Here is a 72089-nt window from a genome sequence, read left to right as displayed (position 1 = left end):
TGACAACAATCTTCATTGAGTAATGCCTCCAATTCTTGGTCTTCAAACTTGTGTGACTGGTCTGGGAGATCTTTGTCTTCCGTGTCAAAATCACCACTTCTGAACCGAACATACCATCTCTTGCACGTTGAAAACGATGGAACACATTCACCATATACTTTGGTGAGCAATCGGTGTGCTTCAGCGGTAATTTTTTTTTAAATTAAAGAAGTAAAGCAAAACTTCCCGCATATGCCTCTTTGTTGGCATCAAATTCGACATTTTCAAAACAAAAAAAAAAATGTTGTTGCTTACACTGTAATATTCAAAAATTTTGTGAGAATAAATGACAGATATATACCCTTCAAAATGACATATAAGTTATTAAGAACAAAAACCGCGTTCAATAGATACTAGGGTATTCAATCGATTAACCGTTAATCGGTTAACCGATTAATTTTGGTCGGTTAACTGTTCGAATAATTCAAAATTGCCAATTTTCAAATAACGAATAAACCGATTAATTTGTGTCGGTTAACCGATTAACCGAAATTTATTTTTTTTTTGCACTTTAACATATTTTTGTTTGTTTTTAATTTTACATTTTAATTCAAATACAAATGTCAAAGTAAAATTACATATTTTTTCGAACATTCAAGAAATATGTTTAGTGAGTATAATAACTGATATATTTAATTTACATGTAATTGTCGGATGAGAACATGATAATAGACGAAACTGGAGACACTACTGAAACGAGTTTTTATCAGAACTTATCGAAATTATTAAAAGTATTTAAAATCTAAAAAGTCCAAAAAGGACTTCAATGGTATAATGGTGGATTTTATATGCTTAGAAAAAACTAAAAAAATAACTGACAAATTGAATATTCTATATCTTGTTTTACTTTCGATTTCTCCAATATCTACAATCAGCGTGGGAGTTTTTCCAAATCGAGTTTTATTAAAACTAAAGAAAATTATTTACTTTTTGGTTGAATGGTTATGTTTTGTTTATTTTTTATGTTTTTGTTCTTTTTATTAATAAAATACTTCAATTCACAAAATTCGTGATTTAGTTTCAGTTTAACATTTAAATAGAAATTATTCGGTTAATCGAATAATTTAAAATTAACCGATTAAATCTAAACCCCGATTAATTATTTGCTCGATTAACCGATTAAACCAGAAACCCGATTAATTGAATACCCTAATAGATACGCCATCTATCATACACCCAATATTTCTGTCATACACCAGATCGTGAAAGTCCACCTGGTTTATAAAATGCGGCAGCGCATCGCCCAACTCATTTCGTGTTGGTTAAAATTGCGAAATAATTTCCGATTGAGAGCCCGGCCTCTTCTAATGGATCTGGTTTTACTGAATCACATGAGTGGTAAGATATTTCTGCTCTATCTCTTTGCCTGGTGAATTGAGCACATTTCTCATTTTCGACGATTTATGAACGTCTGTCAAACTTCGACTCTTCTTTATCGCTGCCTAAATATTCACAATAGCTTGTCTAAAATGAACTTCGACTTAAAGTAATTTACTTTTATATTAAATTATACTTTATATGTATATCGTAAGTATATCATCATCTACTCGAGAACATTTCGTTTCCTGAACTATATATGTATATCACCCTCTGACTCCCATAGACTACCACTCTTCTTTGTCCTTTTACTTAAGGTAATTGTCTACAACTGCTAAATATATATGAGGAACCGCAGAATTCGTGCATTTCAAATTTTTGGGAAAATGAGATTTATTTATTTCGCTCCCTTAAAAAACTGCATGAACCTGGAAATGGTAACAAGTTTCTTACTTATCAATAGATACATCTAACTGCCATAAATCACCACATGAAATGTTAAGGATGTTTGATATAAAATTATGCGTTTTTTAACGATAATATTTTAAATTAATGTTTTTAATCCTGATCTAATATATAAACAAATTACACATTGAAATTAAATAAATTTTTTTTTTTCGTTTTGTACTAGTGTTACTTATTTGTTTCTAGAAGATTTCAACCCAAATATTATAAAAACCCAAATATGAAAAAATGCGAAAAAGTACGTTTTGTTCTGCGACTCATCATATAGCAATCGAAATATTTTTTGGCAATATCTTGTCGGTATTGGTCTTCACCTTGTATTTGGATTCCTACTTTAACATTTATGTTTACAATCCCCCAATAATAGGCGTCCTGTTAGGAACTTTTGATGTCCCTATGATTAATATGACTGTAATCAACCCTTATATACGATTTGTACTCTCTAACTACTAATACTCTCGGTACCTCTACGAACCATCTTACAAGTGACAGAGAAGAACTACCTCTTTTCTTCTCTGTCACTTGTAAGGTGGCACGATATTTTGGATTAATAGTGGAAACATTACAAAGCTTTTGTAATTCAGAGAGTTACAAAGCGTTTGGTTCCTTATCTTCAAATTAAGGAAGACTAAATGAACTGATATCTGATTTGAAAACTAGAACAGCTTACTATTTAGCCAAAGTATTCTAGAATACAATTTGATTTTAAACAAGTAAGAGAGCTATATTCGGCTGTGCTGAATCTTATATACCCTTCACCAAATTATACTTCAAAATAAAATTTTTTAATATTTTTAGGTAAACAAAATTTATTTTTTTGGAGTTTTTTTCATTTTTTGGACAAAAAATTTTATGAATTGTTTTTTTAAAATTTTTAAAAAAATTTTTTTTTTCGTTTTTTCAATTTGTCCGTCCTTTTACACATTTAAAATAACAAACTATCAAATACTAATTATTTTTATTTTTTTATTTTATTCATTCAGTTACAGAATCCTAGCCAATAGGCCGTAATCGGTTCCAATTAAACTACTCACAAAAATTAATTATTAATAATTAATTTTTGTGAGTAGTTAATTATTAATAATTAATAGTCATTTCAATAATAAGTTTAAACATGAAATCGTAAACATCGAATTGAATACTTATAATGGCTTCACCTGCCATACAAACTTTTGTTATTCATCGTTCAATTAAATTTATAATTAAATGTTAAACAAACTTCATAATCATCACTTTTTCTTGATAAAAACTAATTTTTCAATTAAAATACATTCCATAATTTGATTTTTTTACTTTATTTAAAAAATATTCAATTTAAACTTTTACAGAGCCGTTTTTGAAAGTTGTTTGGTTTTGTTAAATAAAAAACAGTGGGAAAGAAATTAAAAAATATGGAAAAGATTTTAGAACATTTGAAAGAAATATGACATGAAAGGAATATATAAGGAAATAAACGTTCAGATACAAAGTATTAAATGTTAAAAAAAGTAAAATATGAAAGAAATTGTTTAGGGTGCATAATATTTGTAAAATTCTGCTAATAATAAAGGTTCATTGTTACAAAGTATTTTAATACTGTTTAAAGAATTGAGGAAGGGGGATTCGCTTCCATTGAATTTTGAATTTCGCAATTAAATAGCTGTAGATCATCTATGCGACTTTAAATTAATAAGCGTTCAGCCGAGGCCCGTTTAACCCTAAAGCCCCGTTTTCGCTACATATTTACCTTTGGAGCATAACCCTCTAACCGGCCAATTTTATTTTGAACAAAAAAAAACCAGGTTATTGTTTGAAAAAAAAAGAAAAATCGTTGGATTAAAAAAAAACAAAAGACAAGTGCACGTTCATGTTTATCACAATAAGTAAATTGTTTGTCTCTTTACACATATTTACCGTTATAACGGGGAAAATAAGCAAACATACCCCGCGGTCTTGCCAGTTAGAGGGTTAACATCAAGGTGTGAGTTTTCACCAAGATATACCAACCATACTGGAAGGGGTACTGCTTAACTATAATCCAAAGTTTAGAAAAACTCCCAACAACGTTAACAAATGTTACTTTTCATCTACAACCAACCCACAGTGCACCGCCAATCACCAGAGCCCATTACGAGTACCAACGATTATGTCTTGACACTATAGAAAATCTATTAGAAAGCAATCATATGTAAAGAAATAAGCTTAAATGGGGAGCAAAATAACAACAACAACAAAATAAAAGAAACTTTAATTGAAAGGATAAAATTATTTTCAAGTTAACGTCAGCAAAAAATAAAATACGAAAAATACTAAGAGAAATTACTACTAGACAACAACCGAACACTAGGAGAAGACACCCAACACTACTTTTAAAATAACAACAAACTAACAATATTGTTACAGATACCACAGCAACAACAACAGCAACGTTTATAACAAAAATATAAACTAAATGTCATTAATTTCGAGGCAAAACAATATTGGAAAGTTTGTAATACTGGCTGAAGGAAGGAAGAAAGGGACGAATAAGGAATGAATATTACAGTACCAGTAAGAAAATGTTTTTCCTTATATACAGTTCATTGACTCAATTGGGAAAATAGAGACAGTTGGTTAATAAAATTTGAAAATTGATAGAACTTCATAGTAAATCACCAAGATACACATTTTATAAAGTCTTTAAAATGTTTCATAAATTCCGTTCTATAAATGAAAAATCAAAAAAATTAGCTCAAAATATGATCACAAAAATTTCATAGCAAAATTCGATTAGTATTGTGAAAATTACAATCATTCTCTAATCAAAAAAAGTCATAGACGTAAAATAGTGAATCCAACAGAGCTATAGAAGTCTGTTCTACGATTCTGCAGTAAGAAGTTTGGAGTTGGAAAGTAAAATCACTAGAGTGGATTTGAACGAACTACTGGAGCAAATTGGGCTACTAGATTTTAGATTTTTTGTACTCGGTATTGCTCAAGTCGAACTGAAATAATGGCGAAAAAGAAAATGTCAATGTCTTGCCTGCAACGCTTCCTAAGTGTATGTTTTAGACATTATTATACCCTACACCACCATAGAGGGGAGGGTATAATGCGCTTGTGCAGATGTTTGTAACGCCCAAAAATATTAGTCCAACACCCACCTTAAAGTATACCGATCAACTTAGAATCACTTTCTGAGACGATGTCCGTCTGGCTGGCTGGTTGTCTGTCCATGTAAACCTTGCGCGCAAAGTACAGGTCGCAATTTTGAAGTTATTTCGATAAAATTTGGTGCATATAATTTTTTCGGCCCAAGGATTGCCTTGCCTATTGAAATTGTCTGAAACCGGTTCATTATTCAGTACTTAATTTCATGGTGATCGGTCCATAATTGGTCATAGCTCCCATATAAGACCCACTTCTGAAAATCACTCACGAATATAAATTATTGATATTTTAAAGGAAAAATGTTTTTGCTCATTTAATCAGTGTAGGGTATTATAGTCGAACTTCTCTATTGTGAACTTCTATACAATGAAGCTCTCGCTGTTATGAATTGATTTTAAACAAACAACTTTTTCCGTTCCAATTTCATTGTTTTTGTCTCCATATAATGAATTTTTCAAACAATTTTCTGTTACGCATACTAATAACTCTGTGTACCGAGAAATATGCCACATATAATGAGGGGATTCCCAAAAGAGGAAAATAAGAACAAAAAAAAGAAGAAAGCCACATCAATAACAATTTCGACATCAGTTGCCGGTGTTCAGTGATCGGAAATGACGCAGCGAAGTAGCATTTCTCTTGAAAAAAATTATTAATTACACTAGTTTACAAGGTTTTTGTTCATGAAATGAAACATATGGGGATTTGTGTATTTGGTCTTCTAACTTCGGAAAAAATATTTAAAAAAATCCTGGACGTCAAACTTTTGAGATATTTATTAAAAACGAAACATATAAAAATGTAAATTAAATTAGCACAAAAAATTAAAATTGAAGTGTTTAGTGCTCTTTTTATAATTATTTTCATTTGTCTCCCTCACGACACTTCAACAGTAGTCTCGTAGCATATTCTGATCCCAAAAACCTTAATAATTCCTCTCGAAAAACTTCAAATCATGATGGAAACGCTCTCCATGGTCGTCACTTATGAGTCCGAGGTTTTCCGGGAAAAAATCCACATGAGAATGTAAAAAGGGAATTTTGAGGGATATATTTACACCCATCAGTTCAAAATTATGTAATAAATTCGCAACAATATCATTGTAATTTTGACTTTTCTTATTCCCCAAAAATTCTTGAACAACAAGTTTAACACATTGACTGCCAAGGCACTTTCAGCAAATAAGATGCTGGGGGCCACAGGATTTTCTTTGGAATTTTTTATGGGATACTGAGTTAGAAAAAATACTCAGTACAAGTTCTGAAAGTGATGAAGAATGTGAAGATTACAGTTTTGATGAGAAACTTCCAGACAACATCGAAAAAATTCTTAAAATCTAGCACTATTGTCTGACATTTCTAGAGAGAATAAAAGTCGTGTCGGACATATGTGTCCGACGTGGCGCAAACCGCATAGTGCAGTGTCACACATATGTGTCCGACGTGGCAGTCAATGTGTTAAAAGAATTCCATGCTGCATTTTCAACATCGGTTAATAGACACTCAAATTTGGTAAAGTGCTGACGCCAACGTAAGATATCGGGAGGAATGGATAGTGAACCGAGATTGATACAAAAATATGATCAAAATGACATCTTTAATGCCGATGAGACTGTTTTGTTTTTTAAATGTTTGCCAAACAAGACACTAACATTTAAAAATGAGAAATGCTTTGGTGGAAAACAGAGCAAAGAGAAAATAACTGTCCTAGTAGCAAGCAATATGACTGGTTTGGAGAAACTCAAACTGCTTGTTATAGGAAAGGCCAAAAATCCTAGATGTTTTAAAGGAATAAGATCTCTAGATGTAGATTATCAGTCCAACAAAAAGGCGTGGATGGCAGGTGACATTTTTACGAAGTGGCTTTTAGAGTTGGACAAAAAATTTGGTTCTCAGAAAAGGAAGGTTTTACTTTTTATTGATAATTGCACTGCGCATCCTAAGGAGGCAAAAGATAAACTGCAAAATATTGAGCTTGCGTATTTTCCTCCGAACATGACGTCCTTACTTCAACCAATGGACCAAGGCATCATCTACAACATAAAACAACTTTACAGAAAACGAATTTTGATGAACATATTGTCACAAATGGAGGAGAACGAACCTGTTTTGGCCATAGATTTGCTTCAAGCTATTCGAAATTTAAGCACAGTGTGGAATGCCTTTGTAAAACCAGAAACAATTGCGAATTGTTTCAGAAAGGCAGGATTTTCGAAAGATGGCGTGCGGACTCATTGGGATGACGACAACTTTCTTCCGTTAGCTGTATAATGAAGTTTCTATATAATAAAGTGATTTTCTGGTCCCGTCAAGATTCATTATAGGGAAGTTCGACTGTATATGGTCGGGCTTGGCCGACCATTCTTTCTTACTTGTTTTATTTGGCCATTTGAGAGCCTTATCCATCGTCTGTTGAATTACCCAAAATATATTCAGATTTCAAATACATTATTCAGTATTAGGCACGGATACATATTCAAGAAGCATATCATATGATTCCGGAAAATGTGTTTATAGCTTTCAAAATTATCAATGAATGTCAAGTGGCAGTTGGGGAGATAACAGGACATCATCACCACTGACCTTCACATTGCATCCTCTCTGACGAAAGGTATGCAATAGTCAGAGGTATCCAAATTTTTACGACAATGACATTCAGAATTGCTTGTTATTCAGATTCGCAAGGAACGTCAAGACCATTATAAAATATTGCTGATCCTATAGAAAAACTAAGTTCTAACATCCGGAAGGATATTTTGTGCAGCCTTTAACGAGAAACCAATGGTAACTTCCATATTGGTAGACCAAAACGCTAAGGGAACATAGCAGAGATTTCGAATAATAGGTTCCTTTTCCTTGTGACAAACAACTTTGACTGGAACAGGATTTACTTTGGAATATCCATAATAGATAGAAAAGAATGACTCAGATTGACTTTTATGGTTAGGTAGCCATCACAATATCAATTTATTGTACCTCCTTAGTTCGTTTAGAAATTAAATAAATCCATGAATGATGCCTGACAATCCCACATCACAAAAATTCTTGTGGTTTTTTAGCACTCTAAAGCGAAATTTTACTATGCTCTTTTGAAAATTCGGAGATGAAATATATCCATGATAATACCAGATCTTATTTTATACCATAATAAGGCCTTAAGCGAAGCCTGACTATCCGACATCACAATAATTCCTATTATTCTTCTCATCAAACACTCCCCAGCGAAAATAAATATGGCGTAAATTTTCGCCTAAAATATTGAGCAAAATTTTGCAATTGGAATGGCCTTTTGCAAATACCCGCACCAGTTACAGCATTCGTCTATTTTATCCTTCTGAGCACCATTTTTGAGAGGCCACTTCAATGACACAATGTCTGGGAAATCCACTGTTCTATATAAGGAGATCTGCCTCTTGTAAATGGCAGAAAGTTAAACATGGTCCGGTTGATTATTAGCCGTCTTTCCTTGCACTATTTTCAAGCTAGATCAAGAGCCTGCTGCATTATTTCCGATATCATTCTATCATCAAAACCTATTACAAATAAACCAGATTATCGACGCAACTATTTGTACGGAAACCCGAGTCATTAGTTTCTCCAGTAAACTATCGGTCTACAGTAGTGGCGAGAATACGTCAACTTATGGACAGGACCTTAAAGCTACTGGATGATACCTAAATTTCTATGATTTAAATGACCTTTCACCATCGGATCAGTATGACTCAGAGATCTGTGTCTTGCAAATGAAACAAGAATATTGTTGTTTGGGTTGATGGTTCACCCTCTTTCCTTGCACCATTTGAAAGTTAGATCAAGGGCCTACTACATTCTTGCCTATATCGTTTTCTCGTTAAAATCGGTCACTGATTTAACCATGTAGCGTGTTATCGCAGGCTTCCTGTATGTTAATAAATGCACTCAGAACTTTTTCAATTAACGTCTTCACCATATGGCTTATGACTCCATCATTGTCAGCATTTCCCGTGTCTAGTTTTGAATAACACAGGACTACAATGATTTTGGAGCCGACAAAACTAAATCTGATTTGAAGTATATTCGATACAATATAAATTTATTAGCTATGACCTTTTCCCATATTTCTGGAAACATGTGGATTCCGAACCAAAAGAGCTTCTCTTCTTTAGAGGGCAAGAACGAAACAAGCCAATTTCGGATACTCTGTTCCAAAGTGAAGCGTTCTGCATCGATCAAAACAAATAGTAGTCGGACGGGGCAAGGTCTCGACAATAAGGCGGGTAAGGCAAAACTTCTTAACTACTTCATTCTAATAGTTTTCATTATGGAATATTACGGTTTCATGTCTGGTAAATGCTCGCTTCAAACGAATCAGTTGCTTTCAGTACAGGTTCCAGTACACTAAATATATAGTGCCATGGATATTTGGCTTTGGTGTCGATTCGTCTGGTTGGCCAAGAATTGAAATTGAAATATGTTCATCCCAGCGACCTTGGTATCTTTCTTCCATCACTTCTAAATCTTGATGGAAACAGTCTCCTTATTCTTCACTAAACGATCCAAGATTTCAGGAAAACATGTCTAAATGACTTTACAGCGTTCTGAAATTTTAATTTTTCATAACATCAACAAAAGATTTCCAAGCCGTTGCTGTTTCATTGAATGTATGAAATCGTTGTCTTTCATTAAGTCTTATTTGTGGGCTGTAGTTAAACCTGGAAACTTTCCTAAAAGAAAGGCAAAACATTTTATCTAATCTAATTTTATCTAAAAATCCAAGAATATTTTATAATGGATATACCTTGAATTGTTGTCTTTTAAATTAGATTTTAATTTTTAAAATCCCTTGAAAGTAACAAAACTCAGTACCTTAAGGATCATCTCAGTACCTTAACCTCTGAAACATTAATAAAGCCCTGCAACAAAATCTCAAATAGTTTCAACTATTAAGATGATTAAAACCTCAAGAACGAAATAAATTTAGAAATGAAGTAACATTAAATGTCTGATAGAAGTTGATTCATAGGAGATGGTACATCGTCTGAGTTCAGTAAAGGCCTTTTAGCAGACAGTAAATCGGGATATGTCAATATACCTTTATTCATACCATGTAATTTAACAAAAAATAGGTACACCAAACTTCGTATTAAGCGGTATACGGCTTTCGCACTATCTTAAATGTTCACCACACACTTTATATACAATGTGTGGAATCCACGGATTATTCAGGCCCTTAATCTCCATCTTAAAGTACTTGAAATTCGTGTTTCACAGTAAGTGTCTTTTGGGTTTTCTAAACTTTTTGATCGTGCATTCACCACAAATGTGACAAAACACATTTCGGTCATTGTGACAACTTTTTCGCGATTAGTACATAACGTTTAAATCAATTTATTTATAGAATGAACATTTAAGGTTACGAAACGGGCACATGAATTTGCTTATGACAGTCAATATTGAAAAATTAATGCACACCTAATACAAAGCGGTATATCGGCACAAAAATAGTTTTCTCTATTTACTGACCTTGTAATAGCTATAGCTATATTGATTTGAGCCCATAGCCTTTCCAATTAACGTCTTAATATGATAAATAACAGTCACCGTTCATTTGCCACGTTTGGAAGCGGTGTATTGGATTCATCCACAGATAGATCTCCCTAATGTAACTGTCCAGTAGTTTTCCATTGTTTTTAAGAAAGCGATCCAAGGCAGACCCATCGTTAAGATTTTTGCAATTGTTTATATTGTTACGAAATTGTACTTGAATTCAAATATAACGATTTTAAGAGCTGATTTAAAAGTAGCATAATGCTTTCAAATAACAGTGCTGTAATAGCAAACTGTCTGTAACACATCTGTGGGCATTATTAAATAAAAGCTTTCAGTTGATTTGATCGTAAGTTGGCAACGCTGTATTCGAATTCGAATATTCAGTTAAAGAACATTGTAGAAAGTACACCACAGATGGCGTATGTATTAGTAAGATCTAGAATATTCGAATTTAGACAATTAGACAATCTAGAGTGCAGATGGCAGTGTTATAAATAGTGGCAGAGGTTGCAGTCGTGAGTCAGTTTATCAGAGACGCTTTTCGAATAAACATCAACTGAGTGCCTTAAAGTGTGTTGTGTTTTTCAAGTAAATTCGTGTACATTATAAATTGTGTCTGTATTTCTGCGAATTTACAAACGTGTATAAAAAACATTGAGTGACTATTTAATTCTGTTGTTGTACATTTGAATAAATAAAGAGTTGTTACCATTTTCAAACTACTAAACGGCTTTTATTTGCAATCAAAAGTATCCGGTTTATTTAAAGGAAATAAACCAAACGTTCTGAAAAGGTTAAAAATTCCCAAAACACAACATTTGCCTGATATTTTTAGTTACTTCCCAAATTTTACTTCAAAACCCCATATATTTGCTTTATAAATCTCATCGAAATATCCCACACACACAAACACATCCTTAAGACATTAATTGTCTTCTGAATAAGCGTTACCCCTGCTCTCTCCTTTCCCTCTTCCATTGTTTTATTGTCTAATAAAATATTTAATAGTCTCATTAACTTGTTTTTGGTGTGAAAATCCTTTATATTATGAAAATCTAAACTTTAACAGGATATAAACACATTCATATTGTGTTCATTCTCTATCAGTGGTTGTGTTTTCTTTTGTTAATTATTACCAACAACTACAAAGACAAGAAAAATAGTTTATTTAAGTTTTCCTCCCTTTCCAAGGGTTAGAGGACCAACAACAATTAACAGGATCTAGTTTTATTCGTTTGTTTGCACTTGAAACACAAACTATTAAATGTCATTTCACTATTCTCACAGTTAAATATATCTGTTGTTCTTTCCAACTTAAGTGTTAGAGAAATGGTGGTGGGAGTGAAATAACTGGAGTGTGTAGATAATTCCTAGATTCCTTCCTGCTGTCTTTTGATAGTTTTTTTTGTTTTGTTTATTAAATATTTATATTTTGCATAAATTAACTTGAATTTTATTGTGATTTTGTAAGAAAATATTTGGGACTTATTTTTTTTCATTCATATGAAAGTTGCATTAAATTTATTATAAATACACAGGGGTGCTGTTTTTCTTGAATTTTAAGAGATACAAAAAGTTGTAGATGTTTTTGTATATTAAATTCGTTTTTGGTTGTTAATTATGCTTGATCACGTTTTATTGTTGGGTTTTATTGGAGTTTTCCTTTTAAATAAATAAATATTTGGCAAATAAATAGTTTTTAATTGTATTCCATATTAATAAGTATAGCTATGTATGTAGTTTCCGATTTTTATCGTCAATAGTGGTAGAAAACCTGAAAATAAAATCGCATTAATACGTCTATAACACCAACGATATTCTTTCCCATGAAATTTCACATTCCTTGATCCTGAGAGTTGTGTCAGAACTCCCTAAAATACATCTGGATGCAACTAAGATACAATACTATATGAGTGGAACCCTGTAGGAAAATGTTCGAAAAGCTTTGCCAAAATAGGGGATGCTTCATCATAACATCATGAATTGAAAATAATTTTCTTCAGATAATGAGAAATCGAGAAATCATTTTATTTTTCACAACAAACTCTAAAACTGAAATCTTGTGGGTGATTATTAGTACTTTTTCTCTATTTGAATGGTACTTTCTTATAATTATGAACCTAGAAAGAATGAAATTAGACATATATAATCCGAAATTTATAGAATCTACAAAGGAAGACCAAAAACTTTTAGATTTTTCTACTAAGTACAATGAATTAATAAACATGAAACTGGGGACATGTTATCCTGAATGTGTAAGAATTCATAAAGGGTGACTAAATAGTACTTTTCTATTGGAACCTTTTGAATTTTCTTTAATAATGCTACTAGGAACACAAACACGAAGTGAGGCAAAAATTTTAACTAAATGCAGCATTTTATATTTGTCTCTGGTACGTTTTGAATTTTCTATTACGTGGAACCGAGAGACATGAAATTTGATGCATATAATTATAAATGGGAAGATTTTCATTTTCTTAATTGCACTTTTTGAATTTTCTATATTTATGAATCTGGAAACATGAACTTAGGTTCTGTAGCCTCCTCTTACTGCGATTACCTGGTTTCCCTGCCTTCAAAGAAAGTAAAAGAATTGACAGATGAGGGTCAACAAGGAGACGATTGTAATCCTGGAAAGTATTAACACAAATAATAGGGATGAGAAATTTATAGAATATGTTGTTATTAGCAATATTCAATAGTGGATATAAACCCATTTTCATTTCTGAGAACAGACGGGAGGTTCTCGATTTTACAATTTTAAAAACCCAGTTTCCGGTTTAACTGAAAAGGTGTGTTTTTGAAAAAACCGGCTTTGATTATTGTCTTTAAAAAAACCGGTTAAACGGTTTACATATATGTATTATATATATATATTAAATATATAATATATATATTAAATTTTTTTTAATATGAAAAAGTTCTCCTTTTTATTTGTGGACGCTAATATGAAATATCTTAAGAATTATATACTAAATCTTCGGAAATTTTGCATTTTTGATTCTTAAGGCTCTATTTTTATGAAATTATTTTATATATTTTACGAAATATTATCAAATTCTATAATTTTCAACAAAATAAATCAATGTTTTTGAAAATGGTATCAAAGTTTTCAAAAATATATTTGAATGAGCTTTGTCAAAAACCCGAAAAGTTAAAAAAAAACCGAAACCGGTGGAGTTTATAAAGATGAAAAAGCCGGTTGACTGGTTTTCGGTTTTGGATACTCTAGATTGGTCTCTCTAAGGAATTTGATTTTGATTATATAGTGGAATAGTTTGTTTCCGTGGTAGACCGAGGAGGAAAACCACATTTCCTGGAACTGGGACTTACTAACAGGCAAATGAGCGAGTAGACAACTCTTCAACAGGACAAAATTATCAGAGTAGATGTAAACTGAGTTTAAGCCACACCGAAGGACTTTAGACCAATAAGACAATCATATTTCCTTCTGAAAACATTGGAAAGGCTTATTGGCTAATATCTGGGTAAAAATATTGATTCAAATCAATAATTTCGGCATCAGCGTGCAAATATAGGAAATGAAGATTAAATGGTGCTATTCTAGATCTTCAACACATCAAGAACAGCACCATTTAATCTTTATTTCCTATATTTACAGTATTTTGGAGATATCACTATCTTTTGGTTATTTCAAACTAACAAGTCTTCTGGGATCATACTTAGCCATGTGATATCTTGGGTACAAGCGGAACAACTGCATCTTCATAGTCATAATTTGTAGCTTATTATGTTGATTATCCCTTACAATATAAGGGATATTATACAGGACTGTTTATTAAGACAATCTATTAAAATGGACTAGGATTCGCGGACATGTCATACATGCCTTCGCAACTCATTCTCTTTCCGAAGAAGTACAGTTTATCAGACTTCCGACCAATTTTTTGTACAACACAGTGATCAATCTTGGAAGAGACCCATAAGATTTGAGTTAGAGCAAATATTTTATAAAATGTAGCTTTAATCGATTAGCCTCAGTCCTAATTCCGTATATAGCTCAATATTGGCATAAATCGTAAATTATATTGACAGTATTTTGAGTTTTATAAGTAGAAATTCGATGGTATGAATTCAGCTTGAACTGCATCCCCTCATAACAAAAATGTTGAAAGAGCAACATTTGGCAATACATTTTAAAAAGTGTAAACTCTTGAAGAAGAGCAACATTAATATATATTTGGAAATTGAAATTACACAAAGCTATTAAAATTTATTTGGCTTTCCCAAATCACTATAAATAAAAGCTTTACTACAATATCAAAAATATTCCTATTGTATCAAAACATTAGCTCATTTTTTTATTAATATTAAAAACGCATAAAATATACTTAACTTACTATTAGAACAGCCAAGCATACTTATGTCTACATTACAGTAGTCGCCATAAAAATTCATACACAAGAAACATTTCTCTAAGGTTAAGTAAATATTATGTTTCTATTTATTATTATTTTTATTGAATTATAATGCATAACGAATGTTAAACATAAAAACTGGCTCGTTCTCGTTCAATAAAAGTCACACATAATTCTATTTTCAATCAGCGCCAGACGAAAATTGAGTGGCATAAAGGGGTTAAAAATAATACAGTTAAACTCCTGTAACAATATACACTCGTACGAGTAAATTTTCAATGTAATGTCATTTTGATGTAAATACACAAAAGTGCAAAAGCTCATTATTTGATCATATAAGACACACATACATATAATAAAAAATACTTTGTATTATAAATATATGTAACGTATTTACAAAAAATAAGTAATGATTTGATATGAAAAAGTCATACAAATATTGATATGACATTTATTTGTGTCTTTATGACAGCAAGATACAAAAAGAAAGGGTGAGGTAATGTGGGCTGTTGGGGTGGTTTATGGTTAAGTGTACAAATTTTTAAACCATTTGAGAAACCATGAAGTCAAACCGTAAAAATCCTTTATTTAGCATAGAAAATTGTCATGCGAAATAAATATACTACGTAAGCACTGTGGGACTGATTGAAAAGAAAATTTTTTTTGTTTAAATTTAGTTTTAACAGTGAAGCTGATTTAAATTTAAATTTTTAAGTTAGGTTTTCACTTATTTCAAATAAAATTTTAATCGTAAAAACCGAAGAATTTCAAAACCGCGGTTTCGGTTTTAAAAAATTTAAAACCGATCGGTTTCGGTTTTATTTCAGTTTTGTGATAATTTAGTATTATCAAGTGTTATAGAAACAAAATCAGTTGATAATATAGGAAATGCTATACAATTTAAAATTCCAAACTTGACGAGTGTTCAAGAGGATAAGGGAAAATTGATACATTTTATTTTAATGGTACTTTTTTAATATATTTAATTAGTTAGCTATTAAAGCTATTAAAGTTGGCTAATATGATTCTCAGTAAAGAAATAATCAAGAATAGGAGGCTCAATGGTATTGTGATACCAAAAAAGGAGTACTTTTTCGTTATTCAAAATGGTACTTTTTGAATTTTCTATAATATCGAAACAATTATCAGGAAATTACTTTAATTTCAAACTTGTGGAAAATTGGTACTTTATCTTCTAATTATACTTTTTATTATATTAAATTATCTTACTTATGTACTAATAGTTGGTTATAGTACTATTTCTTTAATGTAATAGTACTTTTGGAATATTTTATAATAATAAACCTAAAAATTAGACACACATGCTTCTGAATAAGTAAGAATTTGCAAAATGTGACTTTAGTGGTACATTTCTTTTGCATTTTCAATAATAATGGGCCCAGGATATATGAAATTAGGCAATCATGATGCTGAGTAGGAATACAAAATGTGGGTCTTTATGGTACTTTTTTTATTCTAATTCACATTATAGTGAATTCAATTTTAATTGTCAGGAAATACTCGAATGATCAATTTTTTTAAATGAGATTGTGTCATTCTTTATTAACAGGTTTCCTTGCAAATTGGATAAATCTTTAAACGAAAATGTTTGTTTTTTATTTCTAAATTTTGAATTTTTCTACTGAAAATAGATTAAAAGTAAAAACCGAAGAATAATTGTCGGTTTCGGTTAAAACCGAACACGAAACTCTACTTTATATAGTCCAATATTAACATCAGTCGTAGGTCTGTATATAGTATAATATTGGCCTCAGGCCTAGACCAGTATTAGCCTCAGCCATAGGTCTTTTCTACCCTCCACCACCTTAAGTGGTGAATGAAGGTATATATAAGTTTGTCATTCCGTGTGTAACATTGATAAATAATCATCTAAGACCCAACAAAGTATATATATTATTGATCCTTATGAAATTCTAAGTCGATTGAGACATGTCCGTCTGTCTGTCCGTATGACCGTCTGTGTAAAACACGCTCACATCCAAAATAGACAAACAAAATAGGTAGACTTGCAAAGTTGGTATTGAAAATCAGCGAAATCGTTACAGTAGAACCAAAGTTATGAATCAAAATTTGGGACAACCTCAAAAAAAATTGATAATTTTCACATATTTTTGGTCATTTGTGTAAATATATTGCAGGTAATACCATAAAATTTTGAACTCGTTACTTTTATGATAAAAGGAGTAACTCTTGTGAAAATTATAAGTTTCGGTCCATGATTTCTCCTATCCCCCATACAAATTTCTTCCCAAAATATGGTTTTATGGTCTATAAATGCCTACAGAATAGCAGTATCCATACAAAATTCAGCAAAAATAAGTTTCGTGCTAAAAGAAATCACAAGACTAAATTTCTTGTTGATCGGCCCATATTTGATCATAGCCCCCATATAAACATCACTTTCGAAAATCACTTAAATAAGCATAAATCTATATATATAAAATACAAAAAATGTTTCTACCTATGTCCGTTATAGACTCTGAGACCATACAACCGATTAGCTCCAAACTGGTATTATTGGAAAGGAAATTTTCTGAATATGGTTTTACACATCTAAAATACTACATTAGGTCCATTCGGTGCTTTCGTAAAGAAGATTTTCGAATTTTCTCATACAAACATTTTTCATCTACATATATATATGAAAATGGATGTATGTTCCGAATGAACTCAAAAACGGCTTGACCGATTTGAATGAAATTTTCAGGGAATCTTCAGAATAGCCTAGCGGGTAACACTCTAAAGTCAGATTTTTGATTTTCGGTCTGTTTGCATTATACCGCTAATGCCATTTAATATATAAAAAATCGTTGGACCGATTTTGATGAAATTTTCAGGGAATCTTCAAAATAGCCCAGCGGGTAACACTGTATAGTCAGATTTTTAATATTCGGTCTGTGGGCGGAGGGGCGTGTAAAAATCCAATTTTTACATTATACCGCTAATGCCATACATTTCATAAAAATGGATGTGTGTATGTATGTTCCGTATGGACTCAAAAATGCCTGGACCGATTTTGATAAAATTTTCACGGAATCTTCAGAAAAGCCAGCAACGCGGACCGGGTTCAGCTAGTTTTTAATAAAGTACAATATTAGGCTTAGTGCTAGGTCAGTATATATAGCCATTATTTTGAGACAGTATGTTACCGTTTCTCACCCACCGTTCAATATGTCAAAAGTGAATTGAGCATACGTAGATTTGTATGTACGTGAAGATAACAAACACATAATCCTTTTATGTCAAATGTTTGGCAATAATGATAATACCAAAGCTGATGATGGCGATGATGCTGTTGTTGAGATAATGCCCAAAGGAGTTGCAACACATACTATACGCATATTTTTTTATTGATACCCATTTATTTGTGCAAAAGAAAGCGAAAATATTGAAATGAAAAAGGGGTTCGTTCGTAAAATATTTAAATGGATTGTTTTTGTTGTTGCTATTTGTTTATTTTGCAGAAAACGTTGTTGATATGCCGAGTCAATATTTATTTTCTTCTTCTGTTTGCCTCCTTTGTTTACATACGATATTTTGACACTTGCACCCACTCATTCAACCATCAAATGACAAACACCCCTTTGGTTCGAAAAATTGTATTGAATTTTTTTACAATGACAAATATTATTCAACATTCAATCGCATTAAAATCTATCAATGACATATACATAGGAAAAAGTACTTCTTAAGTAGCTTGTTTTTTATTTCTTTGGCTGTTGAGAAAGAAATGTGTCCATTAGCTTTATTTTTTGTTTGTAGGAAGCAGGTATGTTTTTGATTTGAAGTTTAAACCCCAATTTTTTTATTTGTGAAATCTCTTATACTAAGATTTTCGCAAAATATAAAAGTATTTGAATTTTGAAAATACTAGAATTTCTTTCAGATTCCAAATTAAGAGAGTTTGTAGGAAAAACCCTGTGTTTTTCAATTTACATTTGGAATCCGTGTAAACATTAATAAATTGAAGAAAAACAACGTTGACTTATCTTGAACTCTTTCGTAAAATACTCAACTACTTGTTGAAGTGGACAATTAAAAAGAAAGAAATTTTCGGTTACAAAGTTACAAAAAAATATATAAAGTAAAACAGATTACCCGTCTATTATATTGTTTATTTATGTTTTTCTTAATTCCCATTAATTTCTGTGGTCAATTGCCTGTGGTAATTTTTATGGTTGCTCTCTGTCTCCATCTCTCAGTCTGACTTTGTGGGTATTGCTACATTTTAGTCCTTTATCTTAAACTCAACAGCCTTTTAAACAATATAATGTGTTTTTTTGTAAAAAAAACTCACATAAATCTTTAAGTTTGAGGACAACGAACTAGAAAAAAAGAAGAACAAAATTATGTTGAAACTAAATTTTATTTTTTTTAAGGTTATAAAATAATGCAAAAGTATGTATTAAATGAAACATAATCCCAAAGAAAAAAATCTGTAATAGTTTTAATAACTCACTGACATTTCATTAACACTTGCAGACATAAATATTAACTGTCATTAGACATTATATAGGTAGAATAATGTAAACAATAGAAATTACAACTGTTCTATTCTAGTAATTGAATTTTGTAATAAGGTGACCTGATGAAAAAATATCACATAAACAGAAAACAGATTTATTGCGGTTAAACCAATTTGTAGCTCGAAAAAATGCCTTCTCACTTCTGTCATTTATAAAGTTATGCAATTTATAGCAAAGTTATAAGTTTATTATACCCTTCACCATGAGTGACAAGGGTACATATAATTGAAATCAACTTTCAGAAGCACCAAAATAACTTTCATACATGATACATCAATATATCCGCTCTAGTCCAACCTGGGTTTCTATTTAAAATCGAGTAAATCCGTTCACAAATGGCTGTGATTTAAGCTGAATTCACCCATGAGTTTCTGAAACATTTTTTGTTCGGAACAATTTATTTTTATATGTAGTTTGAAGAATAGAGAATTAAAATAGAGACGAGACACTCCGAATTGTCAAACAAAAATACAACAAATCATATGTCTGATACAACAACAAAATACATTGACTAGCATGTATTTTGTTGTTGCGAGAGATAGGTTTTTGACAACAGACTTAGGTTTTTGACAATTACGTCTCGTCTCTATGTTACCCTATGGTTTGAAGTCTCTCTCAAAAATAGAACGTCAAACTACATATAAAAAAATGTTCCGAACAAAAAATGTTTCAGAAACTAATGGGTGAATTCAGCTCAATTATATCACTTATTTTTAACCAAAAATTTTTGTACGAACATTTGTTTCTTTTTCGCAAATTTCTTATTCGCCCTCTTACTTTAAAAAGTATTTATACACAATACAGTACCATAGTGGAGAGGGTATATTGGGTTAGTGCAGATGTTTGTAACGCCCAAACATAACCGAATGTGATTCTGAGTCGAGGGCTGGAATGGATTAGGATTAATGGTCGGCATATAGAGAACATGGAAAATGAATTATTTGGTGTATGACTTAAAAATGCGGCATATTTTCAAATTTTTAGCTTTTTTTTATTTTGAAACATTTGGACAATATAAATTTATTCAAAGTATTCGCCATTGTTAGCTATTACCTTTTCCCATTTTTCTAGCAACATATAGATTCCGAGCTAAAAGAATTGCTCATATTTTGAGCATACTCTGTTCCAGGTTCCCTGTGATGGGTCTGGTCAGATTTTAGCAGCTCATCATAGATAGGACCCTTTTACTCCCAACAAATGTGTTTGAGTGACCGGGCTTCACATACGATCACCTACGCTTCGGGTTACTGTAATGAATCCATTTTTCATCGTAATTATTCGGTGCAAACATGATGTTCTTTTATTTACTGGTCTGGGAGATCTTTGTCTTCCGTGTCAAAATCACCACTTCTGAACCGCACAATCCATCTCTCCCACGTGGAAACCGATGGAACACATAAACCATAAGCTTTGGTGACCAATCGGTGTGCTTCAGCGGAACTTTTTTTTTCAAATTAAAGAAGTAAAGCAAAACTTTCCGCATATGACTGCATTCATAACTGTTTAATCATGATCATTTCAAGCACTCTCAGATGAAATAGTTGTAGATTATATCTGCAGTTTCTCAATATAATAAAAAAAATTTCAAGTACCAAATAAATAATCACCCTTATCGTGGTTGGCGTAAACGTCTTACGCCGACGACAGTTTCGTACTAGATTAAAGATAAAATGCAAACTGTTTCTTTAATCTATTACGAAACTGTCGTAGGCGTAAGACATTTACGCCAACCACGTTAAGGGTGAATGTCTAAGTCTTTAACTTTTCTCCTGTGCAATAGTCCAAATAAATAATTTATATGTCTTTAATTCTTCTCCTTTGCAATAGTCAACATTTCTTACATTGTTTCCTATCTGCTAAAAAGTCATAATTTAAAGCGGGAACATTATTAAACAATTAATATTGTCAAACTTTAGAAATTTTGTAAAATTAACACAAATCCAATTTACGCTTCCCAAAAGAATCTCAATTATCTGGTCACCCCTGATGTTAACACTACGCAACAATTCATTACAGCCATACTAGTGGTGTGATATACTACTCGCACAGATTTCATACATATTGTGTGGTCATAAGTGTTGCATGAATCCTTAGACTGCGTGTTGTACCCCAAATATTCTAACAGATTTGATTTTCCCCCAAAAAAAATGCCAGAAAAAAAGAATTTAGTTAATTTAGTTTTTATTATTAAGGGGTGAGAAGAACCAACATATAATTTATGTGGTCAATTTAGTTAAAGACATAGAGCAAAGAAAAGATTTATTATGATATTGATATGAATATGCGTATGAACAAGTTCAAAATAATGTGAACACACGAAAACTAAAAATGGGAATATATACATATATATATATAGAGTGGCTTAACATGATATAATACACAACATGAGACATTTTTTGAAAGGATAAACAACTAGTCAAAATGCTGGAATCAGCTGTGCTGAATCTTTATACTTACAGGTCCATTTTAGCCATTAAGAAATGTATTTAATTCGAATAACTATATCTACAACAAGTAAGAGTATGTACTATATTCGGCCGTGCCGAATCTTAAATACCCTCCAATGGTATATACAATTTAATATTCATATTAAATGTTTGTTATCGGAAGTTAGCTCCTATTATGAGGATTGATAAAATGTTATTGAAATAAATATATGAACAAATATATGTAACAATTGTTAAACACAGAAAAAAGAAATTCATAATTGGAATGAATTTTGTAATAAATATTTTTAATCGAACATGACTTTTTTTGCCAAACTTTTTCATTCAGAATAAGAACATGTTCATAAATATTATAAAATTGTTCATGACGGAAATTTTAGTTTTTTTTCATAAATTTCATAATATTTTACAATAAATTGCATTATAATTGCATTATCTAATGAATTAATTTATAACTATTTGCATAATAGCCGTATATTGGCCAATATTTTAAGATGAATCAACAATATCTGAAACTTAAAAAACATCATTAAATATTGTTACGTTTTAACCTTTTCAAAACGTTTGTGTATTTTCTTTAAATAAACCGCATACTTTTGATTGCAAATAAAAGCCGTTTAGTAGTTTGAAAATTGTAACAACTCTTTATTTATTTAAAATGTACAACAACAGAATTAAATAGTCACTCAATGTCTTTTATACACGTTTATAAATTCGCAGAAATACAGACAAACTTTATAATGTACACGAATTCGCTTGAAAAAAACAGCACACTCAGTTGATGTTTATTCGAATAGCGTCTCTGATAAACTGACTAACGACTGCAAACTCTGGCACTATTTATAACACTGCCATCTGCACTCTAGATTACTCTTTAACTGTCTAGAGCTTTCTAATACATACGCCATCTGTGGTGTACTTTCTACAATGTTCTTTAACTGAATATTCGAATTCGAAGCTGTATAAGCAAACAGCTTTCATATTAACCTTAAGTGAAGAAATAGAGTATAAACAAGTTAGAGTACTATATTCGGCTATGCCAAATCTTAAATACCCGCCACCTTAACCCTCTATTAACCGCAACTGATCTACATAGTTGATACAGGCAAAACATTTTTTATTGTAATATTTTTTTAACACCCTAAATTTTAAGCTATTTTTTGATAAAAATATATTTTTAATGTAATTTAATTTTTATTACTTTTTTAAATACTTTGGCCCATAATCATAGTCAAACACTAAAGTCGGTTCTTTTTAAAAACAACTTTAAAATAAAAACCTGCTTTTTTATTAATTTGCAACCATAGTCAAAATTAGAGTATGTTTTAAATTGAACCGACTTTAACTGGGTGCCACCGCAAATGTAGAATATGTTTTCATACAATATACAACAAAAAACAGACAAGTGGCAACGCTGAACAGCTGACATACAAAATGAAAAAAAAAATCAAAAAAACGTAAACATCTAAAGAAAGAAAGTTGTTTGTTGTGGAAAAATGGAAAAGATAAGATTAATATCATAATTACGATATTTTATTTTATTGATAACTGTTCAATAATTGCAAAATCTCTACCAATATCTTGTAACATTTTTTACTTTGTGACGAACTTTTTTACTCGGCGAAGAACAGCTGATGCTGTTGTTAAACGAGTTAAAAACAACTTTAGCTAGTTTTATATTTAGAATCGACTTCAGCGTCAGAAGTATACTTTAACTTGTCTATGATAGACCTAAAGTCCATTCTTAAGTAAAGTCGAGTTTAATTCTCTTAAAATGTACTTTATTTTTGACTATGATTATGGGCCTTTGTATTTAATATTGTTTTTATGTTTTCGATATTGCTATAAATATGATACATTGCGACTAGCCTCGATTGAAAATGATTGCGACTACCGGAGGATTCATATGATGAAAATTATAGAAATTACATTGTTATAAACATATTCAGTGTTTGTTATTGGGACATTGCTCCGATTATGATGATTGGTAGAATGTTTTGATATTTTTACGAATTTGCATTAGCGATTTGAATTTAACGGTCTGTAGCAACTGCCAGCTACATTCACCGTATTTATAAACATTTCCATCAGTAAAAGCTTATACTTATTAACAATGTTGATAGCATGATGTTGTTTAGCATTGTTTATAAGTATGGCAACACTAACTGTTATGCTGCTAATATTAACTACGAAAACTATAGAATTCGAATATAGTAGTTGTCCGAAGATTATAAACATGTTAAGCTTTATTTGAAAGTAATTTCGTTGCGGAATTTAGGTTTTTTCAGTTTGTTCAATAACCTAAACCGTTTTTAAGTTACGCGAATATACATATGTTGTATATCTCGAAAATACAAGCTAAGCTAACCTAAAAATGATTGGCACCACTGAATTCAGCGTACCCGAATTAGTTTAACCCACCGGGTGCCCCGCTTGACAGTTTTTTCAACTAGCACAGTGTAATTAAAGACTTTTTGTTTTATAAAAACTTATTATGATAATGGGGAAAATTTATATTTTCCATAATCTTCTTCTAATATATAAAAATCTCTTGTCACAATGTTTGTGCTTGAACTCTTCTGAAACGGCTAAACCGATTTTTATGAAATTTTGTATGTATATTTGTTTTTAAAATTGTTTGCATTTTTTTTATTTGGCATTAAAAAATAACTATAACCCCAAATTTTCATCAACCGACTCTCACCTACCCATTTTTAGCCGACATTTCAGTGTTTTGTGTGAGCAATATACAAATATCAATATTTTTATGAAATTTTTTATATATTTTTGGTAGGTGCGAACGAGAATAGGTCGTAAAGTATATTTCATACCGCTAGGTCATTAGGATGTCCCCATCCACCCTTTTTTTTAAATATTTTTAGAGTAAATATTTTATTTGTATTTCTTTAATTTCGCATCAAATTCACTTAGAATAAATTCATTATTTTTTATTTAACAAACAAAATATTCACTAGAAATAATGGAACTAGAAATATGGCAGAACTATGTACATACGTTTGCCGGGTCAGCTAGTTTCAGTATAAAATAATAATTTTAATTTAGTAATAAATAAATATGGAACACTTTTATCGATGTTTGTTATATTGTTTATTTGTTAACTTGTATATAAATAAGTTAATTCATTTCGTACAATTAAAATTTAAACAAACACAGTTTGTTATTAATAAACAGTATTACCGGTAATACAGTAAGGTACTAAAACCGAATCTGTGTTATCAGCATAAACCTATCGGTATCTACCTAATTCAACAACCACCTACGAATAAATAAAAACTGCATATGTACTTTTTACGACGACAAAAATGTGTCATAACGGTATTTTTGTATACACCACGAATTATATTTATTCACCAACCGAGAAAAAAAACTTTTTTTCTTCCGCATGTCTGTGTTTTTTTGTTTGTTGTATGTGTCCTTTCTTCTTTGTCTCTATCTCTCTCCTCTTCTCACCACTGTCTGTCTGTCCTCTTTCAACCACTTGTAAAAACTGTAACTGTTGCCTACTTTCAGGATGACAAATTTGTTGCAATGAACTTGAAAAATTTCACATAACGGTGAAATTCTTAAATTATATTCACCACGACTTTTATATTCACCACGGTTTTTCACCACAACGAGAAATGTCCATATATGTGGTGAGTGTTTTTTTTTTTTGGATTCTTTTTTGTTGTGTTTTTTCTCTCTGCTTTCTTCTTTCTCTCTTTGCGTCCCCGTCATCACCCTCCCACTCATTCTACTGCTCTGTGCTGGCTGCGCTGTGCTCTCTCCACTCTTTCTACTTCTTTTCATAGAAAACCGGGTTCGTTTGACGATTTATCGTCATTTTGACGATTTTTTAAGTCAAATTTATTAAAATGACGATTGACGATTTTTAATTTTTCCCGCGAACAAAAATGACGATTTTTTAAAAGCAAAACATATGGTAACCTTTTTTCCTAAAATTCAAATTTTGTAAGTCCCCTTTTGCAATGTACAAATTGAAAGGCAGACAGCGTCCAATTTTATATTGAATTGGTTTCACAAATTTTAAAACATTTTGATTTTGGCGATAAACTTTTAGAAGGATTAACTCCATTGAACAAAAAAAAATATTCAATTTTACAATTGGCCAAACTTATTCCTAATTTATTAAATGAAAAAGAATATCAAGAACTTGATAATGAAGTTTTAGAATTACGTAATATGAAATTCACCGAACTCGAAACATTGGAAAAATGTTTCTAATTTAAAGAGAGTCAATAATGCAAAGGCCTTCCCAATTTTAACACAATTTGTTTCGAGTTTAATGGCACTACCACATTCGTCGGACAACGTTGAAAGAATTTTTAATACTGTAAATTTAAATAAAACAAAAATCAGAAATGCTTTGGATTCTTCAATATTACAAGGAATATTGTTTTCAAAAGATTATCTTAAGTTAAATAATTCTCAGTGTTTTAATATAGCAATTAAAAATGACTTATTAAAAAAATGTCACACAGAAATCTAACAGGGTAAAGTCACATAATACCAAAATTAAATTATTTTTTTTTTTTTTATTAAATAATAACTTTATTTGCATGTAAATAAAAAAAAATATTTAAAAAGTTAATAAAAAAATGTTTTTGGTATTTTTAACGTATTTTTGTCTTGACGATTTTTTTTTTGTAAATTGACGATTTCTCCAAAAAAAGTTGACAGCACTGGTGGCAAGGCATATTTAACCAGGTGGCAGCGTAACGCCAGCTGACTATTTTTTGCTCTACTCGTGTTTTGCCTTGTAAAATGTCAAAAGCTTGTTTACAAAAATTTTTAAATTTGTTATAAGTTAAAAAGATTATTCTATATTTAAAAAAGTGAGTATATTTGTCACCGCTTTATGTGTATAAAATATTTAAAAGTGTTAAAAAAAACTTTCATTTATAAAAGTGCGTTTTTGTGAATTTTTTTTGACACTTTACACGGTTTTGCACAAACAAAAATGAATATTGTTCTTGTATTGTTGTAGTTACGCTGCCACCTTGTTAATACATCTTGGTTCGTGGTATTTTGCAAACTTTAAAAAAACAAGAATTTGGGAAATTTTCGATCAATATAAAAAACTACTATTTTTTAGAACTACTCTACTAAACTAACTAGAAATACAAATAAATACAACTATGTATTAATTTAAAAGTGCTGCTAATTCAGCGATTTTTCAAGGTCCACGATTAATTTGGTAAGACGAAAATTAAAAGTTTTTATTTTAAATTTTCTTTATTGTTTTTTGATTTAGGCTGTCTGTCATCTGTCTGCCAGTATTATTATTATATTGTTACGTTTTAACCTTTTCAAAACGTCAGTTTATTTCCTTTAAATAAACCGGATACTTTTGATTGCAAATAAAAGCCGTTTAGTAGTTTGAAAATGGTAACAACTCTTTATTTATTCAAATGTACAACAACAACAGAATTAAGTAGTCACTAGGGTATTCAATCGGTTAACCGTTAATCGGTTAACCGATTAATTTTTGTCGGTTAACTGTTCGAATAATTCAAAATTGGCGATTTTCAAATAACAAATAAACCGATTAATTTGTGTCGATTAACCGATTAACCGAAATTTATTATTTTTGCACTTTTTTGTATTTATTTTTCCATTTTAATTCAAATGTCAAAGTAAAATTACATATTTGTTCGAACATCCAAGAATCATGTTTAAGGTATTTATAGACGGCAATACTGAGTATTAATATTTGTCAAAAACTCAAGTATCATACTACAGTTTTATCGTCAAAACAAAATTTGATTAGATTTTCAAAAAATACAAATGATTTTTTTGATTTACTGTCGGTATTTAAAATTTGTTTAAAAAAGTTTTTATTTTCATATGTATCGGATATCGCAATTGATCAACAAGAGGGTATTAACTTTTTAAAATTTCACTTTTTGCAAGAAATCAATTACATAACAACATTAATATCTATCTACTGTAAAAGTTTCGACGTATTCCGATTACTCTTTCATCTCGAAAACCACATTTTAGACGATTTTGGTGATAATCTAGTGACTACTTTTATATCAACAAAAAGGTATTATTTTGAGTTAATACAAAAGTTGAAATAGAAATATCGTATATTTTTATAAAAAAAGGTATTATTTTGATTTGAGCCTTTATTCAAGTTAAAAATAATCAAATTGTTTTATTTAAATTTGGTTGTATTTTGAGTTGATACTGTTTTGTTGATAAAATTTGTTTTACTTTATGATTTTTTTCAAATGGAATTTGCTTACTATGATGTATTCGGATTTTCAAATTCTAAATATTTGTAATACTATCGTATAAACAAGAAATGTTTTTTCGAAACGATTTCTTGACATTCCGAACGATTTCAATAATAGTTTCAATTTGAAAAGTGTTAATACTCAGTATTGCCGTCTATAAATACCTTAATGAGTATAAAAACTGACATATTTAATTCACATGTATTTGTCGGTTGAGAACATGATAATAGACGAAACTGGAGACACTACGGAAATAAGTTTTTATCAGAAATTATCGAAATTAGTAAAAGTATTTTTAAAAAATCCAAAAAGAACTTCAATGGTATAATGGAGATTTTATATGCTTAGAAAAAAACTAAAAAAATAACTGAGATATTGGATATTCTTTACCATGCCTAACTTTCGATTTCACTAAAATCTACAAACAGCGAGAGAGTTTTTTCCAAGTCGAGTTTTATTAAAACTAAAGAAAATTAATTACTTTTTGGTTGAATTGCTATGTTTTGTCTATTTTGTATTTAAGTACAGAAAATTCGTGGATATATTTTCAGTTTAAAATTTAAATATAAATTATTCGGTTAATCGATTAATTTAAAATTAACCGATTATTAACCGATTAAATCTTAACCCCGATTAATTATTTGCTCGATTAACCGATTAAACCAGAAACTCGATTAATTGAATACCCTAGTAGTCACTCAATGTTTTTTATACACGTTTGTAAATTCGCAGAAATACAGACACAATTTATAATGTACACGAATTTACTTGAAACAAGTAAGAGAACTATATTCGGCTGTGCCGAATCTTATATACCCTCCACCAAATTATACTTAAAAATATTTTTATTTAAACAAAATTTTTATTTAAACAAAATTAAATTTTTTTTTTTAATGATTTAAAATATTTTTTTTTTTCAAATTGTTTTTAAAAAAAGTTTTTTCAAATTTTTTTTTAAAAATTTCTTTAATTATTTTTTTTTGGAAAAAGAATTTATGACAAAAAAAAATTTTTTGATGAAAAAATAATTCGGGTTAAAAAATATTTCATTCCGATTTTGACCCATTGTGTGTCCAACTTACTATGGTCTTATATACGTCGTTGCAAAGGTCTTTGAAATATCTATCATTAGGTATCCATATTGTCTATATTAATGACTTAGTAATCCAGATATAAGTCAAAAATCGAGGTTGTCCTAGTTTTTTCCTTATATCTCAGCCATTTGTGGACCGATTTTCTCGATTTTAAATAGCGACCGAGCCCGAAGAATTTCGGAGATATTGATGTATGAATCGTGTATGTAAGTTATTTGGGGGCTTCGGAAAGTTGATTTGAACACACAGAAGGACATGGCTATATCGATTCCGCTATCTATAACGATCCAGAATATATATACTTTATGGGGTCGCAAATGAAAAATGTGGAAATTACAAACGGAATGACAAACTTATATATACCCTTGCCACTCATGGTGAAGGGTATAAAAACACAGCACACTTTAAGGCACTCAGTTGATGTTTATTCGAAAAGCGTCTCTGATAAACTGACTAACGACTGCAACCTCTGCCACTATTTATAACACTTCGATCTGCACTCCAGATTGTTCTTTAACTGTCAAAATTCGAAAGATCATGGGTTAATGATATACAAGGTGACATTAATCAAACAGCTGATTATTTTTTTGCTTGAGTTTGTTTACAAGTTTAATCTTGTCAAAATGTTTTTTTGCTGTAGTTTGTATACATTATGTCAGTTGTTTTTGACACTATAAAAGTTATTTGTTTTTGTATTGTTGTATTTGTTGCCGTAATGCATACACCTTATAATCATTACGCCATGTTCTAGATCTTACTAATACATACGCCATCTGTAGTGTACTTTCTACAATGTTCTTTAACTGAATATTCGAATTCGAATACAGCGTAGCCAACTTACGATCAAATCATCTGAAAGCTTTTATTTAATAATGCCCACAGATATGTTACAGTTTGCTATTACAGCACTGTTATTTGAATGCATTATGCTACTTTTAAATCAGCCCTTAAAATCGTTATATTTGAATTCAAGTACAATTTCGTAACAATATAATAAATAGCTTTCAAAAAACATCTGGTGACTATCATAAAAATGCACCTAACAAATTAATTGTTTTCTTCTTTTCTCCTTTTTCTTCCTCTTCGCTCTGCTTATTGTGATACAGTGGCAACCACACACACTCCGTACAAAGCGGCAAAAATATAATCGTCAATTTGGCCACATTATGAAAAACATGTTTTTTGATTTACCAACACTACCACTTACTCCAGTTTTCAAAAAACATCTGGCATCATTCAACAGTAATGCAAATAAAATAAACGTCAGTGATTCTGGCCAATCAGAAAACGATACGTCTAGAAGAGAGCTGTTAATTTAAGAGAAACCAAACACTTTTGACAGTCTTTGAAGTAATAAAGTAAGATAAACAGCGGAAAAAATATATAAAAGGTATTTTTTTATAAAATTAAGAAAATAGTAAATAAAAACACTTTGCGGAAATAAGAAAAAGTTATTAAACTCTGCTTTGAAGAAAAATATTAACAAAAACTTAATTGTTCTTTCATCAACAGAAGGGTAAACAAAAAATTGTCAACGTCACCGGCTTTTTGCAGTTAATGTTCTTTTCTTCCATTTGTTCTGGAAACTTTGGATTAGTTAAAAATAAAAACTATAGTGCAGATTACAAAAATACAACAAAATGATAATAAAAGGTAATTAATCAAAATATATTGTAATTAACAACGTTTTTTGAAGTGCAATTATAATTTCTTCTTTTACAGCTGGTTTGTGTGTATTCCTCTCAGTATTGCTGCCTACGGCGTGGGCTTTTTATTCCCCCAGTGATGGTGTTACTGAATTAACACCAACCAACTTTGATAGACTAGTGGCGCAAGACGATGCCATTTGGGTGGTGGAGTTTTATGCCCCTTGGTGTGGACATTGCCAAAGTTTAGTGCCTGAATATAAAAAACTTGCCAAGGCCTTAAAAGGTATTGTTAAAGTAGGTTCTGTTAATGCCGATGAACACCAATCTTTGGGTGGCCAATTTGGTGTAAGAGGTTTCCCCACCATTAAAATCTTTGGCGCCAACAAACGTTCGCCCACAGATTACAATGGCCAACGTACAGCCAAAGCAATTGCGGAGGCGGCTTTAGCTGAGGCTAAGAAAAAAGTTCAAGCTGCTTTTGGCGGTGGTAGCAGCGGCGGCAGCAGCGGTGGTTCTTCAAGCGATGATGTCATCGAACTAACAGATGATAACTTCGATAAATTGGTACTACAATCTGAAGATGATTGGTTGGTGGAATTCTTTGCTCCTTGGTGTGGTCACTGTAAGAACTTGGCTCCCGAATGGTCCAAGGCTGCTGGTCAACTTAAAGGCAAAGTCAAATTGGGTGCTCTTGATGCTACAGTGCACCAAAGCAAGGCCGCTGAATATGGTGTCAGAGGCTATCCCACCATTAAATATTTCCCTGCTGGTAAGAAACGCTCCTCAGATGCTCAAGAATACGATGGTGGCCGCACCTCTTCCGATATTGTTACCTGGGCCTTGGACAAACACGCTGCCAATGTGGCTCCACCAGAGTTGGTGGAAATCATAGATGAATCCTCATTCGATAAAGCCTGCGAGGGTAAACCTCTGTGTATCATCTCTGTGCTGCCTCATATTCTTGACTGTGATGCCAAGTGCCGTAACAAATTCTTGAGCACACTACGTACACTGGGTGACAAATTCAAACAGAAACAATGGGGCTGGGGTTGGTCTGAAGCCACCGCTCAATCAGAATTGGAAGAATCATTGGAAATTGGAGGTTTTGGTTATCCTGCCATGGCTGTGGTCAATTTCAAGAAAATGAAATTCTCTGTACTTAAGGGATCCTTCTCGCAAGATGGTATTAATGAATTTTTACGTGACATTTCCTTTGGCCGCGGACAAACTGCTCCCGTTAAGGGCGCTAAGAAACCAAAGATGAACACTGTAGACGCCTGGGATGGTAAAGACGGTCAATTGCCGGCCGAAGAAGATATTGATCTATCTGACATTGATTTGGATGACGATGTCAAAGATGAATTGTAAATAAACCGCCACCAAAAACAATTTAAAATAACAACACTTCCTCTTCACAAACATACAAACATTTGTAATCTATCATTTAAGACTGCATCATTGAAATAATCATGTTGATATTCTTGGAAAAACTAAACAAAAATGCATTTGAAAATCTACTAAATACATTTATTCGTAAGACACTTTTTGATTTTCAACACGATTAATTATCCTGCTGTACCTTTCCTCTTTTTCTACTTTGTATACTTTATAAGATTATTTTATAAAATTATTTTAAAGATATATTTTTTATTTTTAAAACAATTTTAAGTTAAATAAATAATAATTTAGAAAAAATAAAAGATTTTGAGAGTAATTTTTATCAGTAAATTGAAACAAGAGCACAATAATCATTTAAAACTGGTATTTTTATGATTATTGTTTTGATTTATTTTGAGCAGTGATAAACGCCCCTTTTAATTAGTTTTTGTTTTGCTTTTTATAATTAAAAATAGACAAGCCAATTGCTTATCAGTAAAAAATTATTTATGGTTGTACATTGTACAAAAATGAACATACAATTCTTTCAATTACAAAATAAGATTTTATGATCGATAAGCACCAAAAATAATTTAGAACAACATCACAACAATTATTGGAACTATGATGTTGTACAAGCAATATTAATTACTTTCGAATATTCGTAAAATTAATAATTACACTGTGCTCGAAATTGACACTTTCTTTTCTGTCAAGAAGGGCACCCAGTGGCTTAAACTAATTCGGGTAATTTTCGAGATATACCGTTATTTCGAAAATGGAGGACGTTGCTCAACATACATATATTTGCGTAACTCAAAAACGGATTAGTTTCTTGAATAAATTGAAAAAACCGAAATTCGAAAATAATTTTTTAGAAAAATTTCGAAATTTTTGTTTTTAAAACGGCATTAAAAATTGGAAAATGCATATTCGCTCTTAATTTCTTTACACATACAGAAAACGAAGTTCCATAACTCGTAGTAATAACGTTATTAACAGCGTAGCTACATTTTCCAATTTTCATGAAAAAAATAATTTTTTCTTTGCCAAAAAAAATGTATATTTCTAAAACGACTGCGAAGTTAAAAACATGTTATGGGTAATTTTATTGCTCAATTTCGTTTTTATTCAGTTTATACAATAAACAAAACTGTTTTTGAATTACGCAAATATACATATGTTGTGCATCAGTGAATTCAGCGTATCCGAATTAGCATAGAGTAACATAGAGACGAGACGTAATTGTCAAAAACCTAAGTCTGTTGTCAAAAACCTAACTCTTGCAACAACAAAATACATGCTAGTCAATGTATTTTGTTATTGTATCAAACATATGATTTGTTGTATTTTTGTTTGACAAATCGGAGTGTCTCGTCTCTATGTATAATTCTCTATGCGAATTAGTTTAACCCACCGGTTGCCCCGCTTGACAGTTTTTTCAACTAGCAGTGTTATTGATGTGGCAAAAAATTGGTAAAAGAAAATAAACATGTAGAGAATTTAAAACTTATCGCGATTATAGATTTTTCTTTTTGAATTACATATTTATAAACTTCGAATGAATATTAAATTTCGGATTAGGCCAAAAATTGGGTTTCTATTAAAAAAACCTAAAATTATGGAATTTTAAATATAAATAATTGTATAGTACTACAAAATAAAATCAAGGACTCATATGATATTGTAAAATGCCTTTGAAACCATCAGTCCTGTCACAGAATTCAATTCCGATCGAAAGTGGAATTCATTCCGTATTTCGCTTCTTCAGAAAAAGTAAAACGAAAATTTCTTTCGGAATAAAACCACTTTCAGTTTTCAAAGTAGAATTGATATTTCAATGTAATTATTTGTTTTTCTAAAATGTTTAATCAATTTCTGTACCAAAAACTTACACAAAAAACGCTGTCAAATTAATATTAGAAATACAGAATTATTAAATATTTTTTGAATAAGTTACACGAAATCTGAAGTAGCTAAAACGAAATTGATCGGAATTAAAAGAGTGAGCAAAAAAACTTATACTTGTATTATACAACTTAAACCGTTCAATATAAAAGTGTTCTTTAATAATTTTTTACAAGTGCCCAACCTTTCCACATGCCGAAGCTCTGGTCATTTGGTTGGATTTGCCTCCCATGGTACAAAATTGACAATATTGTGTGAATACCACTCAATGGTCTATATAATATGAAGACACTATGTGCTGTTTTAAGAAAGGTAAATCCCATTTTTGTAGACACTCTGTAACATATATTTCTGTGTTTATCATGACTGATGTCACAAATGATTGGCTTCTTTTGCCACAACTGCAAATGGCTTGCACAAAAGAAACTTCATGGGGAATATTGTTTGTTTTTTTTTTGTCCGATATTGTTCTTGAATATTACCTCGTCCATCAGCCACATAAAAATGTTGACACGGAAGTTGTGAAAAGTCTGCCAGTACATAAGCTCCATCATCCATCACTCAACAGGTGTGTATTTTTTTATAAAATTTGTCCTTTATTTTTATTTTTTTACTTGTTTTTTTTTTTGACTCACTCTTTATGATACTTGAGTCATAGAGAAACATAGAGCGGAAACTAGAAAAAAATTCAAACATAAAAATTACTCAAAATAATCACACATACGAGTGTTGTTATTGTTTTCACATAGTTTTTTCTACTAATACATTCTCACCACTTAGGTTTCTGACAACTGAGTTCGGTCTTTGACAGGAGAGTTTCCGCTCTATGTCTATCCTCTGACTTGAGTTTTTAACAAAGTTTATATTCGATAATTATGACTGGTAAATTGATTACGATTATGGTCGAAAATCGATTTTCAGGGTTTAGAAACGAGTTTTTCCAGATCGAATTTACAATCCGATTTTTATACTGCCATCGATTTTAAACAACGATTAATCCAAATCTATATATGAAAAAAATGCGTGAAATGTTGACTTTCATAAATTTAACAATATTTACATATTGTGATTCTCCAGCTAAAAATGGAAAATAGGAGGACCTCATGTTTTTTAAAGAAATTTGTTCTATTTTTTCAAAATAGAGCGGAAACAAAAAAAAAACTAACAAAAGAATCACTTCAAATAATCACACATACGAGTATTTTATGTGCTGTTTTTCTATAGCGAACGAGTACTTTGAGTGGAAATTTAACATGTGTTTTGTTATTGTAACAAAAACAAAATACATGTAAAACGTCCACTCAAAGCGCTCGTTCACTATTGAAAAACAGCACATTAGTTTTCACATAGGTAAATTGTTACAACTTAGGTTTTTGACAACTGAGTTAGGTCTTTGACAGGAGAGTTTCCGATCTATGTGTATTTATCTATGGAAGAAATGTTTTCCATAAAAGTTTGCCATTACTTTTTATAAAAAATCGAAATGAAACATTCGAGATCTATACAGATGAAACTAAGGTAAGGGTGAGTTTAAAATTACCGGATCAATTAAGTCTCATACAGACTGGGATCTCAGCCATTAAAAGGAAGGTAGAGTGACTGGGGGAAAACGTTGAGAATATCCATTGTATTTATCAGCAACAAAAATCTAAACGAGATCTAGTTTGGTTCATGAAGCGTGGGTCTATTAATGAGATGATGAAACATTATAACCTGAAGTTATTCAGGCAACAAATGAGCGTTAAAGTTTCAACTTCAAAAATTTCAAAATTGTACTTTTAGAAAATCGATTGGGAAATGGCTGTGTGACGGTCGGATAAGTTTAGAAAAACTAATTTTTTCAACAAATTTTTATTTTTTTAAGTTGATCGTGAGGCAGTTAAATATATTTCTCTTATTTTAGGGAAAAAAGATACTGAAGTAGAACTCCAAAACATTACTAAGGCCTCTGATACACGGTTGTCAGATCTGACAACGTTGTAAAATCTGACAACCGTTTACACTTAGCTTATGTCATTAATATAGACAATATGGATATCAAATGATAGATATTTCAAAGTCCTTTGCATATAACGCCATAGTAAGTCGGAATGGGTCAAAATCGGGAAAAATATTATCTAACCCAATTATTTTGTTTTCACTGAAAACTTTTTTTCGTCATATAATTTTGTTCTCTAAAAAGTTAAAAAAATAAAAAAGAAATTTAAAAAAAATGTTTACCTAAAAATTTTTAAAATGTTTATTTTAAATTATAATTTAATGAAGAGTATATAGCTCTCTTACTCTTTTTTTAAATCAAATTACATTAATATAATCTGACATATACATATCGTCACCTAAAATGCAAAACAATGTATTATCAAAAAATTCGAAATTGATTTTATTATTGATTACGATTCACTACAGCATATTACATATGTATGTGTACAAAATTTTAAACTTTTACTATCAATAATAACCATGTTAAATATAATAAAAATTCAAATCAAATATCATGAAGTGCAGGATTTTCTTAGCTAAAATAACGTATACGTTTTGAGTAATTAATTAATAAATATCATTCTACGTTATTTTAGGTAGTTTCCTAATAATTTTTTTAATAAATTTGTTGCAATTGATTTTTAGCAGACATTATGAAAATTTAATGAAGTAACTTTTTTTGTTTAAATAAGTAAATAAAATAAAAAAAACATACAAAATATAAAAATATCTGCTTTTATTTAAAATAAAAAAAACATAATTTTATTTAAATTTTTATTTTTTCATACAAATTTATATTGATGATACGTTATTTTGGTTTTAGAAAACATCAATTCAAAAAAACGTAAGACACATAGCATAAAGTGTGCTTTATCGTTTTTTTTTTTTGTAAAATATACTTCTAGTGTCATTATAATTCAGATTTGAAAATTTTGTTTCAATATCTCAAGTAGTTTCCATTTTATATCGTTTTTTACTTCTCCTATAAACTTATGAAAAGTGATGTTAAGTTATTTTGCATTTTAGGTGACGATATCTATATAAATATGTTTAATCACACATTAATCAATATTTATTTTAATTAAAACACATTTTTATTATATTTTTTTTTTTAATTTTTACCAAAAAAGTATGTATGTATAAAAATGTAATTTATTTGTATTATGTATAAAAAATCTGGTAGATAAAAATTCTATAAAAAATTACAATTTATATATTATTTTTGTATATAAAATGTTTAGTGTATAAAAGGCTAGCTTAATATGTATATCTAAATAAACTTAATTACTAAGCTTAGAACATTTTTCATAATATTTGTAGATTTTGTTGCGCTTGTTTTGAAAAAAAAAATAAATTCTTGTAAAGAAATGCATTAATTCGTTTTTTTTTTTTTTGTTTCTATGTAATTTATATAAAATGCTTATGAATTTTAAAAAGAAGTATATAGAGCTAAAATTAGTTTTAAGTACATCTACAATAGATTTGTAATACAACCTACTTTATTATTAAAAAAAATGAGAAAAAAAATAGAGTAAATTATCATGATGTTCATTTGCTAGTTATTTTTACTATTTTCCAATATTTTGTTTACTTTTTGTATTCAATATTTCCAAACTTAGTTAAAATAGTAAAATCGAGCAAGCAAATGAACTAACCATATATTCGAATTAAAGTGATTGATTGGAATTGGTAGAGATTTTTTTCATGGATTGAGATTTGGAATTTATTGTTTGTAAATCTTAAAAGAAATTTAAAATCACTTTGAAGTGGAATCGAGTTTTTGAGAAAATGCTACTTTGTTTAATTCCCGGTTAGAAATTTTGTAATAATATTTATCACATTTGAAGTATTATAAATACCTAGGAAACTTTTCTAAAAATTGTTACATTTTATCATAAAAACCATTCACATGAAAATATGAATAATTTATACAAAAAATCAGTCTGCCTATTTGTGATTTTTTTTTTAGCCAGTTAATGTTGTAACAGAAACCCTAAATTCAAATTTTCCATTCAGACTTAAGAAATCTTAGTTCTTTTTCAAACAATTATAAATCTGTAACATTTCAGCAATTTCCTGTACGTCTGTCTGTCTAACTGCATAACTAACAAAATAAACCAAAAAGTGGAATGATGAAAATCACACAACATGAATCATTTTCAAAGAATTAAGACAAACACACTGGGGTAAACAATTTACATAAAAATTTACTAAAAACATTAACATGGATTGTGTGTGTTGTGTATAGTATTTTTATACCTGCTGATAACGAGATGAAGTAATAAAAGTAAGACAAAGAAGTAAAAATAAAGTATTTCTTTTTCGGTACAAACAAGAAATGATTGGCCAAACTGAAACTAAGCAAGACAAGAAAGAAACACACTGATTTAAACCACGTTTACATAAAAATAAAGTAAAAAAATATTATAGCAACAACAACAAAGACAAGGCAAAGAAATCAAAATGATGGCTTAAGGGAAAATTTAACAGAGAACATAGTTAGAGAGATTGAGACTGATTGTGATATTATGAAGGTACCTATAGTAAGGAAAGGTATTCTAGAGTAATAGAGGTATGCAACGCAAAATAAGATGATTAAATACAAAATTACATTTACCAGGAAAAACACAAATAAGGGCAGTACATACTACATATAGAGATTTCTAAACTAGAAAGGAAATCTATGTTTCTGTCATGTTTTTTGCTTTAAGTCTTTTAACATTGGGAAATCATTGATAAGTTTTACAAACAATTATGGCCACATTTATTGAAGAATGTGCTTGAGTTAAAACTGTGTTGTATTTTCTTCAGTTTGAGAATTTGGTTTATGTTTCTTCTCGTTTATGGAAAGTGTTTTCTAGGCATATAAGGAATATCAGCTTAAAACTACTTATTTATAAAAAAAAGATAGATGAAATTGCTGATTAAACTTACTTTTAAAATAAATTTCTTATTCTGAGCATTTTTATTTTACGCTTACTTATACTGCTTAACTTGCCCCCTCGTTTCCCTGGCTTCTGGCTCAAGCAACTTATTTAAAACTATGTACATCATTAATTTGTCCATGTTTTTGATCATCCGGATAGTTTTCTATTGATTGTATGGAACGTGAGGTGGCCGCTGTGATGGTGGATGAAACATCCATAAAGCGATATTTCTTTTCATCTCGACATAGGAATGGATAGCACATAATGCCATAGTAGAAGGCCAAACAACTAACAATCACCACAAATATGATGGCTATAATGCCAAAGGTTGAGAAGCCCGACTTTTTGTCTAAATATTCTTTGGGGGTAATGGCGGGTGCCTGTGTGGGTTGTTGTGGTTGCTGTTGTGAGCCATAGTAATTACGCTTTGAGCTGTAACCACTTGAACGGCCTCGTACACTGCCCGCCTGACAAAAACTTATGCTCAAGGTAACTGCAACAAAGACAGACATTATTATAAATTAAATACACACATATAAAGTCACGTAGCAGAATGTTACCTTTAAAACATATTTAATTTGTAAATGTAAAAAATATAATAAAAAACTCACCTATTAATAATGTTATCATTAATTTTTTCCACATTTTTGTTATTTCTATTACAAAATGATTCGTTCCAAATGCCAGAAACAATCTCAGCTTTAATTACAATCTTAACAATGCACTTGATTTCTTTTTTTAGTTCTCTTAAATATTTGATTTTGTTGTATGTTGTTTTTTCCTTTCGCCTCCTCCTGTTCGTATGTGTATCTTCGTCTACTTGTATTTCTTTTATGTTGAACTTGCAACAATGTTGGTTGCATTTACGAAATTGTCGCACAAAAAGGAATTTGTGTAATAATAAAAGGAACAAAGAGATGAACAAAATAAACATGGCGTAGATCAGCAGCCAGTGTTGTATTTTGAACAAATTAATCAACAGTGTTGCATAAACTGGGTTATTTAAATTTCAAACTTTTTAAATAATAACTTAATAAATTATGATATTTTATACATAAAGTTATAAAGATTTATAAATAAGAAGAAATGAAATCTAAGTTCCTCCAGGGGATTTCTCGAAAAATACTTTTTGTTTTATGCATCAAACTATATACAGTTGTTGACAATACAATGGAAACTTTTCCAATAATTTAATAAATATGTTAAATTCTTAAGAAATTTGTATTTATTAGTATTTCAGTAATATATTGATGGACTATATTCAATACCTTCTATCTTATATGTCGTTTACACCAGTTGTTTTGTCTTTATTCAGTTTTGGATTAAAATACCATTAACATTGCTTTAGTTTTTTAATACAAATAGAATCGCCGTTGTGGTTCTGTATGAACTTCAATTTCGAAGAAGAAAAAGATAGATTCCTAATTTCCCGGACTTTTTCCACTCCCGAGAAATATTAAAAAATCTGTTCAATCCCGGGAATATTTAAATACTAAATTGTGACAAAAACAAGTAATTTTTTTTTCAAATAATTGGTAAAAATACAGTATTGTGTATATTTTTCTTAACAGATTTAAGAGTTCTTTCTAAATTAAAACACGTACCTCATTGGACTGTAACCACTAGCCCTCCAGGTGTATTTGGGGTCATTGTCGTACTGGTAACTCAAAACTAGGGGCATATTTTCCCCAGAGTAGTGATCATTCATAATAAGTTTTATAATATGAATAGGACCCATTTAAATGTTTTTATAGTATTTTTCAGCATTAAAATCGTTTATTATTTGTTTAAAGTACTCATTTTCAAAATAAGTATTTTAAACATGATGTTTTCCATTGTTTTGCCAGTGCTAAGATGTATAACTACATTCTGCAAATGCTTAAAAACGCTGAATTTAAATTTGAATTAGAAAAATTCAAATATATTTAATAAATGGTCATATTCTTGAAAACTGAAATTACAAAATACAGTACGGGCTCGATTTGTGCAACTACCTATTATTGCAACTGACCGATTAGCGCAACAGCCTATTTTTTAACATTACAGTCTTTATAACTGCAACTTTTTTCAAAAAACAGGCGCGATAAGTGCAACTTTATTTTTTTTCATATGTAATATTATTTCGAAGTTATTCTATTATCTTCTATATTTATTCTGGTTGTTTTTTTTAATCAGAAGCGTAATTCAAAACTATTTGCCAAATCATAGGTACCTAAAAAAATACTTTCATGTCGACACTGCTCTCATAAAGAATTTTGGCTGTTTATTTACAGTTATTTTTTATTAAAATATTTTTTTATTTTTTCGAGTACATACATATATTATTTACACCATTTTTTTTACTTTGTTTTGTTTAATAAACGAATTAATTACTTTTTGCTAATTAAATTGCATATTTTTGTTAAAAAAAAGAATAAAAAATAATAACGTAACCTTTCGGTTGCACAAATCGAGCCCGTACTGTATAAGAATTCGAACGATTTGTTTTAATTTTTTTTATTCATTAGAAATATAATCCCAGCTTAAGTTACGTTTGTTTTAATTACAAAACAAATCATTTTAATTTATAATTTTACAGCTCTTTTTAAAATTAAAAAAATATATAAAAACAATATAGAAATTTATAAGTTCCTATTTCTTGCATTCATATAAAAACTACTTCAAAATATAACTCTGTGCAATACAACTCTAACAAATTTACGGAAAAGGAATAGCGAGAGGTGAATTTAGCAAGCCTCCTCATTATAATCACCACTAATCAAAGAACGAAAAGTAAAAGCAAAAGAAATACAAGAAAAACGAGCGTCAAACCGAAACGAAACGACGATAGGAAAAATTTTACCTACTACACATTTTAATTAAAATTAAATAAAACTACAGTAAATTAAAAGAAAAAACTTATGAAAAATAGCAAACATATAAAGATTACATAAGAATTTTACAAAAAACTCAAATAAGCTTAATTGCTATTGGAATTAAAGCTAAAAAAGAAAAAAAACTACAGTGACAAAGACCAAGCCAAAGGCAAGAAAAATTATACTTAAATGTGTGTGTTGAAAATTAAATCATTTTTTAAACAGCGAGACAAAAATAATTAAAGTTATATGCTGGCTTTTGAAAATAAAATTAGCTACGTTTCATTTAAACAACTATAGATAAAATTACGAAATTGAAAAACGTTTAAGATTTTTTGAGAAAAAACTATAGAAAAAAGACTAGGCATTAAATAAAAAAAACAAAGAGCAAGCAAAAGAAGTGATAAATTTAAAGAGAAAAGAGTATGAAGTAAAAAATAGACATCATTTATAAAAGTGTAATTATTTAAAATCAAATGTACATACATGCCTACAAAGTGCAAATAAATGTAACCAACCATTTTCTATAAAAATAACCAGAAATATTACAAAGAATACAAATTCAATTTATTTGTTTCTTCTTTGCTTTGCTCGTGAGTGTATATGCGAATCGTACGAATGTATTAAATTTATATACAACTATTTAAACAGCGGAACAACAACATCGGCAGAAAAACATCAATTGTGTGGGGACTTTCTTTTTGTTTGTTTGGATGTTTTTTTATACGAGTGTGTTGTTTTCCTTTTAACGAAATCAATGTATGAGAGTAGAGTGAGGCCCATAAGAAAATGTCACATTTGCCTTTGGATGCACGCGCCATTTTGCATTATTTAAATGAATTGGGCTACAGAAATATATCAGCCACACAACTCAAAGAATTTTTAAAAGGTAAGAAACAAAATAATGCATAAATTCTTACACGATTTATTGATAAACATAACATAAAAACATCTTCATATTTTGTGTTTAATTAACGACATAAATGTAGGAGAGTGAATGAGTTGCTGATTGTGCGACAGTGAGTGAAAGAGAGAGGTAGCTTAAATATGATTGTAAACAAAAACAGTTTTGTTTTTATTGTTTTGTTTATTTCATTCTTTACTTTTATAACCTCAATCATATTTTGCACATAAACTGTAAATATAAACGTACTTTAATTTAAAAACATTTTAACATCATATAATTTTTTATTTATTTATACATACTCGTGTCTGTTTTTTCCACAAAATGTATGTGCACCAAAAATAAAGCTGAATGTCTATAAAAACCTACAACTGTATGTATTATTCTATACATGCTAGTGTGATGAACAGAAAGAAATAAGCACTTTGTTAATATCCAACTGTATGTGGAATATATAAGCAAATGTTTTCAGCTATTGCTGCTGCAAGTAGTGTATATTGTAGTAAGGTTGAGCTAATGTTTGTCGTTTTGTCGATATTTTTTTTAATATCTGTATATAAAGCCGGCTGTTGTGTGTTTAGTATAGCAGTGTATAGTCAAGGTATATTTACAATCACACAAACAAATATTAAACTACTAAAACAACAACATGAGCACACAAGCAATTTTGTTTTCAGGTCCGTCTGTCGGTGTGTGATTGTCTGTCGGTTCGTTCATACGTCTGTCCGTCCGACCCTCTATACATACTAATATACGTCTATCTAAGCAACGAAACAAGCAAACAGCCAGCCAACCAACCAACCAACCGTCCTCAAAATAAGTAAAGCAACTACATACATATGTATGTACATAATTTTTGCTTCGTTTTTATTTTTCATTGTGTACTTCCACAACCTTACAAAAAAAATAAAATAAAACTGAAAAAATTTATGAAACACACATCGTTACTTCGCTAGATTGTGGAGTTTTTTCTTCTGTGTTTTTTAGTTCTTACTGCTCGTACTGGCGACGTCAACAAATTTCATTTTTTAAATTTTTTTCTGTGTTTTATTTAAAATAACACAGCCCCAGTAGCAGCCAAACGTATACGTGTATTCTCAGGTTTTATTCTTTCTAAATATTACTATTGTGGGTATTTTCCATTTTATCTCTATATTCGTTTCTCTTCTTTCCTTTTATTGCGAATTTCTTTTTGTTGTCGTTTGTTTTATTATTTTTCTTGACAGTGGTGTATTTTAATTTGAAATTGATATCATTTTATTTTATATGTTTTATAAATATTGAGTATGATTTTATACTTTTTTGTTCAATAAATTATTTTTTATACTTTTCTTTGTTCCGGTTTATTTTCTTAATTCTCTTTTATTTGTATTTTATTCAGTGCGCCAGTTTATTTAGTTTAATCAGTGTTGATAATTGTTTCAAAATAATTAGGTTAATACAACTCTGCATGTGGCGAGATAACAATGTGGCAAATCGAGCGTGTTTTTGGACAAAACAACTGTTTGTCCTTTCTATTGAAAGGCCCCTTTAGACGATTATATTTTAGGACGTACAACATTTTGGGGATAGTAAATTATAAAAGTGTGTTTTTATAGTATTAATATTGGCCTGTAATCATAGTCAAACACTAAAGTCGGTTCTTTTTAAAATAAAAATCTGCTTTTAATTATTTTGCAACTATGTATTGTCAAAATTAACACAAAGGGACCTATAGCTTATTTTCTTCAATCCGAGGCTGCCTGGAAACCTTATAGTCAAAATTAAAGTATATTTTAAATTGAACCGACTTTAACTGGGTACCACCTCAAATGTAGAAAATGTTTTCATACAATATGCAACTAAATATAGACAAGTGGCACCGCTGAACAGCTGACATAGAAAATTAAAAAAAGGTAAACAATAAAAGTAACCGGAACAACTAAAGAAAAAAATTGTGTGTGGTATAAAAATATGAAAAGATAAGATTAATATCATATTTAGGACATTTTGGTACTAATTTTATTGATAAATTTTCAATAATTGCAAAATCTCTGCCAATATCTTTTAACTTTAACATTTTTTAATTTTTGCCAAACTTTTTTACATGGCCAAGAACAGCTTATGCTGTTGTTAAACGAGTTAAAAACAGATTCAACTAGTTTTATATTTAGATTCGACTTCAACGCAGAGACCTGCGCCAAAAGGCTGTAAGCCGGCTGAGCCGAGCCGCCGATAAATTTTCAAAGCCGCCGCCGAATTTTTTTCGGCTTAAGTCGGCTTGAACATAGCCGCCGTTTATGATAAAAGTTCCATAGTAATTTCATAAAATTTTCAGAATTTCACTTTTTAAATTTTTAATTATGTATTTGGATTTGAGTATTTACTCTTTTTTGGAGTCAGCCGCCGCCGCCGTGAAACTTGTCTATGGTAGACCTAAAGTCCACTCTTAAGTAAAGACGACTTTATTTATAATTATTGTTTATTTCAATTATGTTTATATGAGATGTGTATAACTTCCTATGAAATGTGTCACAAACAAATGATTAAATGTACGTGTAACAAGGGTTTACAACTTAATTCATCAATGTATTTTTGATATTCTGAACTACATTTGGAGTTATAGCCAAAATTATATTATATTAAAATAGTAAAAAATACAAAATGACTTAAAAAGTTAGTTTAGGTCTCTACTCCGGCCTTTGGGTATGTATACGATTCTTTATTTTATGTCTTTTCGTTGACTCACTTTTTTCACGCCAGTTTGATAATTTCTAAAACTAGATCTTAACACAGCTTTTATATTTATTTCTTTCGCAGGATAGTGTTCAAAGAAAAAGAATATTTAGAAGTACAAAATTAATCCACAAAATTTTACCCCATACATTTACATTTATGGATTTTTTTTAATTCTATATTAAGATGAACAAAATGCAATACTGATGACTAACTAGAAATGAACTTTATAATAAAGAAAAATTCATATCTAAAGTAAAATAAGTATTGAAAATCAAAAATAAACACTTTTCTATGCACAATAATATTTTGCTGCTGCTAATATAAAAAAAAAACCAATACAAATGAAATGTTTATATACAGCATCCTCTAGAATCAACGCACATACGGCTAGGCTAGTAGTTTTTTGGTATTTTACTTTTTAACGTACAAATAAGATTATATAGTACGTATGAAAATACATAGAGTTTTGCTGGCAAGACTGAATGACGAAGTGACTGCCTACAACCAAATAAGACAGACTAACAGCCAGATATAAGATAGAGTATGGGCAACTATAGCATTATACTAGACGGTTAATGTACCTCCTCAAACTTCTTCATCATCTGTATCACTCTTTATCATGCTCATACTTGTACATACCCTTGTTAATTTTCAGCATTTTTTATTTTTGTATACAGTGGTTAAATGGGTGTATTATTATAACAACTTAATACTAAGAATTGAAGAAAAAATCGAATAAAATATATATAAATATCGTTAGTTGAAATGCAAAATCATGTAAATAACAAACAATTCTGAGAATTTAAAATATTGTATGGCAATGGAAAACATATACCAAAAATTATAAAAGATGAGTAAATCATCAAAAATATTTTTTTTTTTTTCGAAATGTTTGGTTTCTTCTCTATATCAACTTGGTTTTGCTTTTAAACTAATAATAGATATTTAGTTAAGCTTCTTTCTAAAATAATATAAATTAAAGAGTTTTCGTACATTTTAACGTTTTATAGATAATGTAGGATATAGTTTAAGCTTTTTTTATATCAGATATACTTTCAATAAACACTATCACTATTAAGGCTAATTAAAAAACATACATATCACAAATACTTAAATTTCTTTAACAAATCAAAATTTTGAATTTCACAAAAATCGCTATTTGACAAAAAAAAGTTAATACATATAACAAAACCACAGTTTTCACCACAACAAATTCTTTTTTTCATACATTTTTAATCACATGTATATGAAATAGGTTTCACATCTAATTATAATCTTATATTAAAACACTTCAGAGTTGTTTTTTTTTATATTTTACACATTTTACAATTTCTTTCCATTTATTTTAAAATCTATTAAAATTTTGCAATTATTTTGTTGTTCAGTTGGTTTTTATTTGTAATTATTTCACATCAACATTTGTTTAAATTTTCGCAATTCCGTTTTAAATTGTTGAGTTTATTTTTCGTTGTGTGCCTTTTCTGTCCTCCCTACCAACCGCCGGCGACAATTCATTCAATATTTTATGTATTTATTTCTATTTTAGTTTGCTTATCTAATCAAGTATGCATTTTGCAACATTCATGAATTTTATTTATTTATATGTATACATTTTTTTATTTAGGTATTTTTATGACCAGTTTTTTTACATGCATATTTATTAAACATTCCAAGTAGGAAAATTGTCATCTAACGGTATTATTTCAACTGCAAATGTTGTATGTATTAAGCTTTGTGGTTAGAGGTACGAAAATAAGTTAGAATTCTATCATTAAGATGAGATGGAAATAAATTATTGCTGGTGTTATTTGATATAAACGTTACTGTCCATTTATATGTTTTATTATTATTCAAATCCTATTTGTAAATTGTATTTATCATACATATGACCTGTTTCAATTATTGCCTCAATATTTCGTATACATTTTTCAATACAAACCAACAAAAAATGTTTAAGTGCAACCAAGTGAGTTATCCCATTATTCAGCCTACTTTGTTTTTTTTTTTAAGAAATTTTTTTTATTTCACATTGAACTCCTTCTTCAATTTAATATATAACCTGGTAACTAAAAATCGATAAATTTAATAACATAATAAAACCTTAAAAACAAATATGTATACAAATTAAAATACATATTTAGTATATGCATAGATACATATTCATTAGACTGATGCAATATTGTGTGGAGAGGAAGAATGTCATGAGGAGGTCTTTAACTACTCCAAAATTTTTTATTATGTATATTGCATAATAAATTTACAGTGAAATAATATTTGTAATTAGTAACATTTGTGGATATTTGATTTCATGTTATAACTCAGACTCAGGATCGCTCTGAAGATTTTCCAATACAAACAAGATAATAGTTCTTTAAAAACTAGTATTAGAATATTGAAGACATATTTTGTTAATTTTCCACACATATGTATGTGATCTGCCGAAATCTTACGCGAATGAATACATCATTAAGTAGACTTTGTAGACTCATTTTGTTAATTTTCCATACATATAGGATTTCCAGAAATCCAATGCACATTAAAGGATTCAGAATATAAATATATGTATGGTTAGAAATTGGATTTTTTTTACCGTATTTCGACTATATCTTCACCGATTTCACTAATATTTTTTAAAACATATTTCAGAACTATTTCTGAAAACTTTCTTTAATATTTACTTACGTCGTAAAATTCTAGGACTCAAAATATTTTTGAGAGCAGTCTAATGTACTTTCATATGCATGTACATACAGTATTGGCCATAACTAAAGCACCCCCTCAATGAATTTTTTTCATATGGTATTTTTTTGTATAAAATCAAAGTTTTAAATTCTATTATGTATTATTTTCATTTGTTAATATGTTTAGTATTGATAAACAAATACTTTCAAACTTAATCTTTCTATAAGAGGTAACTTAAAATTAAAAAATATTTTAAGGTAGAAAATGAAACGGACAAAACTAAAGCACCCCTTCAAGGATATACTATAAAAAAAAATTTTATTTAATTTTTTGTTGCAAATCCTTTGTTTTGGATGGCACAAGAACATCTCTTGGCATAGAAGATAATATGTTTTTATGACGTTTTTCGATATTCCTTCCCAGGCTATTTTAACGGCATGAAATAAATCGTGAAAATTTCCGATCCTTATTTCAACAATTTTCACGATTTATTTTCATATTAACAATGTGCCACAAGTTCTCAATAGGATTGAGATCGGGAGATTGACCAGGCCAATGAAGAACTTGAATCTTATTGCTGTGTAGCCAAGTCTTACAAACTTTGGAGGGGTGCTTAGGATCGTAATCCTGATGGAAGCTCCCTATTATTGGCATCTCTTCACTGGCATAAGGCAACATTACAGCTTTCAATACATCACGGTACATGAACCGATCCATAATCCCATAAATTTTATGATTTGGCCCAAATCCTTGATCAGAAAGGAACCCCAGACCATTACATTGCTTCCTCCATGTTTAATTGTTCCTTTGCAATACTTAGGATTCAGTTTTCCTCTTTTTGGTCTGCGTACACGCCTTATTCCAGCGGAACTTTTTAAGTTGTATTTGGATTCGGCAGGGAACAGTACTGTCTTTAATTTTTGGACACTCCAGTCGATGTGGGCTTTGGCAAATTTCAGTCTAGCTTTCTTGTTCTTAGCTGATAGAAATGTTTTTTTTTGCTGTTCGTCAGCTGAATAATCGGGCTTCTACTACTCTTCTACGGTTTGTTCTTTCGCTAACGCATAATCTTAAACTTGTTCGTACTTGAATAGTTGATGCTGTAGGATCTTTTTGTATTGCTCTTTTGATCAAGGAATCATAATATCGTGTTTTTTCGCGAACGACATCCAGAATGCACCGGAGATTTTCGACCAGTCTTAAAAAATTTTGAAACGAGCCTGGAAATAACTGATCTGTTAATTGAATATTTTTTACTAAATTCATGTAGTGATAAGCCCGTCTTCCAGTTCTCAATAACTTTAATTTTAAATTCACTGGAGTAATTTTTCCATGCCATTGTTTTTATTACAAGAATCTGTATAAAACTTAAATTTTGCACACTACGTCTTCCTATATTTTTATCTTTTGGAATTTTTAAGTCCATTCATTGTGATTCCCGATAATTCACATTGCAAATATGCAGTACCGAGTCAAATTTTTAAACATTTTATAAGAGGGTGCTTTTGTTTTGTCCGTTGCGTTTTGAGTTTTTGTATGATTTATCATTTTAAATTAATTTTTAATAAAATTATCTTTTACTAAATGAATATTAAATGAACATTAACAATATTAGTTAATAAAATATATACAAAATACATCCCAAAAAAACCGTTTTTATCAAAAAAATTATGATTTGAAAAAATCCATTGAGGGGGTGCTTTAGTTATGGCCAATACTGTATGTATTAGAGTGCTCCAAGATTGTATGGACGAAAAAAACTTTCTAGGTACAGGCCGTCCCCCCCTCTAGAATTGTTCTATGTATTGTAGAAACACGTTGTGTAAGATATTAGGATGATAGGATAACGTTAACTGGTGGCGCAACGACGCTGAAGTTTTGAGGTGCATTTACAAGGGGAAAATATGCAATTTTTTCAGTTTTTGTAAAAATTTTGCCATTAAATAATGACTTTTACAATTTAATTTAAAAGAATCGAAATGTGTACGTAATTGTCGTTATAATAAGATATAAAAGACAAAAATTGGTGAAAAAATGTTAAAGTTATTAAAAAATCGCCAGGCCATTAACGTGTCTCAGGCCACTAGAACAAGAAATTTATGAACAAAATTAACATATTTTGAGAAATATTAAAATAAAAGCTTATTTTTACTTAAAATATATCCATATTTACTTGTATATGAGTTTTTGTCCTCGTAGGATACCGTTAACCTATTCGCAGGTATGACCAAAAAAATTAAATTTTTTTAACGGCAGTTTCAAAACTCAATTATCAAATTTTTAAAAATTTTGTTAAACAAATTTCAGAATTTTTTGATCATCACATGGGGATTTATTGACAACATAATAGGGAATAATAATGTGAATAAAGTATGTCAATACCTCCTATAGTTTTTCCGTACCTGAGATATAAATTTTCCGATTTTCGAGAAAAACTAATTTTTTGGCCATATTTTGGGGAATGACCAGAATTTCCTTACTGTAATGATTTTTAAGTAAAAGCTATTCAGAATAATATAGTCCAGGTAATTTTAAATATAGTCTGAAAGTTTTACTAAAATCGGAAAACTTTAACCCTTAAATCGTGAAGGTCAAAAGTTAATTTTTTCAATATTTGGAATTTCTCATGGAAAGATAGCGAAATATTATATATTTTTGGGCCGATTTTGATGAAACTTACGAAAAATATAAAATGAAGTCTAGTATTCACAATAACAGTACAAAAATGGAAATTAACCCTTAAGAGTACTTGGGGTCAAAATTAATGTGTTTTTAAAAGTTGAGGGTCATTTGGGCCCCAAGTGCTATTAAGGGTTAATTTCCATTTTTGTACTGTTATTGTGAATACTAGACTTCATTTTATATTTTTCTTAAGTTTCATCAAAATCGGCCCAAAAATATATAATATTTCGCTATCTTTCCATGAGAAATTCCAAATATTGAAAAAATTGACCTTTGACCTTCACGATTTAAGGGTTAAAGTTTTCCGATTTTAGTAAAACTTTCAGACTATATTTAAAATTACCTGGACTATATTATTCTGAATAGCTTTTACTAAAAAATCATTACAGTAAGGAATTTCTTGTCATTCCCCAAAATATGGCCAAAAAATTAGTTTTTCTCGAAAATCGCAAAATTTATATCGCAGGTACGGAAAAACTATAGGAGGTATTGACATACTTTTTTCACATTTTTATTCCCTATTATGTTGTCAATAAATCCCCATGTGATGATCAAAAAATTCTGAAATTTGTTTAACAAAATTTTTAAAAATTTGAAAATTGAGTTTTGAAACTGCCGTTAAAAAAATTTAATTTTTTTGGTCATACCTGCGAATAGGTTAACGGTATCCTACGAGGACAAAAACTCATATACAAGTAAATATGGATATATTTTAAGTAAAAATAAGCTTTTATTTTAATATTTCTCAAAATATGTTAATTTTGTTCATAAATTTCTTGTTCTAGTGGCCTGAGACACGTTAATGGCCTGGCGATTTTTTAATAACTTTAAAATTTTTCACCAATTTTTGTCTTTTATATCTTATTATAACGACAATTACGTACACATTTCGATTCTTTTAAATTAAATTGTAAAAGTCATTATTTAATGGCAAAATTTTTACAAAAACTGAAAAAATTGCATATTTTCCCCTTGTAAATGCACCACAAAACTTCAGCGTCGTTGCGCCACCAGTTAGCGTTATCCTATCATCCTAATATTTTACATAATGTGTTTCTACAATACATAGAACAATTCTAGAGGGGGGGACGGTCGAAATTCGCAATTTTATTTTTTTGGAGCACTCTAGTATGTATATAGTTGTTTATTCCACCAACCATTAAAAACTATGTGTAAATAAAAATTGATATGTGGTAAATATACATCATACCTTTAATTCTACAACCAAATATAAATACATACAGTGGTTGATAATACAAAGGAAACTTTTCCAAATATTTAACTTTTCCATAATCCAGACAATCCTTAAAAAATTTAAATTTATTTAGTACCTACATATTAACAACAAACAATTAGAACATAATTAAATTACGAAAATAGAAAACAAAGTAAAAAGTAAACGTCAAAGGATTTGTACGAAAGTGAAAATAATCAAAAACAAAAACTTCACATGCCTTAAGGCGCTGCTTACAATTTTATTAAAACTCCTAAAAGTAAACATGAAATTTTTAAAAATTTTTCTTTTATTTACAACAAGACGAATTTACTGCGCTGCAAATTCGCCTTTATTTACAAATTTCTAATTTTTTACTTCGACTTTTTAATTTGAAAGTGAAAAAACAAAAGTTTTTCTAAATACGTTTTTAGTTTGCACTTTCGTACGAAATTGTTGTCTTGATAAGGTTTGATTTTTACAAAAAATGTTTGGACCTTTTAGTGACTCAGTATTTTATTGGATATCCTTTGTTTTTTATAACTGCCTCATAGCGGGGCTGCATTGAACCTATTAAATAATGCATCTTATAAAGCTACCATGGTAATGTAATTTTAAGTCCGTATTTTGCGATCTACAATAGGTTTTGAGATCTGGCGATTGGGTGTGTTTGTGTTCATTGTCGTGATAGATTCACCAACCTAGGGTTATATTTTCCTCAGAGATTTTTTTATTATTACTATGTATTTCAAAAAGTTATTGTGTGAAAAAAAATTATCACAAATAAATTATAATATAAATATTGAATTGATGGTAAATTTGAATTTATCTTTATAGTTTTTAAAAAATCTTCTATTGTATTGTCACTCACTGTATGTATGCATTTTAATACATAATACCGTATGTATTATGTAAATGCATTTTTAAACATTTATTAAAGATTATATAATAAATATATGTACATAAACAATACAAATGTATAATTTGCCAAATTTGTGTTTAAATACATTATTAGTAAATTTAGAAAGTTCTAAAGGTTACTACTGTCATCGTGTTAAATTAAAAATGAGCTTATTTGGCAACATTTGTTTAATTGTTATAGTTAAATGCAAATTTTCCATATCAATTGGATAATTTTTGAACAAACAATCAATCAATTTTTAAAATCTCTAGTTTTTACAAAATTTCCTTGGCTCAGACATATTTTTTTTTAAAGTTAATCATTACTAGGCCTTCATTACCACTAAAAATCGTTAAAATCACAACACATTTTTAAATCTGGCAACAGTGATGAATAAAGGTGAATTCTACAGTAGTTACCCCTCACAGAGTTGCATGTACATTTATGTTATCCTTTTGTACAGGATCAGTTGGTGTATTATCTATTATTTTGTTGGTGGTAACAAGGGATGATCTTGAACATCTGTCCTCTTTTGTTTTTTATGTTATTGTGTGTCCAGATTTTTTTTATGTTTGCTTCATTTAACATTTGCTCATCATGTCCTTTTTATTTAGACCTTATTCCATTTTATCATTGTAAAGGAATGTGTGTGATTTTTTTTTGGTTGTTTCAATCATTGTGCAATTTGTACTAACATTTTAAAATTAAGATTTCTTTGTAAAATTAATAAATAACAAATAAAATGTATAAGAACTTTGTAACTGATTTCGATTTTTTGTATTTTTTTGCTCTTCTCTTTTCCAAAAAACGTATGCGGCTTTTAAATAACATAAATATCAAATAATTGCGCCACTGTCATTGCAAAATAATATTAAAACGACAAAAATAAACATTACGTGTGTCCCTGTGTATGTACTATTATTATTCCATGTGAAAATATGAAACGAAATAGCCATATTGCGCTTAAAGGTATGCAACCACAATCGGAAATCAACAGTAAATGCAAATTTAAAAGTCAGCAACAGCAGCAGCAACAATTGCCAACAACACCTACTACAAGAAACACAACAACCAGAACAACAGCCTCTGCTTCAATTTTACAACAAACCCCAACAACAACAGCTACAGCAGCAGCCACTGCAATTGCATCTGAGGTTACAAAACGCAGTCCTGCTGTAAAAGTAGTTAAATGTAAGAAACCTTTGTGTCATTTTAAATTTTACTTGGATATACGTGATCATCAACTAACCAAACGCATAGAGGAACAAATCAAACTACTGGGGGGTTCGCTAGAGTTTTTTCTAACTCCCAGTGTTACACATTTTGTTACTGATAAACCAATAGCGCCGGCAAACAATAACAGCAACAACACAAACAACACCAGTTGTCCGGGTACGCCACAAACACCCCAAACACCACAGACTCCCCAGACGCCCTACTCGTTGGATTGTTTAGTGGACTCAGCGAAACAAAATAATGGACTTGCCAAGAAGCCCATTAGGAATTCAAGAGCTGATGCCATATTAAATAGAGCGCGTAGATTGAGCACTATTAACGTATCCACGCCCACCACCAGCCATTATCATCAGAGCAAGGGTTCGGCCATAGAACCGATCAGCTCTGTTACACCTCTAAAACATAAACATAGTTTGGCTAATAATGTTACTGGCACTCCACAGCTCCCATATGTTGTCTGGCAATGTGAAATCGCTTTAAGATTTTTCAAAAAAGTACAACACGAACTTAAAGATTATTTGGATCATTCAAGTAAACCGATTAGCAAGTCTTATGCCGTAGAACCTATAAGTCTTAAGGGTGGCTATATAAAATTTGAATCGCTAAAGCGTAACTATAGGCCGTACTATCATCTAATTAGGAAACCACAAGAGTGGCCTAAAATCCAATTGAGTCGAGAGGACGGTGCTTTTAGACTGTCGCCCAAGAAGGATTTGCCGCCCAAAGATATTGCGGAAACTGAACAAAATTGCCAAACTTTAGACGGCGCTGCGTTGCTCGACAATATGACACGTAAATCCCGTACAAAATCATCACAAAATCACCATAACAATTTGAAAAATAATAAAGACAACGATCTTATAAAGTCACCAGCCAACTCCCAAAAACAATCGGGCAAGTGCAAAAATCAAACTCCCCAACAGCAAAAAGATTCCAGCGATAAACAGTGTGGCGTTTGTGAAATATGTAAAATAGAGTATGATGCTCTAACGATACATCTGAAAACAAAAGATCATGAATATTTTGCCAAAAATTCACAGAATTTTATAGCTCTAGATTCGTTGATTCATTCCTCGGCCGATGTAAACAAGTTTTTGGATGAGAATAGAAAACTGGAAATAAAAACTGAACTGGAAGAAATGGAAGTTGATCACGACGGTCTGATGTGTATTGAACAAGACCCATTGGAAAATACTGATGATGAACATGAACATCAAAACGATGAAGATGACGAAGAAGAAGAAGAGGACGACGATGATGATGAATCAGAGAAATCCTCTTCGACTAACAAACGCAAGTCGGTTGAACCTAAGATGGTTTCTCCCACTTTAAGAGAAAAATCAAAGAGATCCACTAAAGGTAAACACTCCTCAGAGAAGTTTAAGAACTGTACACTTACTACTGCTGGAAAATCACCAAAGACTCCTAGTCCTCAGAAGCCTTTAGCTGCACTGGATGTTAAGACCCCCTTGGCGAGGAAAAAAGCATCTTCTACAGCTGCTATATCACCGCCCATACGTGCCATGTTGCCGCCTAACTCTTTGTACAAGGTGGTAGAAACCCATAACGAAGTGAATTGTACACCACCTCGGGGTAAAGGTTTAGCGGCTGGTTTACACGATGACTCCAAGGCCGTAGGTTCTCCCTCGTTAATAGTGAAATTCAAAAAAGTACGCACCACAGAACTGCAAGTATTAAATGGTGAGGCCGAAAACTTTATGTTTCCCAAAAAACGCAGTGATTCCAGCGATTTGCCCACTGATATAGATCGACAAACCACCTCCGATCGCATACAGCATACGCAGACGTCTCAGCAGATTTTATCATCATCATCCTCATCATCCGAAGAACAGGATAACGATGAGGATTTTGAAGTTAAACACAGTCAGCCTCAGGTACTACACAATGGTAAAAAGGCCATAATTAAGGGTAAGAGAAGATTGTCAAAAGTATGCTCCTCCTCGTCATCTAAATCGACGTTGGGAGGGGAATCTAAACAGTGCTTTCCAAAGACCCCCATCCAGCCAAATGAACAACTGAAAAGTGAAACAAAATCTACAACAGCAATAAGCGGAACAATGAAAAGAAAACCACTACCGTTGACACAAAATCACATAGCAAAAACACCGAATGTAACAGCGGTAGTGAGCGTTTCCAATAAAATCGTATTGCCAGAGGCTACCAGAAAAAGTAGTCGTACAGCAACTGCGATTGTAACAGCAGCCACCACAAGTACTCGCTTGTTACAAGCTGCTGTTGAGGCAGCTAAAAGCAAGCACAAATTGGAAATATCAACAAAATCGAAACTGCCACCACCTCCTCCTCCTGCTGCTCCTTCTAGGCATTATAAAACAGCTAAGAAACAAGAAATAAAGCAGGAACCGAAAGATGACTCTGAAGAAGAAGAGGAAGAGGATGATGAGGATGACGATGGCAATGATGAGTTGCATAGAAACACATCTAAGTCTAGACAATTGCGTTGTAGCCGTAGATCAGTTGTAAAAATGGAGGATAGGATGGGGGATTCAAATAAAAAGCCTCAAAAGTCTTTAAATTATAAGAAACTAATACAGGGTTTCGATATGGATGACTACGAAGATGATGATGACATTACCATTGATGGCGATGAGGACGACGACGAAAATGATGAAGATTTTATTGTACAAACACCCAAAGTGAAAACAAAATTATCAACGGTAACACCAAAAAAAACAGCAAATGCTTCTTCATCTGATGCAACACATACTGTAGCAATAAAATCTTCATCTAAGACTAGACTATCCATACAAACACCCACTCAGCTGAATTTGTCGGTGCGTGAAGAGCGTTTAGCTAGACGCCAAAGTCGTCTAATTACTCAATTGCAATTAGAACTACAAACTGGTTCGGAAGAGGAGCAAGTAAACGTGATAACTAAGCCGAAGGTTGTTGAGAAGAAACCCGAAAGGATTTCGATAGAAAAAGCTCCTATAACAACAAAAACAACTATAAAACCAGCAAAATCCGTCGAAACTCCTCCTAAGAAATCGGTCTTAAAAGTTACATCGCCAATAAAGCAAGAGTCTTCTTCGCCTTCGTCTCGCTATTTCGACTATACCAAAAGTGAACGCCTAAAAGCAATACGCTATGCCTTTGAACGTCTGCCAGATACGGATCTGTGGTACAGGGTCTACAAACGCCAGGACAATTGTGAAGAGAAATATTTTGAATATTTTGGATCAACCAAATACCGAAAACTGCCCTATGAATTGGGACCTATGCCATTTGAAACCACACTCTTGGATAACAACAAAAAGAAAATGTGCTGCAAACTTTGCCAGGATGGACAACAGAAAAAGGAAGGTGACAAGGCTCAAAAGATGCACGTGCGCAGAGATTTAAAATTAGATTTAAAAAAACAAATTAATGAGGCCCTCAACAACACAAACACTCCGGAATCTCAGGAAGATCATAACTGTACGTCATCTTCAGCGCACGAAAAACAACAGCTGCAACTTCAAGATCCAAACAATACCAGCCATGAACAAGACCAAGAACATTCCAAATCAAATTGCTCTTCTTCTAATAACGTGGAATCGAAGTCGTACGCTCACAAACACAAAAAAATGCACTTGTTGCAACGTTATCGTCAGGAATTGGAACAGCAGGAGCTAATGCAACGTCAGAAACTGGAAGATCAAGCGAAAGGTACACGAAATGATAGTCGAGTGCTAAGTGGCATTGGCGAAATTAAAACAGAAGTTGAAAGCACCCAAGATTGTTTGCCCTCAAGACATGACCGAGCGGGTTCTACCCACAGCAATGCCAGCAGCAGTGCCAGCAGTACAAACGCTAATGTGGAGCGTAAATGGAAGAAAATGGGTGCCAAACTGGCTAAACTGTCAATGCTAGCCAATTTGGAATTGCCGCCTAGAAAATCTCCAAGGGAACATGCCTCAACTTTGGCTTTAGTTAGTTGTATAATTAAACAGCGACAGGATTCGCTGAGTAAACCAAATTCGGAGACAGATGAGCCGCCCACAACACCCACAGAAACAGAATCCAAAATCTTAGCAATGGCAGCGGAACAACTAAGAGCTAGCGAGGTCGTAGAGAAAGAGCCTCCGAAAACACCGCCACCTTCGGCAAGAAATACGACAGAAGAATCTCCCGCTCCTATTATCATAAATTCTCCACGTACAAGATCACAAGCTGCTACGCCCATCGAGGAATTGCGTTTCGCCACCGAAATATCGGAGACGGTGAAACGCATGAGAAGGGGACGAAATAAATACGACTATTCGCCTCCATTTGTGCAAAGAACGATCGGAAGACCTCGTTCTGGACGTGGTCGTGGCAGAGGTGGATCAAATAGTGTAGTTAATTTGTTTAGTAGTGGACATAAAGCAACAACTACAGCAACAACGGCATCAAGTACCCTAACACGACAAAGGTCAAATACTCCAAACACCAATATACAACCTGCAACCACAAGCTCTGCCGTAACCAGAGGACGTCGAAGAAGAGGCCGACAAAAGGGTTATAATAATATAACCAAAAATCCTGTTAATGTTTTGGCTTCCATACGTAAGACTGGTTCTAAGAAGGGAGTACTAGAGTTCGATGTAGACAATGTAGCTATGGACGCTCTAAGAAAAGCTACCACGGATTATGTTAATCCTAAACTATTGGAATGGCAAATAGATAAGTTTCTCACACTTGCAAATAAGGACTATGAAAACGAATTGTTAACACCCGCGGTTAATCTCACAACGCCACCTGAAGAACACGAAGTGGAGGGCGTGAACGAGCCAAAGGAGGAGGAGGAAGTTGACGAGGACGAAGCAGCGGTAGCTGAGGAGCAAGAGTTGCTGGAAACTGTTAAAACTGATACTAATGATGCTGCTTTAAATCTAAACACCCCACCTGCCACTGACTACTTTTCAAGCGATTTCGATCTGTGTGATTTGATTAATCAAAGTACGGAACGTTTGCAGCATGAAGGCGATAATATGGGTCATCTTGATCGTAGAACAAAAAAATTCAGCATTTTCAATGCGATGCACATGAACAAATACTATCGCAAGCGTAAAAATCCCAAATGTAATCGCACGGGTTGGCCCAAGGTGATCAAAAAGAAAGCGGTAACGCGGCAACAGTCAATGCAAGATAAAATCTATTTCCTACAAAACGGCAACATACGAGAAGAATGTTGTAAGAAAAAAATCGGCATAAAGCAAGAAGTGATGGGCCATAATATGGCCCTAGATGAAGATGAAACTACACAGGAGCAGGACGCCAGGGAAAGTGGTGTGATAACGCCACCCGATTCTGAGAACGAGATGGAAGACAATGTAAAGCTGCCAAGAGAACAAAGCAAAACGTTTAACGAAAATGATGAAGAAAGTGTGCTAATGGAAGATGATTCCCAAATGGAGCTCAATGATGACTCACAAACGGCCAACGATGATGATGACGATGAAGATGATGAGGAAGATGACGACATGGAAGAGCCTGACAGGGTAATAGAAGAAGATAATGAAACATTGGCAGATTCTATAGAAGATGAAGAAGAGGAGGAAGAGGACCAGCAAAGAGAAACAAAGGCCGATTCAGATGAAGATGCTGATATTGAAGAGGCCGACGAAGATGAGCAGCATAATGGGAGAACAGATCAAGATCAACCCAAAAGCCTGGACTTTAGCAAAAAACACAATAAGAAATGTAAAAAAGTTATACCTAAAATCATTGAAAACGATGATGAAGATTCCTATGAGCCACAAGAAAAACGTTTACGTTGCGTACCAGAAAGTCCAGTGGAAAAAATGCGAAATCTATTAAATCCCAACAGCGCGCACACCTCCACTCCTATAACACCCTTTATGCGAGCCCTGCGCCGTACACCCCAACTCAATGGCAGCTTAGGAAGTTGCATTAGTCCCAGCGAAAAAGCCGGCGATAATTCCGATATTTTTACTGTTTCCTCAGATGGTTTAGATACCGATATGGATTTAAGCAATTCTCATTCCCAACTTCGAACCACACAAACAACACATGCCAGCATCGATGAAGATGAACATCACCACCAGCACCATCAACACTCCTCTTTGCATAATAACAGCAACAGCACCACCAACACCGTTACGCCAAAAAGAAAATTTGATATATCGAAATATGCACCTACCAATGCGGCCACCTGTGCGGCAGAGGCTGCCACAGCAGCTGTCAAATCATTGGCCATTTCTCAGTTTCTAAAGAAAGAAGTCCGTGTCACCTGCAGACGTTTGCGAGCACCATTTAGACGTTTTCGTTACCGTAGATAGGGTCAGGGTTATATTTTAATACCCATATTTGACTGAAAATAAATAAATAATTAACCAATAGTAGTTGTTACAAAAAAAAGTAAGAAGGCTCATTGAAAAATAATAATAAATTCCTAAAGAGCTTACATAAAATTACTAACAAAAAAAACCTTGTTGTACTGTATTCATATAGATTTTTTAACATACATTATATTTATTGTAATTTATTATAAAGTAAAAGCAAGTAAAAATAAATTATAAACTTTAAATTAGAATAAAATGTGTAAAAAGAACAAAAAACCAACAACAAAAACATAAACATAAATATAAATAAATAAACCAACAAAAATATTATTAATAAAACTTTATATTAAATTATTATAAGCCTCCTGAAAGTATACTATATTTCTTGTTTTGTTTCAAACTTAAGACATCCCTCCAGTTTTTAGTTTTCTTACTTTTGTTATTTTTTGTTTAATGTGTTTTCTCTTTAGAGTTTCGTTATTTGAATTCAGTTTTTTTTCCTTTTTTTAATTTGTTAAGAGTATTACGTTTTATACAACCTTCTACTTAATAAACCTGAAGTTGAAAACAACAAATCAGGCTAATTTTAAAACATAAATGAAATTCTGTTTTCTTTCTTCAGTATAAAAAATTTCTTAATTTTTTTTTTTTTTGTTTATTTTGTTTGTGTTCTTTAGTAAGTTTTTTTTCTATAAATATAAAAATAAATTTAAAAAATTAATTATTAATGTAATCTATAGTTAATGTATGTACTTTAAGTTAAAAACAAAATAATACACAACATTTTATAAAGAAAATCTTATCTTATGTAGCAGTAGCAAATTAAACAAATAATAATCATTTCATATATAATTTATACAGATTTTCATTTAAATATTTCAACTTATCTCTCTGAACAAATAAATGTCATCTTTTTTATTTTATTTTTCTTTAAAATACATGAATGTATCTTACATTTAACGTAATTTAATATGGAAATATAAATAAAAACAAACATAAAAATTATTATATTTAATATTATTATAAACATAATTGTAAAATTTCTTGTAATATTTTTAATGTAATAATCTTTAAAAAATAATAACAACAACAAATATGTGGTACATTTTTTTTTTGAAAGAAAATTAAAAACAACAGGATATACAATATAATAAGTAAAAGAAGTGAAAAAAAACTAAAAGAAAAATTATGATGATGTCGGTAAAATTGTAACAATTTTATGTTGCAATATTATTAATAAAAATAATGAAAAAAATCTTAATTTAAAAAAAAAAATATATAAAAGACTGTTTGTTTTTATTTCATAAAGGGAAATGAGGTATTTAAAATACGTTTAAGATATAGCAGATCCTTCCGAATTAATAATGTTGAAATGTTTGCCATTTTTTGAAGCAATAAAACCGATTTGAAAAAGTGATCTTCAAGCTTTTTAATTCTTAATTGGTCTTAAAATTTAAACTATATTTACGAAATTTTGTAAGGATACTGCTCTTCCATAGGTTTTATGTACCATACTCCTGGAAGAAATTTATATGAGGGCTTGGAGAAATTAATCACCGATTCTTAGCAAAAAAAAATTGAAAAATGTCAACTTTTTTGGAGGTTGTCGTATATTATGATCCATAACTCCGGTTTCACCAATATTGCCTTTTTTTAATACCAGCCATTTATGAACAACAAAGAACGAGGATATTCTGGATCCTACACTTTTTGGTTCTTCGACCAATATTTCGACATAGTTTTTTGAAATCATCATTCCATCTGTATGTCTTACTCAGTATAATTAGGTTATTTCCAATTATTATTCCCACCGCCATCATAATATAGTTCATATATTTCCCCCTTTATAAGTAAAAACACTACTCTTACATTGAAAGTATTTGGAATTGTTTTTGTCACCAACCTAAATAATAGTTGTCAGATCAAGGGCCGATGTTTGCCAAAGCTGTAAAAAATAAATAGTAAAAAATTAATATATACATACTTATGTTAATTAATATATAAAAATCCCTTTTGTCTCCTTTTTTCTTTGTAAATTTTCATTCAGATCTACGAAAATTAATTAAATATGAAGAACGTATGGGAGTCAATACTCAACAGAATGATTACTATGAAAGTCTGTTCAGAAGAACGACAGCCAGTTATAGAGCTAAAATCGATAAAGGAAATGTCAATAGAGTTACCACCAAAAGAAAATCCTTTGATGCTGACAAACCTGCAAGTAGCAGACAAGCAGCTGTTGAAAATCGAAAAATCCTTGGTGAAAGAAATCATGGAGAAACATCTACTTCTTCTCATGATGTTTTAGAAAGTAGTCATAAATCGCTAAAACAAACACGACCTAGCAATTCCAAAGCTAAAGAAACCAAAACCGATAAAGAATCTATTAAATCACTTATAGAAGATACCTTGACGCAAATTTTGCATGACAAATATTCCCAACCTTTAGGACAAAATGAAAATAAGAACACTCCAATTAAGGCTATTGTTGATCAAGTGCTTAAAGAGAAACTTTGCGATTTACGAAATCCCACAAGGGAAAGATTAAATTCCCCAGAGCCGGGATCATTAAGATCAATAATAGAAGACATTGTAACACAAGTTCTACAGGAAAAACTGTCAAGTCTAGAAAGGCAATCAGCAAAGTCTAAAGATCCTAATGACGGCGTGGAAAACTTAAATCAGGATTTACAACAAAAGTTAAACGTATCCAAGGAAAAAACTGTTATATTGCAACGTGAGCCTGTTACACATTACACAGCTAACAAATCATTGGATTCTCAAGTTTTGGTTCAGCAATTAATGGCCGTTGAAGATGCAGATAAAACATACAGCCAAAACCAAAAGCCTAGAAAATCCGGCAAAGAAACTCCTACTACACCACCTACCGCAGCTGGCAGTATAAAACGTTTACATAGATCTCCTAGAAAAAAACCAGAATGGCAAGATCCTCGCCCAAATGATAATATTTCTGATAAACCTCAAAGAGCCCTACGCACACGTAGTCCGGCAGCATCTTCCAGTGCACGTAGTGGCCGTAGTAAATGCAGTTCTAGTGTTTTGAGTAAGATTTTTGTTTGACACTAATATCCTTCCTTTCTAAATAAATTCTTGTTGTTTCTTTTTAAGTTCGTCGTTCAGTATCTCAAGGACGTAATAATAAGCCCAATTCCGATCCGGTGGCTTTGTATCAGTATTATAAAAATGAATGGGACCATTTTCGCAAACAAATTCCTGGAGAAACTGCTCATAATCGTTTGCGTTGGCAAGTACGTCAACGTTTATTGGATCCTGAATAAGTAGATTTAAGGCCTTATTCAGAATCAAATTTCAAACTTATCAAAGGTTTATAAAACTAATTTTGTATTGAGATTTTGTTTTATAAACCTTTTATAAATTTAAAAATTGATTATGAATATGGGAGTTAAAGCATTCCCTTATCATATTATTTTTTTTTTAAAACTACAGTTTATATTTTTTTACTTTTGCTAATAATTAAAATAAATACATATATTGAACTTTTTGCTGGGTTTTTTTTCTTGGACCTTGGGCACTCTACATAATATTTTCGATTACTGCATCGCAAAACTTTTTTCCATAGGTATTTCCATATTATCCCCGAACAGGGATTTATGGCATCGCGGACTCTTCCCCCTGACGATGTCATAAGGGTATATACTAGGGTACTCAAATTACTCGATTTTTCTCTTGGTCGAATAAAACGAATAATTCGAATAAGAGATTTTAACTTGTTCGAATAATTCGATCACATGTTTAAAATTAATCTTGTTATTCGATTTTTTTTGCAGGTTTTTTAATATTTACATACACTGTCCAACAATAACTTATAGTCCAGCTGGTCTGAATTTTTTTTTACAGTGGGTCAAAGTTTTCATTGTTTGATCGAAGGAAGCATTATATTAACTGAAAAAAATTTTGTAAATTAATGTCTGAGAGAATTATTATTGTCAGAGTTGTATTGTGGAATTTTATGGGGATCGTTATTGTGTACGATCTTAACCCTCTATACCCTTTCATTAGGGGTCAATTTGACCTTTTTTTCGAGAAAATCCAAAAAATCCTTTCAAAAAGCACATTTAAGGATTAAAATATTTTACGAACATTTTTTTCTGGAAAATTTCAATGCTCTTTACGCTTAGTTAGCAAAATTACACGCCAACTCGGGTGCCAAGTATGATCCGAATGAGCAGAACTTTAAAATATAAATAGTCCACAATATAACTCTGACAATAAGAATTCTCTCAGACATTAGTATAAAGCTCCCTTCGATAAAAAACTGAAAACTTTGACCCAATGTAAAAAAAAATTAAAAAATGGACTACAAGTTTATTCTACAAAAATGATCTACACAATATGCCCTTTCAGAAATATAGGGTCGCTATTCGGTTCCAAAAATGCTGATGGACAGTGTTATTATAGAAAATCAAAAAATAACGTTAAAGTTAACAATTCAAGTATTGATAATGTTAAGAAACATTCAAAAACAAAGTCCATCATTAATTTTTTATTTTTTTATTTATTTAAATTAAAAAAAAAATTTTATCAGAAATATTCTGATCTGATTCCCTCTCGAACAATCTACAAAACAAATGACTAGAAAACTTTTTAGTTTCCGTTTTGGAGCTATGCTTTATAAAATTTGAGCTAGTTGGACATGCTCCTAAATTCAAGTACAACATAAACGTATTAAGAACTTTTTACGTCTTTCATTAATTCTGAGTAACTAATTCTTTAGTAAATGAATTATTCACTTTTTCTAAATTATTTATATCAAATTGTATTATACACACAAAAAAATCCATAGGTTATTTTTCCTTAAAATATAGTATAATTTTAACTAAGCGCAAGGGTATAATGGCATTTACAAAGTTTCTAAGTTAATATAACAAAAATTGCTGTTCAAATTCCTTATATACTTTTATAAATTACCAATAATAACGAAGTTAATTTATATTTTTATTTTTGGTAAATTGTAAATATAGCCAAGTAAAGTTATATTTTTTTATTTTGTAAATTAACTACTTAACAATTGTAACAAAACAAATAATTATGTTAAAATAAATTAACTATGCAAGCTTAGTTAATATACCCTCGACTATTTTTTTGTGTGTATCCTCAAGCTCTATCATTAACTTAGATTAAAGTAGTGTTGAACTTTAATCTAAGTTAGTCATATAATGTATTTAAATATATGTAAATGAAAAGAGGAATGATTGTTTTTTCTTATGTTCGATGTCAGAAGATAAAAGGTTAAAAAATAATTATCTACATTTTTCTTTCGTCCCTATTAATAATAGAATTTTCGATTTTGTTACTTTATTTTGCATTTTATGTGATCTGTAATTTGTTTTTCTAATAGTTTACTAAATCATTAACTTCTAACCCACTGTTTCCAAAAATATAACGGCCAACTTAAAACAAAGTAGTTGGCAACGAAGACAAAAGCACAGGGTTGCATTGCAATATAAACAAATCATGTTGACAGCACCAGTTCGGCAAATAAATTTTTATTATCAATCAGACATAATCTAAAAAGAAGTGACGAAGGAAGATTTAATTTTTTTAGGCAGTTTTATATAAAAAGTATATCAAAACGACTTCAATTAGGCTATTTGTTGGTGGTATTTATAAAATATCACAACGTCAACTACACTTGAACGCAATAAAACGCACTCAGCAGAAGTTTGTCAATAATAAAACCATGGTGGTACAACACAACGTTAAAGGTTACGAAGAATTCACAAAATTGGTTGATGAATTAGAAGGTTCTGGTCAACCCATACATGTCTTGTTTTCCGGTGGTAAAAATGAAAATGGTGAAAGTTGGTGTCCGTATTGTGTAAAAGGTAAATAGTTATTGGGAAGTTAGTAGTAATATAAATGGTATTTATATTTTTAATTTTTCGTTTTTAGCCGAGCCCGTAATTCATGATGCTTTAGAAAAGGCTTCTGAAAAATCACATTTCGTGCATGTAGATGTAGGAGAACGTTCTTAGTAAGTACATTCATACATTATTTGAACTTGAAAATAGTTATTTATGAGTTAATTGCTTATCATTTTATCAAATGTAATTACTGCTGTAGAGTTAAGCAGTAATAACATTATGTTATAGAAAAGAAACTAGGGGAAGGGATTGTGGGAATTAGAATTTATTTAAACAGTTGTGAAATACCATTTTTTGCTTTATTTTAGCTGGAAAGACTTAAATTGTCCCTTCCGCAAAGATCCCAATACACATTTGGTATTCTTGCCCACTTTACTACGTTGGAAATCACCCCAACGTTTGGATGGTGAACGTTGTTCCAACAAGGATTTGGTAGAAATGATGTTTGAAGATGAGGACTAAAGTTTTACCCACAACCCCCTTGAACAAAATGTAAAAACAAAAACAGCTAATTAAATTTATAACTTGCGTTTATTCTTAATTTATGTATACTTTTTATTTCTATTTTTCTAGCAACTACTAGAATTATAATTATATATTTCTACTACCAACTAGCAATCATTTATTGTGCTCAATAATTACACTTATACTTTTTCATTTCGACCATAACAACATGTATATTAGTTAATTGGGCACGAGCATTCGGTGTCAAGAGTTTATGGAATCTATGATAATATTGCACTAAACTCGCCAAAGCCAATTGTAACAGCTGTGAGCCGGTCAAAAGTGAGGGGAATGATAATAAGACTTCTCTATTCAATTCTTCTAAAGACTTTTTCCAATTGGCAGAAAAACTGGCCACCAAGGCCAGACTTCTGCGTTCTTGTTTGCGTAATTCTTCCAGTTGTTCCTTTTCATAGTAGGGCTCACATTCTTTGACAAATTGTATAATGCCACCAAAGTGTGGTGCCAATATTTCTTCTACATATTCAGCACTGCGGGCATTCAGCTGTTCACGAAAAGCTTCGGCTTCTTTAGAATTATCACGTGTGTGTTCCATTAATACGCCCAAAACTAAATCATAGTTATTTATTAAGTAGATAAGTTGTTCCTTGCGTGTGGGGAATATAGCGGCCATGCGTAATATAAAACATTCAACTTCATTTTGTAATTCTAGCAACAAACGGCTTACTAACTCATTGGGGAAATGTTCAGAGATGCCCACAATGGCGGCAGAGAATTCAGCGTAGCGGCGTGTTATCTATAAGAAATACATATAAGTAGAAAATAAACAGACCATACACACAATATTACAAATGTGTTTGTAATGGATGCCTTTAATTGCATACTAACATAATGAGGCCCCAATTCTTTATTAAATTTCGTTGGATCACAATCTCTTATGCTTTGAATATTCAAGCGAAAAACATGTTCGAAACGTGGCCAAAATACCGACTGCAAAGAATCCCAATATCTGCAAAAAATAGTTATTAACTGATAAATATCAATATAAAACCAGAACTTACTTGTCCAAAGCTGGCACACATCTTTTGTGACACATAAGTTGATAGCGAAATATTAATTGGATGCATAAAAACATGGCTATGGTGTCATAACAATCTTGTATACTTGATTCCAGATTTTTCTGTTTGAAAATTATGTTATTTTTATGGTTTATATACATATGTAGGTTATTAACACAAACTTACTATCATTAGAGTTAAAGTTTTGCCTAATATTTGATTAAAAAGATCCTGGGCTTGAGCACCGCGTACCATAAAGAATTCTGTTACAAACAGATATTCGCGACAAGCATTGTCCACTAAGGCATATTGTTCAGAGCGGAATAAAGCTTCAAAGGTGTACTGGAAGGAAGAAATTTCATTGGATTAGACATGATCTTGTTAAGAATTTGAAGCTTTGAATTGTAATTAAATCATTAGTCTTATATTTTTTTTTTAAATAAATACAAATAAGTTTCTCCCCCATTATGAACAATTGAAGAACTGGTAATTCCAATAATTAAATTGTTTGCTATTAAACAAAATAGATAAATAATATGTAAAATACATTAACCCACAACTTGTTGTGGTTTTCGTATTTATAGGAAGATGATAATGACTCATCATTTTTAGTTTTTCTGCTTCTAATGGTGAGTTGGCTTTATTGAGGCATGTGTGCTAAGAACTCACATAATCATGATGAATAATGTTTTGGTAAAATGTTATTGTTTTTTCTTATTTGAAGGTGTCATTTGTTTGGTTAACAATGTGTGTAACATTTCATAAATTTGTTTATAGATGCCTTAATATACATATTTTATTTTATTTACTAATTCTGTATTCCGTTCGAAACATTCTCTTTTTCTAATAAATTTCAAAGTTATCCAATTATTTCCGTAAATAACGGTTATCCAGAAAATGTATAATCAAAACTGGGTGCGTTCGTAAATGCAGTAAATTTGTGCATCACTGATGCCACGACTAACAAACTTTTGCAACAGATAACAAAATGATGCTTTCGTTGCACAAATTAGAGGCGTCACTGCCAACCATTTGCATTAAAAAACGTTTGACGTAAACCAATGATGGCATATATGCTTTTTCGAACTCATTTTATTTTTCCGCCAGAAAAAATAACTCATTTGAGGAGTTTAATTTTTTCCGTCATTAAATAAAAGTAATTTGAGGAGTTTTATTTTTCCCGTCAGAAAATAAACTCTTTTCGTTTATTTTCTACTTTTTTCAGTATCTTTATTTATTGATGAGTCTATCTGATATAATCTTTGTTATTTGTTTAAGAAAAAAAACAGCAATTTGATAACAGGAATCAAACAATAACAAATTAATATACCACTTGATTTTATTTGAATGACAATTTATTCAATTGCAATGCAAGGTGCTTTACAAATTGTAAAAATCTGACCAGAGGCAATTGAAACCTAAAGCAATTTACATAAAATAAGTATTATTTTTTGACGGAAAAAATAAAATTCCTAAAATGACTTTTATTTTATGACGGAACAAATAAAACTCCTCAAATGTGTTTTTTTTTCTGACTGGAAAAATAAAACTCTTCAAATGACTTTAATGTATATCGGCTATTTAAAACTCTTTTTAAGAGTTTCATGCAAACTTTTATTTTTACGTTGAATAATCATCCTTATCATGTAAGGCGTAGTCGTTTTACGACAACGACAGTTTCGTACTAGATTAATGAAACAGGTTGAATAATTTCTTTAATCTAGTACGAAACTGTCGTCGTGAAACGACTACGCCTTACATGATAAGGCTGAATAACTGTTTTAGATGGATTTTTATTTTTAAAGTCACAAAATAACTGTTATAAAATAACTTTTTTGATATCACTTATAAACGTTACGGTTCCTGAATAAAATAGTTATGGTTAAGTTTGAATTAATATAATAATAGACATTTTAAAGACTCTACATAGAAATTCAGACTGACAATGGTTCAAAATCGGGAAAATGATTATTGAACCTGATTTTTTTCTCACTTAATATTATTACTGCTTACGAGTGAGTAATGGATGGTCGCCATGAACCGCTTAAATGTGATCGTAAAAAACACAAACTACTTAGGGGAGAAGAACTAAACCGGAAGTTGCAATGGTTCGAAGAAAAGCCATCCATTGCGCTAGAAGAGTTAATGTTAAACGTACAAAGAGAGTTTCAAAAATGGGCCACAACAATATATCAACTGAATAAAAAATTCAAAATTTTGTAATACAATTTCATGAAAAATATAAACAAATGTTAGTTAGAATTGTACTGTGTACTGAAACAAGAGAACATTTTTAGAATTTTCTAAAAAAAAAATTATAAAGAGCAGATCAGCTGAGTACTTTATACCTATATCGGCTTATGAAACAAATTTTGAATCAAATTCAAAATAAATATGTCTTACCCTATTCTTCATTTGGGCATGTGGCACTATAATGGGAGCTTCCAGTTGTTGATTTAAAATCTCTCCTCTTTTGCCAATAGTGAAAATAGTACTTTTATTTTTTAAACTAGTAGTTTTGGCAAACAAGCCTTTGGAAAGGTTATCCTCAATACCCATCAAATCATCTTTAGTGCAAGATTCCTCAAATTTTAAGCTGGACAAACGGGAGGAGTAGCTCTAAAATATAAAATAGTATATAATTTATTAAATGAAGCAATTCTTTGAATATAAATAAATTCTTGTACAATCACCTTAAAATAACTATAGTATATTTTACTTATCGTATCGATATATTCATTGCATATTTCCTGAGCCACCTGACGTTCATTCGAGAGTATAAATTCGAAGAAGAATTTATGTTTCAGCATGGCATTTTGGGGTATTTGATAATTTGTCATGGGCTTGCGAAATTTATAGATTTGTTCCAGCATATAGTGGCGTATTTTTGACATGGCTTTTAATCTTAACTTGTGCAAGACATCGGCAACATCGGCTGTCGATTTGGATTCTTTAAAACTCAGTTCCTTTACCAAAGATAATTTGTGATTTAAAATATTCAATTGTTTCTCAAACTCTTTTTCGGTGACAGGTGTTTCCATAATGGACATAATCATTTCTTCCGACACGGCCATATCTTCAATGAATTGCGATAGCTGAGCTTTAACCGACTGCCTGTTAGTGAGTTGTACAGACATGGCCACCGATTTCTTTTGCAACTGGGTGATTTCCGTGCTTATGTTACTCAGGACACTTTGAAAACTCATCAACATGTTCTCCATGCGCTCCAGCACATCATCGCAATCACCGATTTGATTGTGCAAAGCAGCAATGTTTTGGGATTCCTTAATGTAGTCTTCTATTGATTTGTTTTCAACTTCCTTGAACTCTTTTTCTATCTGTCGTGAATATTGTCGCAAGTCTGTGGTATTTTTCAGGATTTCTCGTACTTCTTCATTGTCCAATTGCTCGGGGAGATTCGTTTCAGTTTGTGCCATATTTTTTGTTGTTATTTGGCACACAATATGCTAAAAATAAATAATTGTTTTGTTAAATTTTCCTTATTTTCTATTTTTTCACAATAAACAAAAAATTCCAATTAATTTTGTTGGGAAACGTCAGAAATGTGTCGTTTTTGTTTTTGATTCAGCTGTTGTCAGAAAAGGTTCATGTCAATGCTAAAATATTTACATGGTTGTATTTAATTGCAATAAAATCCAGTAGGTAACATTGGAAAATTTCACTTGCATTGTTTATATAAATTACACTATGCAACAAATGGAGACTTTTGGAAAAACACAAGATCATGACAGTATAGGTTCGACTCTACTACCAAAGGGTAGTACAACCCTATACTCAGTTTGCCCATTTTGGTGACCGATTTTTTTTTATGGGCCCCCAAAGTTTCTGAAAATCAGTGGGGCCTCTAAAAAAGGTGTCATCAGGTTTTGGTTAACAGCTAATTCAGACTTTGTGCTACGGCTTAACTTTATATGGCAATAATATAGCTAAGAGTCCGCCAAATAAATTTTGTTAAAATTTGTTTCCAAAAAATAGCTTTTTCGTGCACTTTTGTTGAAAAAATATAGGAAGAAAATTTTTTTTTTTTACTTTTTTTAGAATAACTTCCAGGGACTCCTAATTTTTCAATAACAATATCTCGCAAAGTTGTAGCT

General features: G+C 30.8%; 5 protein-coding genes and 1 long non-coding RNA gene across 6 annotated transcripts; 4 read left to right on the top strand and 2 right to left on the bottom strand.

Moving 5' to 3' along the window:
* The first annotated feature begins 30442 nt into the window (after positions 1-30442).
* On the top strand, positions 30443-30825 carry LOC135952349 (uncharacterized). The gene is made up of 2 exons (XR_010576029.1): positions 30443-30598; positions 30721-30825. It is a non-coding gene; the product is annotated as an uncharacterized LOC135952349 (long non-coding RNA).
* A 92-nt stretch (positions 30826-30917) lies between these two features.
* On the top strand, positions 30918-32557 carry CaBP1 (Protein disulfide-isomerase A6 homolog CaBP1; the record flags this gene model as incomplete). Its single annotated transcript, XM_065502237.1, has 1 exon — positions 30918-32557. A coding segment is annotated over one exon (1308 nt), but the record flags the coding sequence as incomplete, so codon positions are not given.
* Positions 32558-38027: 5470 nt separating this feature from the next.
* LOC135951896 (uncharacterized) lies at positions 38028-39958 on the bottom strand. Its single transcript, XM_065501640.1, has 2 exons — positions 39661-39958; positions 38028-39542 (listed from the first exon to the last, which is right to left on the bottom strand). Exons 1-2 carry the CDS (start codon positions 39692-39694, stop codon positions 39154-39156), a joined length of 423 nt encoding a protein of 140 aa, XP_065357712.1. The 5' UTR covers positions 39695-39958; the 3' UTR covers positions 38028-39153.
* Positions 39959-41824: 1866 nt separating this feature from the next.
* Positions 41825-60864, top strand: chif (chiffon). Its single transcript, XM_065502058.1, has 2 exons — positions 41825-42793; positions 53957-60864. The coding sequence occupies exon 2, from the start codon at positions 53976-53978 to the stop codon at positions 60540-60542; it is 6567 nt and encodes a 2188-aa protein (XP_065358130.1). The 5' UTR covers positions 41825-42793; positions 53957-53975; the 3' UTR covers positions 60543-60864.
* A 5219-nt stretch (positions 60865-66083) lies between these two features.
* cl (clot) lies at positions 66084-66992 on the top strand. The gene is made up of 3 exons (XM_065499744.1): positions 66084-66412; positions 66480-66561; positions 66760-66992. The coding sequence occupies exons 1-3, from the start codon at positions 66268-66270 to the stop codon at positions 66911-66913; spliced, it is 381 nt and encodes a 126-aa protein (XP_065355816.1). The 5' UTR covers positions 66084-66267; the 3' UTR covers positions 66914-66992.
* On the bottom strand, positions 66964-71507 carry Vps52 (vacuolar protein sorting 52). Its single transcript, XM_065499743.1, has 6 exons — positions 70668-71507; positions 70378-70593; positions 68161-68316; positions 67978-68096; positions 67805-67925; positions 66964-67712 (listed from the first exon to the last, which is right to left on the bottom strand). Exons 1-6 carry the CDS (start codon positions 71409-71411, stop codon positions 67083-67085), a joined length of 1986 nt encoding a protein of 661 aa, XP_065355815.1. The 5' UTR covers positions 71412-71507; the 3' UTR covers positions 66964-67082.
* Positions 71508-72089: the final 582 nt, after the last annotated feature.

Source organism: Calliphora vicina, chromosome 2 (genome assembly GCF_958450345.1).
Source record: "Calliphora vicina chromosome 2, idCalVici1.1, whole genome shotgun sequence".
In the NCBI taxonomy this organism is placed as follows: Eukaryota; Metazoa; Arthropoda; class Insecta; order Diptera; family Calliphoridae; genus Calliphora; species Calliphora vicina.
This window is presented reverse-complemented; position numbering and strand designations above follow the sequence as displayed.

Bases quoted from the DNA above. Each gene is read 5' to 3' on its own strand.
- chif (XM_065502058.1), top strand. From the start codon at position 53,976: ATGCAACCACAATCGGAAATCAACAGTAAATGCAAATTTAAAAGTCAG.
- cl (XM_065499744.1), top strand. From the start codon at position 66,268: ATGGTGGTACAACACAACGTTAAAGGTTACGAAGAATTCACAAAATTG. The intron at 66,413-66,479 runs GTAAATAGTTAT...TTTCGTTTTTAG, and splicing joins GTGTCCGTATTGTGTAAAAG to CCGAGCCCGTAATTCATGAT. The intron at 66,562-66,759 runs GTAAGTACATTC...GCTTTATTTTAG, and splicing joins GATGTAGGAGAACGTTCTTA to CTGGAAAGACTTAAATTGTC.
- Vps52 (XM_065499743.1), bottom strand. From the start codon at position 71,411: ATGGCACAAACTGAAACGAATCTCCCCGAGCAATTGGACAATGAAGAA. The intron at 70,594-70,667 runs GTGATTGTACAA...TTTATATTTTAG, and splicing joins TATACTATAGTTATTTTAAG to AGCTACTCCTCCCGTTTGTC. The intron at 68,317-70,377 runs GTAAGACATATT...TCTTCCTTCCAG, and splicing joins ATGCCCAAATGAAGAATAGG to TACACCTTTGAAGCTTTATT.
- LOC135951896 (XM_065501640.1), bottom strand. From the start codon at position 39,694: ATGTGGAAAAAATTAATGATAACATTATTAATAG. The intron at 39,543-39,660 runs GTGAGTTTTTTA...TCTTTGTTGCAG, and splicing joins AATGATAACATTATTAATAG to TTACCTTGAGCATAAGTTTT.